We start from the raw sequence: 61,692 nt of genomic DNA, 5'->3' as shown, positions 1-61,692 counted from the left end.
GTCTATTAGAGGTCATGACCAATGACAGGTATCAAAATTACATCTTCCTGGCCAACTGGATTGTTACTCTCCCTGAGAGATATTCGAATTTCACCTCCCCGCATAAAACGCTGAGACGTGAGAAAGCGAGACACTCAACCTAGGGAGCGGAAACGTATGCTAGATTTAGTTTTAGTCCAACATGGCAAACGTCAGAGACACTGTTATGCCATAATAGCTCAGACTAGGTCCCATACAGGACATGGTCTGGTCAGTTTAAGTGTTTGAGCCATACTGTAGTAGCACTCAATCATGTGAGTCAAATTGGAAGTAGTTTTCTATAGCCTGAAAGGTTGAAGTCATATTTTTCATCTTTTCTGGGGCCTCTGTCAAACCTCCCCAGACCTTTGGTGTAAGGGTGTGAACCTAAGAAGTTGAAACCCTGCATTGACATGACACAGTACTCTACCACGTTTGCCCCCATTAAATCCTACCGTATATACAGTATGCAACCTCCCAAACTAAGCAGGAATGGAATTTTCCACATCTGTTCACTACATCCTCTTCTATTGTTTGGCCACGGCACGACTACTCATCTCGTTTCTAGGTTATTTTTTGAATGAGAACGACACTTGGAATAACCTGGCTCTGTCACTGCACTGCTCCCTCTGAGGGAATAGAACTTGGCTCTGTCACTGCACTGCTCCCTCTGAGGAAATATAACTTGGCTCTGTCACTGCACTGCTCCCCTCTGAGGAAATATAACTTGGCTCTGTCACTGCACTGCTCCCTCTGAGGGATAATAACTTGGCTCTGTCACTGCACTGCTCCCTCTGAGGGAATAGAACTTGGCTCTGTCACTGCACTGCTCCCTCTGAGGGAATAGAACTTGGCTCTGTCACTGCACTGCTCCCTCTGAGGGATATAACCTGGCTCTGTCACTGCACTGCTCCCTCTGAGGGAATATAACTTGGCTCTGTCACTGCACTGCTCCCTCTGAGGGAATATAACTTGGCTCTGTCATGCACTGCACCCTCTGAGGGAATAGAACTTGGCTCTGTCATGCACTGCTCCCTCTGAGGGAATAGAACTTGGCTCTGTCATGCACTGCTCCCTCTGAGGAAATATAACTTGGCTCTGTCACTGCACTGCTCCCTCTGAGGGAATATAACCTGGCTCTGTCACTGCACTGCTCCCTCTGAGGGAATATAACCTGGCTCTGTCACTGCACTGCTCCCTCTGAGGAATAGAACTTGGCTCTGTCACTGCACTGCTCCCTCTGAGGGAATATAACCTGGCTCTGTCACTGCACTGCTCCCTCTGAGGGAATAGAACTTGGCTCTGTCACTGCACTGCTCCCTCTGAGGGAATAGAACTTGGCTCTGTCACTGCACTGCTCCCTCTGAGGGAATAGAACTTGGCTCTGTCATGCACTGCTCCCTCTGAGGGAATATAACTTGGCTCTGTCATGCACTGCTCCCTCTGAGGGAATAGAACTTGGCTCTGTCATGCACTGCTCCCTCTGAGGGAATAGAACTTGGCTCTGTCACTGCACTGCTCCCTCTGAGGGAATAGAACTTGGCTCTGTCATGCACTGCTCCCTCTGAGGGAATATAACCTGGCTCTGTCACTGCACTGCTCCCTCTGAGGGAATATAACCTGGCTCTGTCACTGCACTGCTCCCTCTGAGGGAATAGAACTTGGCTCTGTCACTGCACTGCTCCCTCTGAGGGAATATAACCTGGCTCTGTCACTGCACTGCTCCCTCTGAGGGAATAGAACTTGGCTCTGTCACTGCACTGCTCCCTCTGAGGGAATAGAACTTGGCTCTGTCATGCACTGCTCCCTCTGAGGGAATATAACTTGGCTCTGTCATGCACTGCTCCCTCTGAGGGAATATAACTTGGCTCTGTCACTGCACTGCTCCCTCTGAGGGAATAGAACTTGGCTCTGTCATGCACTGCTCCCTCTGAGGGAATTGAACATGGCTCTGTCATGCACTGCTCCCTCTGAGGGAATAGAACTTGGCTCTGTCATGCACTGCTACCTCCTGAGGGAATAAGTGACTCATGAAACCTAAAAAATGTCTGCCACCACATCACTGAGGTCTCACTCCATTACCAGAGAGAGAGGGAGAGGGTGTGTTTGTGTGTATGTGTGTGCGTGCGCGCGCGTGTGTGTGTGTGTGTGTGTGTGTGTGTGTGTGTGTATGTGTGTGTGTGTGTGTGTGTGTGTGTGTGTGTGTGTGTGTGTGTGTGTGTGTGTGTGTGTGTGTGTGTGAGACATGAAACTGTCTCTTGAGGGACATACTGTAGATCAGATATGTAACTTCTAACTTGGCCTTCTCTTTCCCCCTTTGGACGAGTGTCATTCCCCTGTGATGAGAAGCACATGGCTTGTTGCTTACATGTTCCCATTATAAAGTCATAACTTCCAAGGCCTAACCCAAATGAAGCCTGTGACTCAGCCATTAATCAAATGGTTAGACCCCTTTAGCGCTTTTCTCTCACCAGAGAATTAGCAAATGTGCTTTTATAAAGTATGTGTGTATCTAATCAGGGATTTGAAAGGTGGGTTGGAGCTGTAAATGGAGTTGTAGCTAGCGGTGGAAACAGGCTCGTGTTCGTGACAAATGGTGCTCGCGGGGGAAAAGGAACTGAACGAGCTGAAGTGAATATTTGGATAGGGAAGAGTTGTTATCAACGGTGTTGTCCTTGGTGAGGTAATGACGAGCGCTTAGAACCAACATTCTGATTGTTAACTCCAGTGGTGGAACAAGTACCCAATTTACATACTTGAGTAAAATTAAAGATACCTTAATAGAAAATGACTCAAGTAAAAGTGAAAGTCACCCAGTAAAATATTACTTGAGTAAAAGTCTAAAAGTATTTGCTTTTATATATAAAAAAGTACATTATTTTCTTTAGGAATGTTGTGTAGTAAAAGTAAAAGTTGTCAAAAATATAAATAGTAAAGTAAAATACACATACCCCCCAAAATTACTTAAGTAGTACTATAAAGTATTTTTACTTAAGTACTTTACACCACTGGTTAACCTTTGACAAACGTCAAAGTGTTTCCTTTTAAATGGTATCAAGAATATACATATCCTTGCTTCAGGTCCTGAGCTACAGGCAGTTAGATTTGGGTATGTCATTTTAGGCGAAAATTGAAAAAAAGGGTCCGATCCTTAAGAGGTTAAATCTCTGTTAGAACATTTTGGTTGTTCTATCATACCTTTGTCACGAAACACTATTAACAGGCAATTCTGATTTGTTACCACTAGAGGGCAGAGTGCAAGACACAGACTTCACTCATATTATGATATTTTTTTAATTAAATGTTGACCATTATCTCTTCAATCTGACCAATTGCAGAAGGTTGAATAATTGACCTGAACCACTGAACATTGACCAATGACCTTACTTGAGGATCAGAGCTTTGCACCAACCATCACAGCCCTGAACTTCTTCACATTGCTCTAATCTGTGCATTCCTCTGGTCAAAAACACCCCATCGGTCAAGACACTGCTACAGTAAACATAGATGTACACCCCATCAACACTTCATCAGTTGTATCAACACACTGTGTAATCAACATACTCAACCCTTTCATACAATCAAAGACTTCTCCACACCAATCAAAATACTGACAGACATCTGCACCAAAGCAAACAGCAAAGGACCCACAAATCAAAAGACATTCCTCAGAGACATTTCCACAAGATAACTAACAAAAGCAGACTGTTGGGTTTTAATGCATAATGGGTAACAGACCAGAACCAACCAGAACCAACCAGAAAGTGTTGAAGAGGCCATACTGTATGACGTCAGAACAAACAACCAAGTCGTCCCCAGTGTCAGGTACTACTGTGTGTAGCTATCTGGTACTATTATCTGTAACTACAGTTCTACTGTGATGGAAGCCTCTCATATTTGCCGTGCTGACGTCACAGATAAGCCACCCGGACTAAAGGGATACTCAGCCGATAAAAGAGAAAAACACCAAGAATTCTTCCATGAGTTCAGTCTCAGGCAGAACTAGTATCAACATGTGCAGAGGGCCAATGTTAATGCCCTCTGATGAAGCTCAGTGGTGAGTTAGGAACAGAGGGAGAAGCCTCATAGTCTACTCTATAACCTTATAAAATTACTGACAAATAGAAAAGAGACAGTTGGCAGACAGATAGAGAGAGAGAGAGAGAGAGAGAGAGAGAGAGAGAGAGAGAGAGAGAGAGAGAGAGAGAGAGAGAGAGAGAGAGAGAGAGAGAGAGAGAGAGAGAGAGAGAGAGAGGGAGGGAGAGAGAGAGGACACACAAGCTGTCTCCAGAGTTTAAGAAGGAAACTGACCAGCAAGGAAGCTCCAAGGTTCCTCCATACAGACTCCAGTCCTCACAGAGTTTGGGCCAATCAGCATAGTCCACTCTAAAAGGTTAGAAGTCAGAGCTGATGCTGACCAGGGTTTGTCTCTTTTGGCTTAATACAGATGTTTTCCTTTTTTTTAGAGGAATCACCCTCCCAGGGTCCGACACAAAGGCAGACTCCCACGACCCCAGCTAAGACAGGCTTCACTCCGCAAAAAGCCCTGTTCCTGGGAGCCACTGCTGACTTTTACTGTGTTTATTTACATTAGTCACCATGGACGCGCACCAGGCGATGCGTAAAAGCGGACCCGCGCTTGTGGCGAATGGTCCCGTGAACTGAGAGCTGTCAAAGAGGGAGGGAAGAGAGATTAGACAGCAGGGTTACGTAAACTACCGCCGCCACCGTCGCTAACTCTCAATGAAGGACAAGAAATATAGTCTAGAGTCAACTCTGAGAAAAAACAAGCCTGCGTGTTGAAAAGTCTTGGGCTGTGAGTGAATGTAACCACAGGGAGGTAAAACCACCCGCTCTGAGACAGTGGACCACTTAAGTTGTTTTTCAGCTGTTTGGTTTTTCTTCAGTGTAAAAGTTTCACTCAGAAATAATTACGTTGGGAGATTGTTCCATTGTGCACAGTCAATTATAGTCCCAGGTCTGATTCGATGCCACGCACTTAAAGTAATGTCATCTAGATGACACATGCACGCGTGCACACACACACACACACACACACACACACACACACACACACACACACACACACACACACACACACACACACACACACACACACACACACACACACACACACACACACACACACACTCCTAAATGCCAGAGGGGATTTCTGGTTGCACAGTGTGCTCTCAGTTTCATAGCGGTCCCTTGACCCAATGAACTATGTCCATAACTCATCAGAGCTGCTGGGTGGAGCACTCGTAAACACACACATACACATTCATACACACACACACACACACACACACACACCCACTCCCAGCCACAGCGATGGGAACGACGATAAACTCTCTCACAGACAAATGGTGGTTGCGGTCTGTATCTAAAACACAGCTGGGACGACATGGCATCCCCTCTGTCATCGCTGCAGTACTCACCCCATGGTGGAGGAATGTGTTCCCTCTCTTCTGACCACTGAACAGTCACTCCGACACCAGAGACAAGGGGTTTCCTCTCTTCTCTTCTCCTCTTTTCTTCTCCTCTCTCCTCTCTCCTCTCTCCTCTCTTCTCCTCTCTCCTCTCTCCTCTCTCCTCTCTTCTCTTCTCCTCTCTCCTCTCTTCTCCTCTCTCCTTTCTCCCCTCTCCTCTCCTCTCCTCTCCTCTCCTCTCCTCTCTCTCCTCCTCTCCTCTCCTCTCCTCTCCTCTCCTCCTCCTCTCCTCTCCTCTCCTCTCCTCTCCTCTCCTCTCCTCTCCTCTCCTCCCTCCTCTCCTCCTCCTCTCCTCTCCTCTCTCTCCTCTCCTCTCCTCTCCTCTCCTCTCCTCTCCTCTCCTCTCCTCTCCTCTCCTCTCCTCTCCTCTCCTCTCCTCTCCTCTCCTCTCCTATCCTATCCTCTCTCCTCTCCTCTCCTTCTCTTCTCTTCTATCCTCTCTCCTCTCCTCTCTTCTCTTCTCCTCTCCTCTCCTCTCCTCTCCCCTCTCTTCTCTCTCTTCTCTTCTCTTCTCTTCTCTTCTCTTCTCTTCTCTTCTCTTCTCTTCTCCTTCTTCTCTTCCTCTTCTTCTTCTCTTCTCTCTCTTCTCTTCTCTTCTCTTCTCTTCTCTTCTCTTCTCTCCTCTCTTCTCTTCTCCTCTCTTCTTTCTCTAATTTCCTCATCTCCTCTCGTGTTAAACTTTCCCCTCTCTAGAGGGGATGGAGGGTTGGAGGGATGGAGAGAGAGTTTCATAATTGCTCCTTTTCTGCCGTGGCGGAGACCTCGCCGGCCCCCACCCCTCCACTTCTCAGAAGACACATGCTCTTCGAACATACAGGTCCATTATTAATCATGTGTGTGTACATTGACTTGTCAGGTCCTCCACACCTCCCAGTAACTAGTCTCCAGAGTCCAGTCCAGTCCTGGTTGGTACACAGAGGTTCCCTCTCCACTTTTCTCTTCTCCACTCCACACCTCCCTAGTAACAAGGCTCTGGAGCTTCAGAAGTTGAAATCAACTGGGAAGTGAGGAGTGTCTTTGGTGAGACATGATGCATCTTCAACTGTGTGTGTGTTTGCATGTGTATGGGATGTGTGAGTAGTTGGATGTAGTCTGAAGGTTTGGCTGTTGCTATTTTATAATTGTATCATTTTTATCATGTAACGTCTAGTCTTTGAGACCAGGCTGGCTATTTTATCATTCCCATTGCTGTGTGCATGTTTATGTTTGCATGCACAGGTGCATATGTGCTGGCATATTCAGTCATTGGAGCGTGTGTATGTGCGTGTGTCTGTGTGGTGTATGTTAGATCCCAGGAGTGTGTCACCTACTGTGGCGTGAGAATGTGTAGAGCTTTTGTTCCCTCTGGATGAAAGGAGACCCCAACAGACCCGCTGGGTGGTTGGTCCCCTGCTTCAAAGGTTACGGGGTTCAAAGAGACATCCCACAATTGCTACGCTAAAAGCTACATTTCTTTGCTAACATCGGGTTACTTTGGTTGTGTCATGTAAATTGCTCCAAGCCTTTCTTCTTTTGTATTCTCTAGTGATGTACAGGTCATCAAAAGGATGACACAACTTCTTTCAAATCATATTGTACCTGTAACTATTTTTTTCCCACTGTAACATCCTATTTAGCGTCCTTACAGCTTGTGGTAACCTCCCTGCCTGTGTGTGTTCAGGCCAATCACAGAAGGCAACTGTCCAGAATGTCCAGTTCAGTGTTTAACCAGCATGCTGAGGGCCAGAGGAAAAGAACCCAGGAAGGGAAGCTGCCATGGGGATCCTAAGAAAAAAAAAAAAACTGTTCGCTTTGGGATAAGAAAGTGCAATACACAGACACAGTCGCATGCACGCACGCACTCAGGCACACACAGTACAAACAGAGCCACCCAACTCTTGTTCACGCACAATAACAGGTCCTTTGCTTGTGTATCCGAGACAGAGACAGGCATAACAGGGAGAGCTGATGGAATGGTCATCAGTCTTGACTGTAGAAACAAGCTGGGAATGTACCCAGTCACTAAACACACACACACATGGACACACACACACACACTCTGTGTCCTCACCAGACCCCTTCTCCCACAGCACAGAAGAACCCCCATCACCGCTACCATTTTGACCCACATGGCTGTATTAGTTGCTGTCATTTTCAGGCCTGAGGCAGGCAACTGTCAACGTTTAGAGCCAAAATGGGCAACATTCTCTCTACCACAGCTGTTGTTGACCATTTTCATAGATAGCCTAGCTGTAGTCTCTAGCTCCTCTCAGTGTGTAGTCGGTCAATAAATTATGGACATATGAACTTCACAGATAGCGGTCCATGTGTCAATCAACTGGGTCAAACATCACAATACAGAAGTTAATTGACAGTTGGTTTGGTGTTGTGGAGGTATCACTGTTATATCTAAAAGGCCCTGAGTTTTTCCTGACCACATTATGTGACTAGGGCTCAGAGATTTCCCTGTGCAAGAAAAAATCCTGGCTGGCACCATACCACAACAACAGGTAGAGAAAAGTCAACATGTTGTATCAGTTTATAAACAGTTGAATGAATTCACCTCAGGTGTAATAAAAGACTTCCACAAGAGCTTTGTGTGACCTAAACTGACCTGACAAGGACATTGTCCATTCACCATAAGAACCTGGACCAAAACATGATTCATCACCTGGTGGCCATAATAGGTTCTGAAAGATCATTAAGTGGGCATTATAACAACTGAGAGGAGACATTGACAGAACGGCCAGTGTGTATGTCTACACTACCAGTCAAAGGTTTGGACACACCTACTCATTCAAGGGTTTTTCTTTATTTTTACTATTTTTTACATTGTAGAATAATAGTGAAGACATCAAAACTATGAAATAACACATATGGAATAATGTAGTAACCAAAAAAAGTGTTAAACAAATCAAAATATATTTTATATTTGAGATTCTTCAAATAACCACCCTTTGCCTTGATGACAGCTTTGCACACTCTTGGCATTCTCTCAACCAGCTTCATGAGGAATGTATTTCAATTAACAGGTGTGCCTTCTTAAAAGTTAATTTGTGGAATTTCTTTCCTTCTTAATGCGTTTGAGCCAATCAGTTGTGTTGTGACAAGTTAGGGGAGGTACAGTGGGGAAAAAAATATTTAGTCAGCCACCAATTGTGCAAGTTCTCCCACTTAAAAAGATGAGAGAGGCCTGTAATTTTCATCATAGGTACACGTCAACTATGACAGACAAAGTTTTTTTTTCTCCAGAAAATCACATTGTAGGATTTTTAATGAATTTATTTGCAAATTATGGTGGAAAATACAGATCAGTCGTCCTGGTCCCTTTGCAGAAAAACAGCCCCAAAGCATGATGTTTCCACCCCCATGCTTCACAGTAGGTATGGTGTTCTTTGGATGCAACTCAGCATTCTTTGTCCTCCAAACACGACGAGTTGAGTTTTTACCAAAAAGTTCTATTTTGGTTTCATCTGACCATATGACATTCTCCCAATCCTCTTCTGGATCATCCAAATGCACTCTAGCAAACTTCAGACGGGCCTGGACATGTACTGGCTTAAGCAGGGGGACACGTCTGCCACTGCAGGATTTGAGTCCCTGGCGGCGTAGTGTGTTACTGATGGTAGGCTTTGTTACTTTGGTCCCAGATCTCTGCAGGTCATTCACTAGGTCCCCCCGTGTGGTTCTGGGATTTTTGCTCACTGTTCTTGTGATCATTTTGACCCCACGGGGTGAGATCTTGCGTGGAGCCCCAGATCGAGGGAGATTATCAGTGGTCTTGTATGTCTTCCATTTCCTAATAATTGCTCCCACAGTTGATTTCTTCAAACCAAGCTGCTTACCTATTGCAGATTCAGTCTTCCCAGCCTGGTGCAGGTCTACAATTTTGTTTCTGGTGTCCTTTGACAGCTCTTTGGTCTTGGCCATAGTGGAGTTTGGAGTGTGACTGTTTGAGGTTGTGGACAGGTGTCTTTTATACTGATAACAAGTTCAAACAGGTGCCATTAATACAGGTAACGAGTGGAGGACAGAGGAGCCTCTTAAAGAAGAAGTTACAGGTCTGTGAGAGCCAGAAATCTTGCTTGTTTGTAGGTGACCAAATACTGATTTTCCACCATAATTTGCAAATAAATTCATTAAAAATCCTACAATGTGATTTTCTGGATTTTTTTTCTCAATTTGTCTATCATAGTTGACGTGTACCTATGATGAAAATTACAGGCCTCTCTCATCTTTTTAAGTGGGAGAACTTGCACAATTGGTGGCTGACTAAATACTTTTTTCCCCCACTGTATACAGACGATATCCATATTTGGTAAAAGACCAAGTCCATATTATGGCAAGAACAGCTCAAATAAGCAAAGAGAAATGACAGTCCATCATTACTTTAAGACATGAAGGTCAGTCAATACGGAAAATGTCAAGAACTTTGAAAGTATCTTCAAGTGCAGTCGCAAGAACCGTCAAGCGCTATGATGAAACTGGCTCTAATGAGGATCACCACAGGAAAGGAAGACCCAGAGTTACCTCTGCTGCAGAGGATAAGTTCACTAGAGTTACCAACCTCAAAAATTGCAGCCAAAATAAATGCTTCACAGAGTTCAAGTCACAGACACATCTCAACATCAACTGTTCAGAGGGGACTGCGTGAATCAGGCCTTCATGGTCTAATTGCTGAAAGAAACCACTACTAAAGGACACCAATAAAAAGAAGAGACCTGCTTGGGCCAAGAAACACAACAATGGACATTAGACTGGTGGAAATGTGTCCTTTGGTCTGGAGTCCAAATTTGAGATTTTTGGTTCCAACCGCCGTGTCTTTGTGAGACGTGGTGTGGGTGAACGGATGATCTCCACATGTTTTGTTCCCACCGTAAAGCATGGAGGAGGAGGTGTTATGGTGTGGGGGTGCTTTGCTGGAAACACTGTCTGTGATTTATTTAGAATTCAAGGCACACTTAACCAGCATGGCTAACACAGCATTCTGCAGCGATACGCCATCCCATCTGGTTTGGGCTTAGTGGGACTATCATTGGTTTTTCAACAGGACAATGACCCAACACACCTCCAGGCTGTGTAAGGGCTATTTTACCAAGAATGAGAGTGATGGAGTGCTGCATCAGATGACCTGGCCTCCACAATCCCCCGACCTCAACCCAATTGAGATGGTTTGAGATGAGTCGGACGGCAGAGTGAAGGAAAAGCAGCCAACAAGTGCTCAGCATATGTGGGAACTCCTTCAAGACTGTTGGAAAAGCATTCCAGGTGAAGCTGGTTGAGAGAATGTGAAGAGTGTGCAAAGCTGTCATCAAGGCAAAGGGTGGCTATTTGAAGAATCTCAAATATAAAGTATATTTTGATTTGTTTAACACTTTTTTGGTTACTACATGATTCCATATGTGTTATTTTCATAGTTCTGAATGAGTAGGTGTGTCCAAACTTTTGACTGGGACTGTACAGTGTGTGTGTGCGTCCACACATCCGGTTCTCTCATTTCCATTCTGATCCACCTCTCTTTCTACTCCTCCTCTCATCCCTCCTATAACCTGTCCCTGTAGTGGTTTGATGTGGGAGGAAAGAACCTGTCCCTGTAGTGGTTTGATGTGGGAGGAAAAAGAGAAAAACATATCTCCCGTTGAATTGATTGGAGGTGAGACAGTCCAGTTAATAACCAGATCAAATTAGATGTTTTTCTCCCCCATAGACTCATTTCCAATTAATTGAGAGGAAGGTAGCACATATAGATCTGTTTAGCATTTGAAACGCCAGTCAGCCCTGTTCAGCTTCAAACGGTCTGGTGGCCCCTCACTTTTTCTCTCTCTTTCAATCTCTCTGGTTTGCCAGTCCCTGTCTGTCTTTATTCTCTCTCTCTCTGGCTTTGCACATTTGCCTCTTCTTTCCAGTCCCTCTTTCTTTCACTCTCTCTGAGGAAGTGTGCCTGACAGAACTTGTCTTCTAATCCAAACAGGATGTTTGTTGATGTGGATGATTGACCAGGAAATTATTGACACAGACCAGTGTAACTGGATGTAAGGAGAAGCCCAAATGTACTCCACTGTTTGTAACCCAGGCACAGTTTATAATTGATCTTTGCTCAGCTCACTGAAGCAAGGTTGTCCTGAAGAGACTACCACCGTGAGCAATGGCTCACTGTGAATCTCTCTTTTTACCATCTTCTCCATGAATATATGTATGAATCTGACTGTGAGCAAGCATGTGCATGTTATAATACTCCCTTGTTGCCATGCAGCTACCAGTGTGTGCTCATGTATGCTCAGTGTCATATCCGATCAGCGTCTGGGTGAGGTCTTGTTACGTCCACTCCTACTCACACACCTTCGCCCACTGCAATGCATTATGGGGTGCGACTCGGACACCGCAAAACACATTACTCAATACAGAACTCCGGGGACAAATAGAGGATCGCAATGTATCACAGTAACATTCATATGAATCAGAGCCTGATATTCAGAGAATTGTTTACTAAATAACGAGACAAGGTTAATTGGAAGAAAATAAACAGAAAATCCACAGGGAATGGTGTTGATGACAGATACAGGAAGTAATTAGTGGCTAACAAAGGAACTCTCACAAACAATGAACATGCATTTATGCTTCACTCAGATGCATGTGAATGTGCATGTTGATTGCAAATCAGCTGCTTAAGGGGTAGATTTTCAATATCTCTACACCAACTGGCCTTGAATTGAATCTCCACAGTAGTTTTTGTTACTAGATATCACTTGCATAATATATACATTTATTTTTATTCAGATTCAGTAACTAAAGATACACTAGCTAAATGCAGTGACATCAGAAAACTATTCCAGATGGTTCCGAGTTATCCTTCTCCATTGTTTGTATATTGCGTTCCTTTTTCTTGGAAGGACATGAGTTGACTCTTCACTGTCAAATGTATTAGTCCAGATCTGGATGGAATGCATAAAGGAATCCTTTTCCCTAACTTCCGTATCATCTGCCTGCAGGGTAGGAAAAGATTGTATTTCTATCCCTCTGTCTTGAGCACAGAAATAAAAAGCTAATGCCTTTCACCTGTTTTCTTATATAATCTCAAGGCTCGGTTTTAGTTTCATACATACAGTTATATTGACGTAATGGCATTGACCTCATTTTGGAGGTAACAGCAAGCAATTACCTAAAGTAAAGACTGGTAAACATGCGGAGAGCCTTCTTCAACTACATAGCTTCTGTTCTTTGTATAGAATAGCGCTACAAAAACAGCATTATACATTTACATAAATCAAGAATTCTGTGAATTCAAAATGGTGGTGTAACATTCTATCTTTATTAAGCAAAAACATAATTTACATTTCTTTAAAGATTATTTGACTGTCTACAGTACAGCAACCACACATGTAAGATGGCAACTAGTGACTAACTACTTCACATCTGCTACACACACATCTCCCTTGCTGTGTGGTGATTGTGAAAGTGGGGTTATGTGACCTATTCTGCTGTCTTCTTCAACTTGTTGGCTCTGCGCTGGGCTCCAGACTTCCTCTTGGAATTTGACTTTTTGGGTTGTTGTTTGGGCAGGATCCTGCCTCCTTTAGTCTTACTGGGACAGGAGAGGGAGGGAGAGAGAGAACAAGTTCAGACACACTCACACAGGCAAACAAAATCAGTTCGAACCCTCAAAGAAACACGCCATTTAGGGTGTGTAACAAAACTGTACTGATATGGGTAGAGCTGGGAACATACAGTAGTTTAGTGTCTTGGGAAATAAAATGTACCAGCCCTGTGTGTCTGTGTTTCTCTTTGTGTTGTGTCTGGGTATATGAAGTAGAGTAAACTCACTTGTTAATGGTCCTCTGTTTGTCTTTGACGGGACAGGCTCTGTGTTTGTGCTTCAAGCTGCCACAGTTGAAACAGCCTTCCAGACCCGGGCTGTTCCCACAGGGATGGTCCCGGAGGGCACAGCGCCCACAGGACTGGCAGTGACGCCAGGCTGGGGAGGGAGGGAGAGAGGGCAGAGGTACCAGTCAAACAATCACTCAACCCAAACATTGGGGTTTGACAGTGTTGGCAGTCTGGGAGATACTCACATGGCTTCACACACTTCTGACACTCTGAGCAATGCTTCCACTCTCTCCCATCCTGAAAGAACAAACATCATGAAAAGTCTGACCTGTTGTGAAAAGTCATATTGCAGCATGTGAAGTACATGCACCTCTAATTCAACGCAATGTAGCTAACTATTTCATCAAGTTAAACTGTGCAACAGTACTTTTTCAGCCTGCCACGGGGAAATACATACCTTTGAAGGGCACAAGTTGCATTTAGTACAATGCTTGTTCTCAGACCACACATATCTCTCACAGACTTTGCAGAATCTATGACAAGGAAAAAGACAGATGGATCTAATTTAATCTGGCCTCTTAAGAACTCCTCTCTAATACTTATCCCACCAAAATTAATCCTTTTTAATCTGACCAATAAGATGATTAACTATATTTTCCATGTTCCATTTAGGATGACATCTTAATATGATTATATTACTTAGTAACAGGCATTTGGCTCATGTGGGACAGGGAATAGTTGGTTGTACCTGTAAGCCCCTCTCAGGAAGGAGGGTCAGGTTGGTGTGTGACCCTGTAACCCTCCTCCTTAGGGAGGATGTTGTCTCGTGGTGTCAGGTTGGTGTGTGTCCCTGTAACCCTCCTCCTTAGGGAGGATGATGTCTCGTGGTGTCAGGTTGGTGTGTGTACCTGTAACCCTCCTCCTTAGGGAGGATGATGTCTCGTGGTGTCAGGTTGGTGTGTGTGTACCTGTAACCCTCCACCTTAGGGAGGATGATGTCTCGTGGTGTCAGGTTGGTGTGTGTCCCTGTAACCCTCCACCTTAGGGAGGATGATGTCTCGTGGTGTCAGGTTGGTGTGTGTCCCTGTAACCCTCCTCCTTAGGGAGGATGATGTCTCGTGGTGTCAGGTTGGTGTGTGTGTGTAACCCTCCACCTTAGGGAGGATGATGTCTCGTGGTGTCAGGTTGGTGTGTGTGTACCTGTAACCCTCCTCCTTAGGGAGGATGATGTCTCGTGGTGTCAGGTTGGTGTGTGTCCCTGTAACCCTCCACCTTAGGGAGGATGATGTCTCGTGGTGTCAGGTTGGTGTGTGACCCTGTAACCCTTCACCTTAGGGAGGATGATGTCTTGTGGTGTCAGGTTGGTGTGTGTCCCTGTAACCCTCCTCCTTAGGGAGGATGATGTCTCGTGGTGTCAGGTTGGTGTGTGACCCTGTAACCCTCCACCTTAGGGAGGTTGATGTCTCGTGGTGTCAGGTTGGTGTGTGTCCCTGTAACCCTCCTCCTTAGGGAGGATGATGTCTCGTGGTGTCAGGTTGGTGTGTGTGTGTAACCCTCCACCTTAGGGAGGATGATGTCTCGTGGTGTCAGGTTGGTGTGTGTGTACCTGTAACCCTCCACCTTAGGGAGGATGATGTCTCGTGGTGTCAGGTTGGTGTGTGGGTACCTGTAACCCTCCTCCTTAGGGAGGATGATGTCTCGTGGTGTCAGGTTGGTGTGTGTACCTGTAACCCTCCACCTTAGGGAGGATGATGTCTCGTGGTGTCAGGTTGGTGTGTGTGTACCTGTAACCCTCCACCTTAGGGAGGATGATGTCTCGTGGTGTCAGGTTGGTGTGTGTCCCTGTAACCCTCCTCCTTAGGGAGGATGATGTCTCGTGGTGTCAGGTTGGTGTGTGTACCTGTAACCCTCCTCCTTAGGGAGGATGATGTCTCGTGGTGTCAGGTTGGTGTGTGTACCTGTAACCCTCCTCCTTAGGGAGGATGATGTCTCATGGTGTCAGGTTGGTGTGTGTGTCCCTGTAACCCTCCTCGTTAGGGAGGATGATGTCTCGTGGTGTCAGGTTGGTGTGTGTAACCCTCCTCCTTAGGGAGGATGATGTCTCGTGGTGTCAGGTTGGTGTGTGTACCTGTAACCCTCCTCCTTAGGGAGGATGATGTCTCGTGGTGTCAGGTTGGTGTGTGTCCCTGTAACCCTCCTCCTTAGGGAGGATGATGTCTCATGGTGTCAGGTTGGTGTGTGTACCTGTAACCCTCCACCTTAGGGAGGATGATGTCTCGTGGTGTCAGGTTGGTGTGTGTGTAACCCTCCTCCTTAGGGAGGATGATGTCTCGTGGTGTCAGGTTGGTGTGTGTCCCTGTAACCCTCCTCCTTAGTGAGGATGATGTCTCGTGGTGTCAGGTTGGTGTGTGTGTACCTGAAACCCTCCACCTTAGGGAGGATGATGTCTCGTGGTGTCAGGTTGGTGTGTGTCCCTGTAACCCTCCACCTTAGGGAGGATGATGTCTCGTGGTGTCAGGTTGGTGTGTGTCCCTGTAACCCTCCTCCTTAGGGAGGATGATGTCTCGTGGTGTCAGGTTGGTGTGTGTACCTGTAACCCTCCTCCTTAGGGAGGATGATGTCTCGTGGTGTCAGGTTGGTGTGTGTACCTGTAACCCTCCTCCTTAGGGAGGTTGATGTCTCGTGGTGTCAGGTTGGTGTGTGACCCTGTAACCCTCCACCTTAGGGAGGTTGATGTCTCGTGGTGTCAGGTTGGTGTGTGTCCCTGTAACCCTCCACCTAAGGGAGGATGATGTCTCGTGGTGTCAGGTTGGTGTGTGTACCTGTAACCCTCCTCCTTAGGGAGGTTGATGTCTCGTGGTGTCAGGTTGGTGTGTGACCCTGTAACCCTCCACCTTAGGGAGGTTGATGTCTCGTGGTGTCAGGTTGGTGTGTGTCCCTGTAACCCTCCACCTTAGGGAGGATGATGTCTCGTGGTGTCAGGTTGGTGTGTGTACCTGTAACCCTCCTCCTTAGGGAGGATGATGTCTCGTGGTGTCAGGTTGGTGTGTGACCCTGTAGCCCTCCACCTTAGGGAGGTTGATGTCTCGTGGTGTCAGGTTGGTGTGTGTCCCTGTAACCCTCCACCTTAGGAAGGATGATGTCTCGTGGTGTCAGGTTGGTGTGTGTACCTGTAACCCTCCTCCTTAGGGAGGATGATGTCTCGTGGTGTCAGGTTGGTGTGTGTCCCTGTAACCCTCCTCCTTAGGGAGGATGATGTCTCGTGGTGTCAGGTTGGTGTGTGTACCTGTAACCCTCCTCCTTAGGGAGGATGATGTCTCGTGGTGTCAGGTTGGTGTGTATGTGTAACCCTCCTCCTTAGAAGGATGATGTCTCGTGGTGTCAGGTTGGTGTGTGTACCTGTAACCCTCCTCCTTAGGGAGGATGATGTCTCGTGGTGTCAGGTTGGTGTGTGTACCTGTAACCCTCCACCTTAGGGAGGATGATGTCTCGTGGTGTCAGGTTGGTGTGTGTACCTGTAACCCTCCACCTTAGGGAGGATGATGTCTCGTGGTGTCAGGTTGGTGTGTGTACCTGTAACCCTCCACCTTAGGGAGGATGATGTCTCGTGGTGTCAGGTTGGTGTGTGTACCTGTAACCCTCCACCTTAGGGAGGATGATGTCTCGTGGTGTCAGGTTGGTGTGTGTGTAACCCTCCTCCTTAGGGAGGATGATGTCTCGTGGTGTCAGGTTGGTGTGTCCCTGTAACCCTCCTCCTTAGGGAGGATGATGTCTCGTGGTGTCAGGTTGGTGTGTGTCCCTGTAACCCTCCTCCTTAGGGAGGATGATGTCTCGTGGTGTCAGGTTGGTGTGTGTGTAACCCTCCTCCTTAGGGAGGATGATGTCTCGTGGTGTCAGGTTGGTGTGTGTACCTGTAACCCTCCACCTTAGGGAGGATGATGTCTCGTGGTGTCAGGTTGGTGTGTGTACCTGTAACCCTCCACCTTAGGGAGGATGATGTCTCGTGGTGTCAGGTTGGTGTGTGTACCTGTAACCCTCCACCTTAGGGAGGATGATGTCTCGTGGTGTCAGGTTGGTGTGTGACCCTGTAACCCTCCTCCTTAGGGAGGTTGATGTCTCGTGGTGTCAGGTTGGTGTGTGACCCTGTAACCCTCCTCCTTAGGGAGGATGATGTCTTGTGGTGTCAGGTTGGTGTGTGTACCTGTAACCCTCCACCTAAGGGAGGATGATGTCTCGTGGTGTCAGGTTGGTGTGTGTACCTGTAACCCTCCACCTTAGGGAGGATGATGTCTCGTGGTGTCAGGTTGGTGTGTGTACCTGTAACCCTCCTCCTTAGGGAGGATGATGTCTCGTGGTGTCAGGTTGGTGTGTGTACCTGTAACCCTCCACCTTAGGGAGGATGATGTCTCGTGGTGTCAGGTTGGTGTGTGTACCTGTAACCCTCCACCTTAGGGAGGATGATGTCTCGTGGTGTCAGGTTGGTGTGTGTACCTGTAACCCTCCACCTTAGGGAGGATGATGTCTCGTGGTGTCAGGTTGGTGTGTGTACCTGTAACCCTCCACCTTAGGGAGGATGATGTCTCGTGGTGTCAGGTTGGTGTGTGACCCTGTAACCCTCCTCCTTAGGGAGGTTGATGTCTCGTGGTGTCAGGTTGGTGTGTGACCCTGTAACCCTCCTCCTTAGGGAGGATGATGTCTCGTGGTGTCAGGTTGGTGTGTGTACCTGTAACCCTCCACCTAAGGGAGGATGATGTCTCGTGGTGTCAGGTTGGTGTGTGTGTAACCCTCCACCTTAGGGAGGATGATGTCTCGTGGTGTCACGTTGGTGTGTGTGTAACCCTCCTCCTTAGGGAGGATGATGTCTCGTGGTGTCAGGTTGGTGTGTGTACCTGTAACCCTCCACCTTAGGGAGGATGATGTCTCGTGGTGTCAGGTTGGTGTGTGTACCTGTAACCCTCCACCTTAGGGAGGATGATGTCTCGTGGTGTCAGGTTGGTGTGTGTACCTGTAACCCTCCACCTTAGGGAGGATGATGTCTCGTGGTGTCAGGTTGGTGTGTGACCCTGTAACCCTCCTCCTTAGGGAGGTTGATGTCTCGTGGTGTCAGGTTGGTGTGTGACCCTGTAACCCTCCTCCTTAGGGAGGATGATGTCTCGTGGTGTCAGGTTGGTGTGTGTGTACCTGTAACCCTCCACCTAAGGGAGGATGATGTCTCGTGGTGTCAGGTTGGTGTGTGTGTAACCCTCCACCTTAGGGAGGATGATGTCTCGTGGTGTCAGGTTGGTGTGTGTCCCTGTAACCCTCCTCCTTAGGGAGGATGATGTCTCGTGGTGTCAGGTTGGTGTGTGTCCCTGTAACCCTCCTCCTTAGGGAGGATGATGTCTCGTGGTGTCAGGTTGGTGTGTGTCCCTGTAACCCTCCTCCTTAGGGAGGATGATGTCTCGTGGTGTCAGGTTGGTGTGTGTCCCTGTAACCCTCCTCCTTAGGGAGGATGATGTCTCGTGGTGTCAGGTTGGTGTGTGTGTAACCCTCCTCCTTAGGGAGGATGATGTCTCGTGGTGTCAGGTTGGTGTGTGTGTGTAACCCTCCACCTTAGGGAGGATGATGTCTCGTGGTGTCAGGTTGGTGTGTGTGTACCTGTAACCCTCCTCCTTAGGGAGGATGATGTCTCGTGGTGTCAGGTTGGTGTGTGTGTGTGTAACCCTCCTCCTTAGGGAGGATGATGTCTCGTGGTGTCAGGTTGGTGTGTGTGTCCCTGTAACCCTCCTCCTTAGGGAGGATGATGTCTCGTGGTGTCAGGTTGGTGTGTGTGTACCTGTAACCCTCCTCCTTAGGGAGGATGATGTCTCGTGGTGTCAGGTTGGTGTGTACCTGTAACCCTCCTCCTTAGGGAGGATGATGTCTCGTGGTGTCAGGTTGGTGTGTGTGTCCCTGTAACCCTCCACCTTAGGGAGGATGATGTCTCGTGGTGTCAGGTTGGTGTGTGTCCCTGTAACCCTCCTCCTTAGGGAGGATGATGTCTCGTGGTGTCAGGTTGGTGTGTACCTGTAACCCTCCTCCTTAGGGAGGATGATGTCTCGTGGTGTCAGGTTGGTGTGTGTGTCCCTGTAACCCTCCACCTTAGGGAGGATGATGTCTCGTGGTGTCAGGTTGGTGTGTGTCCCTGTAACCCTCCTCCTTAGGGAGGATGATGTCTCGTGGTGTCAGGTTGGTGTGTGTACCTGTAACCCTCCTCCTTAGGGAGGATGATGTCTCGTGGTGTCAGGTTGGTGAACAGGCGGACAGGGGACTGCTTTCTGCCCGTCTTTCCATGTTTATAGAGGGGATGGTTGTCATAGTCCACCTAGGAGAACAACAATGAGTCAGTTTGGTGGTGGAAGGGCTACCTAATGAGTCAGTTTGGTAGTGTAAGGGCTACCTAATGAGTCAGTTTGGTAGTGTAAGGGCTACCTAATGAGTCAGTTTGGTAGTGGAAGGGCTACCTAATGAGTCAGTTTGGTGGTGGAAGGGCTACCTAATGAGTCAGTTTGGTAGTGGAAGGGCTACCTAATGAGTCAGTTTGGTGGTGGAAGGGCTACCTAATGAGTCAGTTTGGTAGTGGAAGGGCTACCTAATGAGTCAGTTTGGTGGTGGAAGGGCTACCTAATGAGTCAGTTTGGTAGTGGAAGGGCTACCTAATGAGTCAGTTTGGTGGTGGAAGGGCTACCTAATGAGTCAGTTTGGTGGTGGAAGGGCTACCTAATGAGTCAGTTTGGTAGTGGAAGGGCTACCTAATGAGTCAGTTTGGTAGTGGAAGGGCTACCTAATGAGTCAGTTTGGTAGTGGAAGGGCTACCTAATGAGTCAGTTTGGTGGTGGAAGGGCTACCTAATGAGTCAGTTTGGTAGTGGAAGGGCTACCTAATGAGTCAGTTTGGTGGTGGAAGGTCTACCTAATGAGTCAGTTTGGTAGTGGAAGGGCTACCTAATGAGTCAGTTTGGTGGTGGAAGGGCTACCTAATGAGTCAGTTTGGTGGTGGAAGGGCTACCTAATGAGTCAGTTTGGTAGTGGAAGGGCTACCTAATGAGTCAGTTTGGTGGTGGAAGGGCTACCTAATGAGTCAGTTTGGTAGTGGAAGGGCTACCTAATGAGTCAGTTTGGTAGTGTAAGGGCTACCTAATGAGTCAGTTTGGTGGTGGAAGGGCTACATACAGTAAAACAAAGTTAAGTAAGTAGCCTTGTCCGAGCCTGAAAGGTCCATAGTCCAGTTTCTGTAGAGTGAGTACACTCCCTGGACAGGACGCTAGTCTATAACAGGGACTTACCCTCAATCCTTAATGCAGAGTGCCAAGCAGAGAGACATCGGGTATACATACATTATAGTAAATGCACATTATTATCAATCATTATCTTTTACTAATGCACATATGTCAAGCTGTGCTCCTGAGATTCGCCAATACGTCTGAATACAACTGGCTTACCTGGTAGTCTAGCATGGTGAAAGAGGGGAAGCACTCCAGGATGCGCGGCTCAAAGAAGTAGGGGAAGCTCCACACCATAGGTATCTCCACAACACTGTTCTCTGGAGAAACACACACAAAATAAATCAGGTTATGGATTTAAGTCCTTCATTTCTACTTACAAATATTTAGGAACATACAGTGAGGGAAAAAAGTATTTGATCCCCTGCTGATTTTGTACGTTTGCCCACTGACAAAGAAATGATCAGTCTATAATTATAAATGGTAGGTTTATTTGAACAGTGAGAGACAGAATGACAACAAAAAAATCCAGAAAAATTTTTATAAATTGATTTGCATTTTAAATGAGGGAAATAAGCATTTGACCCCCTCTCAATCAGAAAGATTTCTGGCTCCCAGGTGTCTTTTATACAGGTAATGAGCTGAGATTAGGAGCACACTCTTAAAGGGAGTGCTCCTAATCTCAGCTTGTTACCTGTATAAAAAGACACAGAAGCAATCAATCAGATTCCAAACTCTCCACCATGGCCAAGACCAAAGAGCTCTCCAAGGATGTCAGGGACAAGATTGTAGACCTACACAAGGCTGGAATGGGCTACAAGACCATCGCCAAGCAGCTTGGTGAGAAGGTGACAACAGTTTGTGTTTCTTCCATTTGCGAATAATCGCACCAACAAACTGTCAATCTCCCTCGGCCTGGGGCTCCATGCAAGATCTCACTAAGTGGAGTTGCAATGATCATGAGAACGGTGAGGAATCAGCCCAGAACTACACGGGAGGATCTTGTCAATTATCTCAAGGCAGCTGGGACCATAGTCACCAAGAAAACAATTGGTAACACACTACGCCGTGAAGGACTGAAATCCTGCAGCGCCCGCAAGGTCCCCCTGCTCAAGAAAGCACATATACAGGGCCGTCTGAAGTTTGCCAATGAACATCTGAATGATTCAGAGGAGAACTGTGTGAAAGTGTTGTGGTCAGATGAGACCAAAATCGAGCTCTTTGGCATCAACTCAACTCGCCGTGTTTGGAGGAGGAGGAATGCTGCCTATGACCCAAAGAACACCATCCCCACCGTCAAACATGGAGGTGGAAACATTATGCTTTGGGGGAGTTTTTCTGCTAAGGGGACAGGACAACTTCACCGCATCAAAGGGTCGATGGACGGGGCCATGTACCGTCAAATCTTGGGAAAGAACCTTCCCTCAGCCAAGGCATTGAAAATGGGTCGTGGATGGGTATTCCAGCATGACAATGACCCAAAACACACGGCCAAGGCAACAAAGGAGTGGCTCAAGAAGAAGCACATTAAGGTCCCGGAGTGGCCTAGCCAGTCTCCAGACCTTAATCCCATAGAAAATCTGTGGAGGGAGCTGAAGGTTCGAGTTGCCAAACGTCAGCCTCAAAACCTTAATGACTTGGAGAAGATCTGCAAAGAGGAGTTGGACAAAATCCCTCCTGAGATGTGTGCAAACCTGGTGGCCAACTACAAGAAACGTCTGACCTCTGTGATTGCCAACAAGGGTTTTGCCACCAAGTACTAAGTCATGTTTTGCAGAGGGGTCAAATACTTATTTCCCTCATTAAAATGCAAATCAATTTATAACATTTTTGACATGCGTTTTTCTGGATTTTTTTGTTGTTATTCTGTCTCTCACTGTTCAAATAAACCTACCATTTAAAATTATAGACTGATCATGTCTTTGTCAGTGGGCAAACGTACAAAATCAGCAGGGGATCAAATACTTTTTTCCCCTCACTGTATATGTCAATGTTTTAAATTGGAAAATGCATTTTAAATTGGATATGCATTTTATTTATTAGCGGAGACAAATTCATTCACTGCAACACTAACCGGCGGTCTGCAGTTTCCGCCACGTCTCTGAGATTTGGGAGAAACTGTGGGCCAGAGGCTTCACCAGGCCCCCGAATGGAGGGTCAGACACCAGGATTACCTTCTCCCCATTTTCCTCACTGAGGAAGGCTTGGAGGACCCCGCTCCCTGCCTGTGTAAAAACATTACATGGAGTTCGATACTCATTCAAAAAAAAAAAAGGATCAAGCCTTTGGATAAATTAATTTAAGACAATCATGAGGGTCAAACTTTTACCTCTCCTCCAAAGAAGTGATGGTTGAACATGTTGTAGTGACAGAACTCGTCCTCGCCATAGAACTGAGCATATCTGGAACAGACAAAAACAAGAAGATTTCCACATGACATCTGATAGTGCTTTCATTACATCGTTCATTCCATGTAATGTAGGATCAGTACGAGCATGGAGCAGGGTGGATTAGGGTGGGACTACCACGGCAGGGTGGATTAGGGTGGGACTACCACGGCAGTTAGCCGCCTCCTGTAGTGAACAGAAAGTCCACTGGGTTGTATTGGTGTGATTATACATTTCCAATCTTGGAAAAATAAAATCACTGAAGGGCACTTGAGCAACAGTAAATACACCCACACAGGCTTCAGCTTGTTACTCGTTATTACACCCTTGCTGATGTTCAATCTGACACATTCCTAACAGACACGCACAGAGAACGGATGAGACATAGGAACAGAGTGAGTATAGACATACATACATCTCATAAACATACATTAGGCTATACCAATATAGATTCATTTGGGATTGTTGGGCACAGAACTGGCAAAGAACTCATTTCCTTAAAGCTGCAGAATGGTTATGATTGAACGACACAAGGCATTGGTAAACATGCTTCAATAATTCCTTTCAGTGAAATGCATTGAGCAGCTAAATGATGCATGAATCTGTTCTGCTATCCTGTAATTAGCCTAGCTATCATGCTAATTATTTATTTTACTAAGTTGTAGCAGTACCTGTATTTTTGCAAACTTTGACAAGAACCTAAGTTGTGCATAGATTTATCATAATGGAGCGTGGAGAGAGCAGGCATGTTTCAACAGACAAGCCTCAAGACCGCAGCAATAGCAGCCTCCAAAAACCAGACAAACCAGTTCGCTTACAAAATACAATCACACAGCCATCACATTTGTTAGATTGAATTCTGAATTCACCTCCAACTTTCAACCACATCTTGAATGAAGGGGATCATCAATGCACAGTGATAGGGAATAGACTTAAGATTGTGTCTAAGTTTATTACATTTCAGTCATTTAGCAGACGCTCTTATCCAGAGCGACTTACAGTTAGTGAGTGCACACATTTTCATACTGACCCCCCGTAAAGCCACAAAAGGAGATTGGTAGTGATGACACTTGGAACAGATGCTCCAACGTTAAGGGACACTGTGGTTCCTATCTTGTACATCTATGTGACTACCACTGACAAGTGTGTACATCTTGCTTAGCCATGGCAGATAAGGACCCAATAACCGATGGCCAGAGACTGGAAGTGTCCCCCGGCTCTTCGCTCTCAGCCCAGAGTGGTGCCATGGTTCCCCCTGTAGAATATCAGGCAGTGTTACAGGACGGCGCTCTCTCACTGGTCCCCCTCGACAGTCATTCTGCTGGAGAGGGGGTGGTTCAGCCGTACCCTCGCTCCCCAAAGCTCATCCGCAAGATAGCAGCATCCAGAAAGCTCTCTGAGGTAAATGTTATGATTGTGTAGAATGGGACCAAGGTATCCGACTGCTACTAGTACTGTTCCCAATGATGAATGATTTCCTGATGGTAATCTCTAGTATTTCACCTTTGTTTAACCAAGATGGTCGATTGAGAAGCAATTCTCATTTGCACTAGCTAAATGGAAACCAATCGATTCAAAATCATTCGTCATTAGCAGTGACTGAGAATCAATCTATTCAGAAGCAATTCTCATTTGCAGTAATTTAGAAACCATCAATGGAGTTTCACTGTTTTGTCCTCTCAAACCCTATCTGTGCTGTAGGAGCAGCTGTCCAGACGATTGGAGGAACTGCAGTCAGAGAGAACCAGAACTAAGGCCCACATTCTATCTCTGAAGAAACGCAAGGCTGATCTCTCTGTGAGTACAACACTGCCTTCCTATGGTCCATGAGTGCCACTGCAGCCAAGGGCAATTCAACCCATAGAGAATTTTCTCCATATTTCCTAACCTTGCATTGCTAACGCAGACTAGCTAAAATAATGGATTAGAGACACTTCAAGTTCCCTAGCGCTGGTGCCAGTCTGCTAACTCAAAAGTTCTGCTAACTCAGAAACAAGACTTGCATCTAAGCTATGGGTTCCCTTTAACTCCCCAATTTCCTCCCCTCTCATCATGATGAAGAGGCGCACAGAGGTGATGAAGCACCAGGTGAGAGAGAGGTTCGAGGGCATGAGGGCCGCCCTGCAGAGAGACCAGCAGGCCATGGTGGACTCGCTGGAGCTGGACCTCATAGAGACCAGCGCCAGACTAGACCAGGTCCTGAAGGGCTGGGACCAGCACCTGGGACAGGTCCAGAGGAGCGTCACCACTACCCAGAAAGCCCTGGGGCAGACTTGGACAGGGGGCGATACACAGGTCTAATTCTAGATACTGCAGATGAACTACATGTAGGCTAACCAGAGTTTCAGTGTTGTAGACCCATGGGGCGGCGCACAATTGGCCCAGCGTCGTCCAGGGTAGGGGAGGGAATGGCAGGCAGGGATGTAGCTCAGTTGGTAGAGCATGGCGTTTGCAACGCCAGGGTTGTGGGTTCAATTCCAGTATAAAAAATTAAAATGTATGCACTCACTAACTGTAAGTCGCTCTGGATAAGAGCGTCTGCTAAATGACGTAAATGTAAATGTTATGCTATTTCAACAATTGTGTGTACTCCATTTTACAGAATCTTCCTGACAATCTCAGGTAAAAAATATATTATAGTAATCTCTAATTTCTCCAATATCCTTATTTTGAGATGTTATGACTAGCTTTTTTGATGAAAACGTATAGGAACTCTGGCATTGGGCTAAGTACATGTGGAACTGTCTGTCCCCCTGTAGCCATAAGAAGCCGGATGCTTCCGAAGCAGAGATCCGGCTGAATGAAGAGCGGTTTGAGAAGCTTCTGAGAACCCTACACTCCTTCTACAAGGACCTGAAGGCCCAGCTTCAGAGGAAGACACTGCTGCTGGGTAACATACCTTACATCTGCATATCAATCTAGCCACAGAGGCTATGACCAAATATCTACATGGTAAAATCTCACTCTGGATCTAGGTAGGATTTTGGGGGGGGAAAACAGATGAGGTTACAGATACAGAAAGTGTTTCTGTTCCAATCCGTTTGCAGATTCCTCCACAGTGATGATTGACAGGCAGACCTGCCATAGCAAGATCACAGTGACAGGAGAGGGACGGGGCATGTGCTTCTCCGACTCCGCCCAGTCTGCTCCAGAGCACCCCCTCCAGTTTGACAAGATCTGCTGTGCCCTGGGCTCTGTCGCCGTGACAACGGGCCAACGCTACTGGGAGGCCGACGTCCGCTACTGCTCCGCCTGGGCTGTGGGCGTGGCCTACAGCAGCATGGACCGGAAGGGGCGGGACAAAGGTGCCAAGCTGGGGCGGAACAGAAACTCGTGGTGTGTGGAACTCAGGCATGGCCGTCTCTCCGCCTGGCACAACGACAGGCACGTGTCGTGCTCCGCCAGCGGGCGAAGGGTGCCAGGTAGGGTGGGCGTGTGGGTGCACTACGAGAAGGGAAAGCTGGCGTTCTACGATGCCGAGACTATGAAGGTCCTGCAGGAGTTCTCTGCAGCCTTGATGACCGTGTTTGATAGGGTGCATCATCAGTTCACGGAGCCCCTGTACCCTGCGTTCCGCTTCCTAAGACCATCGGAGGGACAGGTGTGGCCCAGCCATATAGAGATATGGGACGTCAACACTCCCATAGCAATCCATAAATGTCAATAAGCATCGTTCGATATGCACATTCATGTACTATTCAAAGTGTTTGCTCTACTCTCAATTCTTTTCTATGCCTGTTTTGTTCAATCATAGCAAATGTTAATCTGAGCAATGCATTGTGTGACCTTATGGGCAGCGCACAATTGGCCTAGCGTTGTCCAGGGTAGGGGAGGGAATGGCCGGCAGGGATGTAGCTCAGTTGATAAAGCATGGCGTTTGCAACACCAGGGTTGTGGGTTTGATTCCCACAGGGGACCAGTATGAAAAAAAAAAATATATATATATATATATGTATTCACTAACTGTAAGTCGCTCTGGATAAGAGCGTCTGCTAAATGACTAAAATGTAAATGTAATAAAATAAAACTGACCTGAAGTCTATATCCAGTAGCAGACTCTTCATGGGCTCACCCTTACCTTCCTGGTTTCTTAGCTTGATCAGCTCATGTAGTCTGGAAGAAATAGTGAATTAAACAATCAATCATACATAATAACAAGCAATCCCAGAAACACATAACATTGTAATATAGAATGTCTGTACTTTTAATTATTGGCTATGATACTTTGGATGGATATATTTAAAACACAAGACAAATCACAACAATTCAAAGAGCGCAACAAAGCACTTGAATCTAATCTAAATGTCCAGTAGGCACGAAATGGAAGACAACACTCTGGAACGCAATGAAGCGGGAGGTACTATGTGAACCTAACTTGCAAAACGTTTGGCCCTAATAAACATGACCCGTTTAAACAACACGACAGACGGGAAGTCCAAATCAAAGCCCTCACCTGGGTGTTCCGACACAGAGAACCTTCCTGTAGCCCCGCTTGGCCATGGTATCCAACAGGAAGTGACAGCTGCGGTCGGCGAAGAGGTACTGGGCGTTACTCTTCTTGTTCTCCAGGGGTTTCAACATCAGACTGGGCCTGCTCAGCCGGGCCTCTGTGATGTCATCAGCCTGCGACATCTTGTGAGATGCGTGGGCTTCCCATTCTCCTGGTAGGAGGAGAAGCTGGCAGTCCTGGCAGAACTTCCTTCCTAGGGGAAGAGCGAGGAACTTTTTAAACCTGGATTGGAAGAAAGAAACAAACAACCATGGTTTTAATTGGAAGAACATTATGTAGAGGTAGTGAGAAGATCTATCAAGTGAAATATTCATAATATGATCTGTCTAGCAACTTAGTAAAGGTACTTACAGTTGGACTGTTATCCATAGAACTATACCGTTCCATCTCTAACTTGGAATGGAATAGTTCCATGGATAGAGTCCCCTACATATCAGGACAGGTGTAGGCTATTTACCTGGAGCAGTACTCCTGATGGGTAAAAGTTGGCATCTTTGACCGGTTCTCCTCCTCTCGGGCCAAAAGCCTGACCTCAGACACCTACAACACAAACAGACATGTCACACGCCTGGTGAAAATAAGGGAGTGTAGTTAACTACTTCATGTGCACAAACAAGGACTTTCAAGAAGTCAGAGGCATTATTTTGGCTTCCATAAAAGGAAATGTAGGCTATTGTAGGAGGCATTTTGGCCAACTTATGTGGTTGTTGTGTTGTGTGGTCTATAGTTTGTCTGTCTTTGTATAATACACTTAATTTGGATAGAGGGCACTATATGTTGGGTCATGGGTCACAGCTCCTGAGTGGCGCAGTGGTCTAAGGCACTGCATCGCAGTGCTAACTGTGCCACTAGAGATCCTGGTTCGAATCCAGGCTCTGTCGCAGCCGGCCGCGACCGGGAGACTCATGGGCGGCGCACAATTGGCCCAGCGTCGTCCAGGGTAGGAGAGGGAATGGCCGGCAGGGATGTAGCTCAGTTGATAGAGCATGGCGTTTGCAACGGCAGAGTTGTGGGTTCGATTCCCATGGGGGGCCAGTATAATTTATATATATATATATATGTATTCACTAACTGTAAGTCGCTCTGGATAAGAGCGTCTGCTAAATGACTAAAATGTAAAAAAATCACAGGTGACCAGGAAGTGGGGATGCACAGGCAGCGACGGAAGAGGAAGCGAGGGTTCCGGGTTCAATGAAAGTCAACTGGAGAATCTCAATTGCATACTCATCGCGTCCCATTGGATGAGAAAGCTAGAGGTCCTCCCCCTCTGACCTCCTCAAATAGGTTTTGTGAAGGAGGCTAGAGGATGCAAATGAGATTCTCCCAATGAACTAAGTAGACCCGGCTACTATTGCATTGGTGTCTACGGGGAGACACACCCAGTTAAGTAGACAGGAACTGTCAATTTTGTTCAATGGTAAAGGCCTGAGCAATCTATCTTAAATTTATCCACCATCTTTGGCACAGGTATGGCGAGCATACAGTCAAAGAGAATAGCTATACGTTGTGATACAGCTCTTCCCATGCTCACCGTTAACACATTGGAACTATGCTCTGGATAAGAGCGTCTGCTAATTGACGTAAATGTAAATATGGGCCTACTGTAATTACATGTGGCAGTATGAAATTATTGCTAGCTACATGTTTATATGTGCTGCTAACAAATGGACAAAAGCAGTTTGTTTTGCACGCGTTTCTGAACATTTCCAATCCCACCTGTGCTAGAGTGGCTATCACTGGAACGTTTGACTGGGTTACATGTATATTAGGCCCACTATATTTGCCAGGGGATACAAAAAGATAATTGTTACCTTTTCATCTTCCCACTGAAAAAAGTTGCATTCTTTTCTGTCTCTGCACGCTGAGCAGGCATAAAACCTCCGGACTTTCTCCTCTCCTTTCCAGTTCTTCTCAAACAACAATGTTGGACCTGCATGGGCCAAGAACATCAACATACTTCACCGAATAACTCTCATTCAGATGTAAGATACAACTGTAGTTAGCGTGCTAGTATTCATATCATACGGTAGCTAGGTTCATATGGGCCTTTTCCCAAAACCTATCTAACTTTTATATCATTCAGACGTAGTTTCACGTTACTTACCATGTACACAAGATGGTGCTTTTTTGTCTCCCTCTTGAAGAACAATCTCTATTCCAAATCCGTCTTCATCTGATCCTTTCAATTGCACATCCATGTTAGTAAGAAGTAACGTTAGCTAGCTAATCAAATACTAGTTGCCTTGTCTAAACATTAGACGCATGTCTCTGCTACCATGCTGTCTCAAGTCGCGAATATTTGACGTCACTCAAGGTAACGCCCCTCTACAACTTGTTAAATTGTTGCCACCCTGAAATAGTAATATGAGGTTATGATGAACAATGTAACCAGTGTTTCACGTATAACTTAGTTGCAACATTGTATACTGTATTTGTTTTCATCTGGACGAAACGATTGTAGTAAACAAAGCCTTGAAGATGAGGCTGTTATTTGACCACCAGGAGGCACAAAAAGCATAAGGAAGAAAAATCATAAAACCTTGAATAGCGCTTTACTGCACTGTGCTGTTCTGTTTTGTACTTTATACGCAGTGTTTAAATGTATTGATTTCTAATGGTAGACTTCAAATCCAGAAGTGTAGTCTGAAGCTATAATGGATTCCAATTAATGTGTAAAAACCAATGAATAATTTATTGATCAACCATTGTTGCAGTGCCTCTGCTCTACCAATGCGTTTCTATGGGCTTATTTTGGAGCTAAGCTTGTAGCCTGCCTTCTCGCCTTTGGGACAACAACTCCCATTGTTAGGGCGGATATATAAGCATATCGTCATTATTTACAGATATTTGCTCTATTGCACAGTGCAATCCAACGCGTTTTGTTTACACTGCGTCGCAGTACTCGGAAATTGTAGTCCAAAACAGACCCACTTGAGAGTCACTTGAACACTGGTTTCTATTAGTATAAACTCTATTTCCCAGAAGCCTTTGTTCGCGGGGAGCGCAGGGGAGCTGTTTATCACCTGGCTAGAGGGATGTTGCTGCCGAAGCAGCGACGCAAGCGTCAGGCTCGACCGTACACCCACAGCCATGGTGCATGCATGTCGGCGCTGAATCGCCGTCAGTAGATTGTCAGCGGCAGATAATTTCATAGCATCGATATTTTATTATAGGCTACATCTCTGGAGGGACAGGGAGGAGTCGACTGAAGCATTTTCTGCAGGGAGAGGCTTCATCAATGTGCAGTCCACAGTCCTGACCAGAGGTGTGTGTGTAGTTGAATGAGGATAAATCTACTGTACATCGGACTGTAAAGAACACCTAGGATTACCATGAGCACAGGTAAGGTCTTATGCCCTATAATAGACTATAGTGTATGTGACGCATGTGGTTTGATCATAGCAATTCGATGGCAATTACCAGTTTGTAGGTTGACATTGTCATTATCTATGGCACTATCAGCTATTACACAGCAAAGCAATTACAGAGGTCCTACTTGAGCTATAGTTCTCCCACTGTGAAATGCCGTTTCTATGGCTACAGTATGTGGTGTAGAAATGCTCACTAGACTAGGTTTCCACTTCCAGACACATCATTGCTTTTTCCTTATGTTGCATTGCAGTCTCCCCACATCTACGGAGTCATAGCTACATTGCCTGGGAGCTGCAGGCTGATAGCCTGGTACACTGGTCTCGTGTGAGGACATTAGTGTGTCATGTCCTCCATGTGTCCATCCTGTGTAATACAATGTTATTACATATGAATGACTCTGGTTATGGGCATGACAAACATGCACAGTACAGTAGATTAATAGTTGAAGAACATCATTGCTATGAACATCATGTCTAGAAGACCTATTTGCCTATGGCAGTGGTTACCAACCTTTTTCGGTTACTGTACCACCAACTGAATTGTGCTCTAACCGGAGTACCCCTGAAGTACCCCCTCATGTGCATTTTACCAGTAAGCTTATGGTCTCATGAATCTTCTCAAGTACCCTGTGTGGTACTTGGTTGGGAACCACTGGCCAATGGGATCAAACCCATCATAGATTTGATGAAATCACGGACTTAGAAACAGTCTGAGCTGCCTCTCACTAGTGAGACAAAGGCACAACACAGGCAAGTCAGGCAAACCACTTTAATGAGGTGGACAATCAATACCACAGTAAGGGCTCCCCTGTTTGCACTGCTGATGAGAAGTTTACATTTTACATTACATTTACGTCATTTAGCAGACGCTCTTATCCAGAGCGACTTACAAATTGGTGCATTCACCTTATGATAGCCAGTGGGACAACCACTTTACAATTATTTTGTTTATTTTTTATTATTATTATTATTATTATTATTATTATTATTATTATTATTATTATTATTATTATTATTATTATTTGTAAATATTTTGTGGGGGTGGGGTAGGGGGGGGGGTAGAAGGATTACTTTTATACTATCCCAGGTATTCCTTAAAGAGGTAGGGTTTCAAGTGTCTCCGGAAGGTGGTCAGTGACTCCGCTGTCCTGGCGTCGTGAGGGAGCTTGTTCCACCATTGGGGTGCCAGTGCAGCGAACAGTTTTGACTGGGCTGAGCGGGAACTGTGCATCCGCAGAGGTAGGGGGACCAGCAGGCCAGAGGTGGAAGAAGCAATGTCCTCGTTTGGGTGTAGGGACTGATCAGAGCCTGAAGGTAAGGAGGTGCCGTTCCCCTCACAGCTCCGTAGTCAAGCACCATGGTCTTGTAGCAGATGCAAGCTTCAACTGGAAGCCAGTGGAGTGTGTGGAGGAGCGGGATGACGTGAGAAGGTTGAACACCAGACGGGCTGCAGCGTTCTGGATGAGTTGTAGGGGTTTAATGGCACAGGCAGGGAGCCCAGCCAACAGCGAGTTGCAGTAATCCAGACGGGAGATGACAAGTGCCTGGATTAGGACCTGTGCCGCTTCCTGTGTAAGGTAGGGTCGTACTCTGCGAATGTTTAGAGCATGAACCTACAGGGTGTTGTCCAGGGTCACGCCAAGGTTCTTTGCACTCTGGGAGGAGGACACAACGGAGTTGTCAACCGTGATGGCGAGATCATGGAGCGGGCAGTCCTTCCCCGGGAGGAAGAGCAGCTCCGTCTTGCCAAGGTTCAGCTTGAGGTGGTGATCCGACATCCACACTGATATGTCTGCCAGACATGCAGAGATGTGATTCGCCACCTGGTTATCAGAAGGAGGAAAGGAGAAGATTAATTGTGTGTCGTCAGCGTAGCAATGATAGGAGAGGCCATGTGAGGATATGACAGAGCCAAGTGACTTGGTGTATAGAGAGAATAGGAGAGGGCCTAGAACTGAGCCCTGGGGGACACCAGTGGTGAGAGAACGTGGTGCGGAGACAGATTCTCGCCCGTCACCTGGTAGTAGCGACCTGCCAGGTAGGACGAGTGAGCCGTAAGAGTGAGCCGCACCGGAGATGCCCAACTCGGAGAGGGTGGAGAGGAGGATCTGATGGTTCACAGTATCAAAGGCAGCAGATAGGTCTAGAAGGATGAGAGCAGAGGAGAGAGAGTTAGCTTTAGCAGTGCGGAGAGCCTCCGTGACACAGAGAAGAGCAGTCTCAGTTGAATGACCAGTCTTGAAACCTGACTGGTTTGGATCAAGAAGGTCATTCTGAGAGAGATAGCAGGAGAGTTAGCTATAGACGGCACGCTCAAGAGTTTTGGAGAGAAAAGAAAGAAGGGATACTGGTCTGTAGTTGTTGACATCGGAGGGATCGAGTGTAGTTTTTTTGAGGAGGGGTGCAACTCTCGCTTTCTTGAAGATGGAAGGGACATAGCCAGCGGACAAGGATGAGTTGATGAGCGAGGTGAGGTAAAGGAGAAGGTCTCCGGAAGAAGTTGTTGGAGTTTGTGAAATGAGGCAGGAAAACGTAACGGTCCTGGGTTATCATCAACACTGCCTTGTAAACTCACCCGAGACGTGTACTGGGAACAAAAAAAAAGAAAAAGGTCACATTCCGTTTAGAACTGGGACACTGTCTGTCTTCTCTCAGCAGTGACATTTTTGTCATGACACCTGAATGTTAGAGCAATGTTGGATGGATGTTATGACTGATGTTGATGGAACTGTTAGTGAATTGGAACGGATGGAAAATGGGAAAGTGTTCACCTATGTGTTCACAGACTCACAGCTGGCGTCCACATGGGTTAGTTCATCCTGCTGGCCTGGCTGGCTGGCGTCCACATTGGTTAGTTCATCCTGCTGGCCTGGCTGGCTGCCATCCACATGGGTTAGTTCATCCTGCTGGCCTGGCTGGCTGGCGTCCACATGGGTTAGGTCATTTTGCTGGGCTGGCTGGCTGGTAGTGATGATGAACTGGATCAGGTGTGGGCCAGATTGGTCTGAGGTATGTGAACGACAGACTCTGGTTGATAGCCTATCATCCACTGAGTGTACAAAACATTAAGAACACCTGTTCTTTCCATGACATAGACTAACCAGGCCCTTATTGATGTCAATTGTTAAATCCACTACAATCAGTGTAGATGAACGGGAGGAGACAGGTTAAAGAAGGATTTTTAAGCCTTGAGACAATTGAGACATGGATTGTGTATGTGTGCCATTCAGAGGGTGAATTGGCAAGACTAAAGATTTAAGTGCCTCTGAACGGGGTACGGTAGTAGGTTTTCTATGCTCAACAGTTTCCCATGTGTATCAAGAATGGTCCACCACCCAAAAGACATCCAGCCAACTTGACATAACTGTGGGAAATATTAGCGTCAACATGGGCCAGCATCCCTATGGAATGCTTTCAGTAGCTTGTAGAGTCCATGCCAGACGAATTGAGGCTGTTTTGAGGGCAAAAGAGCAAGTGCAACTCAATATTTGGAAGGTGTTCTTAATGTTTTGTACACTCAGTGTATGTTGAGGGCAGCTTTCAATGACTGCAATATCTGAACTGAAGGTATTTGCCTCACAAACAAATAAAGTACAGCCTGTGCACAGTATAACTTTTTTGCTCGCATGGTAAAATACAAAACAAGCCTTCTTTTCGACCAGCTACCATCATTCACCACAGGATCCCATTGAAACAGCATAGTATCAATCAATCAAATGTATTTATAAAGCCCTTTTTATATCAGCAGATGTCACAAAGTGCTTATACAGAAACCCAGCCTAAAACCCCAAACAGCAAGCAATGCAGATGTAGAAGCACATCCCGGTCTGTGGTTACTAGTCAGTCTGTACAGGGGTCAACAGCGGTGACATTTTTACCACAATAGATCCTAGATTGGTTATTGGATGATCAGCCATTCATTGGTTAATAACAAAATACTATGCTAGCCTAGTGCACATCAGTCAGTCAGGGACAATATGAACTCATCACATTGGAACGTAAGCTGCATCATCGGCAGCCACGTTGCAGAATCAGTCTGGAGTCACTGGAGAGTCCCCAGCTCCCAACACAGCGCTGTGAGCTGAGGCTGTGGCCAGATCACACCCTCTGACTGGATGGATCAGTGTGCCAGAACTTTTAAGGCCCAGCAGGGTCAAAGTCAAGGGGAAAAGGCAGGCCCATCCTTTATTATACAGTAGTAATCTAGGCCCATAGTTTCTAGTCAATGGTTACCATAGAGTGAGCGATTAGAATGCATTGTACATAGTCATGTTGTTGCTAAACACTACTCTGATTTACTGGAAACCCCCTTGAAATGCCAATAGGCACTGGTGTACATATAGTACGACAGAGTGTAATCATTAAAATAAAGACACTTGACAATACAAGCCTATGCCCGGAGTATACAGTGGCTTGCGAAAGTATTCACCCCCCTTGGCATTTTTCCTATTTTGTTGCCTTACAACCTGGAATTAAAATGGATTTTTTCAGGGTTGCACAACATGCCTACCACTTTGAAGATGCAAAATATTTTTTATTGTGAAACAAACAAGAAATGAGACAAAAAAAACAGAAAACTTAGCATGCATAACTATTCACCCCCCCCCCCAAAGTCATACTTTGTAGAGACACCTTTTGCAGCAATTACAGCTGCAAGTCTCTTGGGGTATGTCTCTATAAGCTTGACACATCTAGCCACTGGGATTTTTGCCCATTCTTCAAGGCAAAACTGCTCCAGCTCCTTCAAGTTGGATGGGTTCCACTGGTGTACAGCAATCTTTAAGTCATACCACAGATTCTCAATTGGATTGAGGTCTGGGCTTTGACTAGGCCATTCCAAGACATTTAAATGTTTCCCCTTAAACCACTCGAGTGTTGCTTTAGCAGTATGCTTAGGGTCATTGTCCTGCTGGAAGGTGAACCTCCGTCCCAGTCTCAAATCTCTGGAAGACTGAAACAGGTTTCCCTCAAGAATTTCCCTGTATTTAGCGCCATCCATCATTCCTTCAATTCTGACCAGTTTCCCAGTCCCTGCCGATGAAAAACATCCCCACAGCATGATGCTGCCACCACCATGCTTCACTGTGGGGATGGTGTTCTCGGGGTGATGAGAGGTGTTGGGTTTGCGCCAGACATAGTGTTTTCCTTGATGGCCAGAAAGCTCAATTTTAGTCTCATCTGACCAGAGTACCTTCTTCCATATATTTCTTTAAGCAATGGCTTTTTTCAGGCCACTCTTCCGTAAAGCCCAGCTCTGTGTACGGCTTAAAGTGGTCATATGGACAGATACTCCAATCTCCACTGTGGAGCTTTGCAGCTCCTTCAGGGTTATCTTTGGTCTCTTTGTTGCCTCTCTGATTAATGCCCTCCTTGACTGGTCCGTGAGTTTTGGTGGGAGGCCCTCTCTTGGCAGGTTTGTTGTGGTGCCATATTCTTTCCATTTTTTAGAAATGGATTTAATGGTGCTCCGTGGGATTTTCAAAGTTTCGGATATTTTTTTATAACCCAACCCTGATCTGTACTTCTCCACAACTTTGTCCCTGACCTGTTTGGAGAGCTCATTGGTCTTCATGGTGCCGCTTGCTTGGTGGTGCCCCTTGCTTAGTGGTGTTGCAGACTCTGGGGCCTTTCAGAACAGGTGTATATATACTGAGATCATGTGACAGATCATGTGACACTTAGATTGCACACAGGTGGACTTTATTTAACTAATTATGTGACTTCTGAAGGTAATTGGTTGCACCAGATCTTATTTAGGGACTTCATAGCAAAGGGGGTGAATACATATGCACGCACCACTTTTCCGTTATTGTATTTTATTTTCGCAAGTTATTTTTTTCATTCCACTTCACCAATTTGGATCATTTTGTGTATGTCCATTACATGAAATCCAAATAAAAATCAATTTAAATTACAGGTTGTAATGCAACAAAATAGGAAAAACGCCAGGGGGGATGAATACTTTTGCAAGGAACTGTAGGATGAGTGGTGGTTGTTGTGTTTCCACTTAGTCTCAGTCAGCAGTTAGATAGAGAGGTAATGTTCTAATTCAGAAAATGATAATGTGAGTCTAAGGTCATAGTACATGAGTGCAAATGTGCAAGTGTCAGCACGCGCTTCAGGGGATCAGTGTGGGACTGCGTGTGCCTTACAGAGTGTGTACATTGTGTGTGTGTTGTGTGTATCCAGTATGCAGGTACACCCCCCTCCCCCCCCCTCACACACACACACACACACACACACACACACACACACACACACACACACACACACACACACACACACACACACACACACACAGTAATGGGAGTGGGCTGGTCAGGAGACTCCACAGATGTTGGAGGAGACGTGATAAATAATGGTGTGATCTCACTGCTGTTAATCCTGAGCTCTCGCTCTCTCACACACTGGCAATTAAGTCTCAAATGTGACGTGGCCCTGCGACATTTCCTTTGGCCACGTTCTTATTGGACGCTTTAATGGATGTGGGGAATGACGTGTGCCTTCTGCTTGAACCAATCGATCAAATATGAGCTGCTGATTGGCTGGGCTGTGCCTGTCATTTGTTAAAGGGGGTTTTAGCGTTGATTAGAGATGGCAGTTTCAATGGATTTCTTTGAGATATTGTTTGCAGATGTGGAATAGATATGTGGTTTTTCCTCTTGACCATTGGGCATACTGTGCATTGGATTGTAGTTGATTTCAGCGATAGATCATCAGTGTTACCACGGCGTTACTACTATTGGAATACAGCCATTTCAACTGATTTATTGCCAAACAACATTCACTTAAAGATTGCTTTATGTTTCCATTTGGGGCTATAATTAAACATGAATGAATTAGATGAATTGAAATCATGTACTGTGTACCTTATAGCTCTAAAAGCTGTGAGTATCTATTTCTGACAGACACTGTTTTCCCTCCTTATCCTGTATCTAGGTTATGATTCTAAAGAAGATATTTCGTAACAATTGAAGCATTACTTATTCATTCATTTCATATGCCACACGTATGTACCATGCAAGTGCAATCCTTCACTTCTAAAAGCCATGCAGTGCAGGCTGCCTTAATTGAGTCTTCCGTAGTGGAACATGCTGAGAGCTGACATTTAGACTGGAGTTGGTTGGTTGATTGGTGTGAAGTGTATTACTGTCAGCATTTAGCCACTAACCCTCCTCTCTATTCACTGCTGTGTTAACAGCGATCACAGTTAGGCTACACTCTTAGAAAAACGTTATTCGGCTGTTGTGACACTCTGGCTCTAGGACTTGTATATGTGAGCCAGGGTGTATCTCATTTGGTGGTGTTGGGGATGGGTGAGTTTCATTTTGTTTGTATTTAGTGGTGATTGGTTAATGACTCCCAATCGGAGGTAACGAGTGTCAGCTGTCGGCTCGTTATCTCTGATTGGGAGCCATATATATTCTGTGTGTTTTCACCTTTGTTTTGTGGGTTATTGTTTCTGTGTTTCTGTTAGTCTGTATCAGTATTTTGAACTTCACGTATCATCATTTGTTGTTTTCTTCGTGGTTGCTTTATTAATAAAGTCATCATGTTCACTCCACGCGCTGCGTATTGGTCCGCTCCTTCAGACGATCGTGACAGAATAACCCACCATAAAAGGACCAAGCAGCGTAACAAGCGGCAACAGGACCTACCTACACAGGAGTTATGGACGCCTTCTAAGGATTTTTGGACATGGGAGGAGATTCGGGCTGGAAAGGGTCCTTGGGCACAACCGGAGGAATATCACCGCCCTCGTGAAGAGCTGGAGGCAGCCAAAGCCGAGAGGAGGTGGTACGAGGAGGCAGCGCGAAGGCGAGGCTGGAAGCCCGTGGAAGAGAGGCAACCCCAAGAAATTTTTTGGGGGGGGCACATGGCTTGGGCGACGGAGCAGCAGGAGGCTGCCACAGGGAGAAAAGGAGAGAAGGCTAACGGAGTACGGGAGTCATTGGCGAGTAGAAGGAGGGAAGTTGTTGTGGCACGGCATGAGAGACTGAAGTGTGTTACCAGTCCGGTCCGGCCCGTTCCTGATCCCCAGTTAAGGCCAGTGGTGTGTGTTCCCGGTACGGACCGGCCTGTTCCTACTCCACGCACCAGGTCCACGATGTGCGTCGCCAGCCCGGCCCGGCCTGTTCCTGCTCCACGCACGAAGCCTACGGGGTGCGTCGCCAGCCGGCCAGAGTCTGCCGTCTGCCCAACGGCGCCTGAACTGGCCGTCTGCCCAACGGCGCCTGAACTGGCCGTCTGCCCAACGGCGCCTGAACTGGCCGTCTGCCCAACGGCGCTGGAACTGCCCGTCTGCCCTATGGCGTCTGAACTGCCCGTCTGCCAAGCGCTGCATAAGCCGCCCGTCTGTACTGAGCCTGCAAAGCCGCCCGTCTGCCATGAGCCTTCAGAGCCGTCCGCCAGATCGGAGCCGCTAGAGCCTTCCGCCAGACAGGAGCCGCTAGAGCCTTCCGCCAGACAGAATCATACACTTGCTATGGAATCAGCAGGAGCCGACGCAGCCCATACTAGACTGGAAGCTCAGGTTCGGGACCAGAAAGAGCAGCTCCTGCAGATGGGAGCCGCCCTGCTGGAGGTGATGACTGCAATCCGAGGCTGGGGTCCGCCTCCACCGCCAGCCGCCCAGCCAGCACCATCAGCCAGCCATGAGCAGCCAGATCCGTCAGCCAGCCATGAGCAGCCAAATCCGTCAGCCGGCCATGAGCAGCCAGATCCGTCAGCCAGCCATGAGCAGCCAGATCCGTCAGCCAGCCATGAGCAGCCAGACCCGTCAGCCAGCCATGAGCAGCCAGATCCGTCAGCCAGCCATGAGCAGCCAGATCCGTCAGCCAGCCATGAGCAGCCAGATCCGTCAGCCAGCCATGAGCAGCCAGATCCGTCAGCCAGCCATGAGCAGCCATATCCGTCAGCCAGCCATGAGCAGCCAGATCCGTCAGCCAGCCATGAGCAGCCAGATCCGTCAGCCAGCCATGAGCAGCCAGACCCGTCAGCCAGCCATGAGCAGCCAGACCCGTCAGCCAGCCATGAGCAGCCAGATCCGTCAGCCAGCCATGAGCAGCCAGATCCGTCAGCCAGCCATGAGCAGCCAGATCCGTCAGCCAGCCATGAGCAGCCAGATCCGTCAGCCAGCCAGGATCCGCCAGAGCCGTCCAGCCAGGATCCGCCAGAGTCGTCCAGCCAGGATCCGCCAGAGCCGTCTAGCCAGGATCCGCCAGAGCCGTCCAGCCAGGATCCGCCAGAGCCGTCCAGCCAGGATCCGCCAGAGCCGTCCAGCCAGGATCCGCCAGAGCCGTCCAGCCAGGATCCGCCAGAGCCGTCCAGCCAGGATCCGCCAGAGCCGTCCAGCCAGGATCCGCCAGAGCCGTCCAGCCTGGATCCGCCAGAGCCGTCCCGCCGGGATCCGCCAGAGCCGTCCCGCCGGGATCCGCCAGAGCCGTCCAGCCTGGATCCGCCAGAGCCGTCCAGCCTGGATCCGCCAGAGCCGTCCCGCCAGGATCCGCCAGAGCCGTCCCGCCAGGATCCGCGAGAGCCAGCCAGCCAGGATCCGCCATCTAGTCAGGTGCTGCCCCTTAGCCCGGTGCTGCCCCTTAGTCCGGTGCTGCCCCTTAGCCCGGTGCGGCCCCTTAGTCCGGTGCTGCCCCTTAGCCCGGTGCTGCCCCTTGTTCCGGTGCTGCCCCTTATCCCGGTGCTGCCCCTTATCCCGGTGCTGCCCCTTAGGCCGATGCTGCCCCTTAGTCCGGTGTTGCCCCTTAGTCCAGGTGGGGTTAGTTGGAGGGTGGTCATTGGGAGGAGGCTACCGAAGCAGGTTGTGACTGTGGTGGGGTGGGGATCACGACCGGGGCCAGAACCGCCACCATGGACAGACGCCCACCCAGACCCTCCCCTAGTCCTGATGTTGGTGCGCCCGGAGTTCGCACCTTTAGGGGGGGGTACTGTGACACTCTGGCTCTAGGACTTGTATATGTGAGCCAGGGTGTATCTCATTTGGTGGTGTTGGGGATGGGTGAGTTTCATTTTGTTTGTATTTAGTGGTGATTGGTTAATGACTCCCAATCGGAGGTAACGAGTGTCAGCTGTCGGCTCGTTATCTCTGATTGGGAGCCATATATATTCTGTGTGTTTTCACCTTTGTTTTGTGGGTTATTGTTTCTGTGTTTCTGTTAGTCTGTATCAGTATTTTGAACTTCACGTATCATCATTTGTTGTTTTCTTCGTGGTTGCTTTATTAATAAAGTCATCATGTTCACTCCACGCGCTGCGTATTGGTCCGCTCCTTCAGACGATCGTGACAGCTGTCCCCCATAGGATAACCTTTTTTGGTTCCAGGTAGAACCCTTTTGGGTTCCAGGTAGAACACTCTGTGGGAAGGGTTCTACATGGATCCCGAAAGGGTTCTACCTTGTACCAAAAAGGGTTCTATAAAGGGTTCTCCTATGGAGTCCTCCTCAGTCATGCACTACACTGGGTTGATGATGAACGGTGAAGGTCCAGTTTTCCGTTTTCCAACATGGCTACATCGTAGCCTTTCCATGTTGTCTGAAGCAAAAAAACAGACTGGAATCAAGGCTAGCAGTACATATGCCCACATATGGGGACATCACATACAGATATATATACGCGACAGTTAAACACATGAAAGCACCATCTCACGCATGGCAAACACACACTTCGTGCCAGGGATATCTGTGTACCACCTGTCTTTAAGTACTGGGATTTCCCTCAGGCAACTAACTGCAGACCTATTTCTAGAGTCAGTAATAACACTACAGGTATAATGCTGTCTCCCTGTCTCTCTAAACAACTGTAGCTTCACTAGACTCAGTGAAAGGTTGTACCATGTGCGTTTCTGTTTTTAGCTAAGCACGTCTTTGTATTTTTCACCCTCCCGAATGACCCGAGTTATCTCTGCTTCCATGCAAAACAGAGCTCTGTTCATTCAGCTTTCCCTAGAGGAAGGTTTTTAGAGCTCATCTGCCAAACCATGTTTCACTCATGACGTGTGTGGTGTGTGTGGTGTATGTGTGTGTGTGTGCGTGTGTGTATGTGTGTGTGTGAGAGCACCGATGGGTCTGTGTTAATGATGATATTGAATTGAGAAAAACTGCTCTATGTAGTACAGTAAAATATAAATTGTCCACAAAAGCCATTGACACTGTGGTGGATAACCTTCTGGTGGGATTGTGGTGGCCCAACGTTCTCTACGATCCAATTTCACATTTCAAGGTCTTGGGTCATTTTTCATTTCCCACTGAGTTTCCTGTATTAAATCACGGATAAATGCGCAATCGTAGAAAATATACTATTTCTCACACTCCTTTTTACCACAGGGAATTTACTAATATATATCCTCATACAGGTAACTACCAAAATAATGAAAACACTTGGGTTAAATACTTGAGTAACACTTGGGTTAAACGCTTTAGTTAATGAGGGATGCAAATTGTATTGAAAGCAGGTGCTTCCACACAGGTGTGGTTCCTGAGTTAACATCCCATCATGCTTAGGGCCTTGTATAAATATGCTGGGAAGGCCATTATTTTGGCTACCATGGCTATGCCCCCATAGGATGACAATGCCACCATCCACAGGGCACGAGTGGTCACTGAATGGTTTGATGAGCATGAAAACGATGTAAACCATATACCATGGCCGTCTCAGTCACCAGACCTCAACCCAATTCAACACTTATGGGGGATTCTGGAGCGGCGCCTGAAACAGCGTTTTCCACCACCGCTGTTCTGGCTGGTGGTGGACTAACGCCCTATTAAGACACTTTATGTTGGGGTTTCCTTTATTTAGGCAGTTACCTGTACCTCTGCATTTACTGTAACAAAAGTCCACTTTATTAGGGCATTTCATCATGCTCTTTCATTTTCAGTTTGAGTCTGTGTGTCAGAAGGGGGATATATTCTGGTCAGCCTTTTGATAACCTAGTGCTACGGTTAATTTATTCTTCGTATCTCGACGTCGTACTCCTGAAACAGAAGCTATTGAAGCGGAAAACTCAAATTCCAATCAGGGCCATTAATTTGAATTCTTATAAGTTGCGTAAGTAAGTAGCTAAGCAGTGCACGTTTTGGCTGCGGACTGTGGAGGGAGGGTTTGGTAACTGGTAACAGAACATGTCAAAATCTTCAGACAGATTTCGTTAGGATTGGGTAATGTACACACATGCAAGCACGCACACCATTTGAGAAACAGGTACTTCAGAGAACATTATAAATAACTCAAAATGTTCCCTTCATTCCTAATGTATCTAACCTATTCTCACATGCTGACTATGTCCCAATCGACAAGGAGGCTGCCTTTTGAGGCAGCATTTCTAGGCAGGATATCAAAATTGGCATGTCCCAATCCCAAGGTAGCTTAAAATGCTGCCTTCTAAGGTGCCTTCGTTCAGGGGATTTTGAAGGCAGCATCCCATATATCCTTCGCCGGGGAGTGTGTGTGTTAAGCCAGAACCAGACGTACCGTAAGCAGACCCATAAATCGGGCCAGAGAAATGGGCCTTTATCAACGCAGTTCCATCCAGCATCCGTCATAGCCGTCTATGCATCTACATCAGGTGTGTATTTCACAGTAGCTGTCCAATTTTCCATAGAATCCCTTACATCTGTGTGATATAGCAGACAATTCCTGCCAGACTTCAATAGTTCCTTTCACAGATTAACACTTTGCCTTTGGCAGGAAATCAATTTCTCTGCAATATGTAGGCTACATACAGTATAAAAGTTAGCGCTGCTACGTAAAGCATGAATTATATGGAGAAAGTCAAATAAATCAATGTTACCGTTCCCAAGTGTTTTATTACATTCAACTAGCAATTTCTTCAAAGGCAAAGTATCGTGCTCCAAAAAGGCAATACACAGCCAAAATGTGTTGTGGTGCTAGGAAAATGTGTCATAAGACATAAGAACAAACCAAATACTCCCACACCCAATATTGGTTCTCCCTAAAGTGAATTTAATGCGTCACATATGGAGACATAACTTTTCAACCATGAAGGTCCCAACATTGTTTGTGTCTTGCTCTTCACCAAGACAATGCATTCACGTTTGAAACAGCAATAATGTGTTCAAGACTTTGTGCTCTAACTTCAAAGAGAATGTGAAGTTATGTCAGCCCAGCCGGCATGTCATTTCTAGGAGGTCGGAATGTCAGTTGTAGGGTTTGAGCTAACTAGCTAGCATCCCTTCAGAGGTCGCCGTTGGAATGTTCGTTCTGAGGTTTGAGCTAACTGCTTACTAGCTAGCATGTCCTCAGGGGTAGATTATTTTTATAGCCTGACATGTCAGACACGTTAGCGCTGTGTGCAAGGAACCGCTGTGTGGAATGTCACAGTGACGTGTGACACCTGGAACAGGGACCTCTTCTCCTCTCAGAGACACAGTGACACAGGAATTCAGCGTCCTCGTGCAAAATGACAGCTAGGTCATTATTAAGGCTTTGACGTTTGTTGTTTTTGAAGGCTCATTGCCATAGGACCGTATATCACCATGGTGATGTGCAGTTTCTTCCTCTGAAAATGTGATTTACTTTTGACTAAATTATCTCAGTAGATTTATGATGTGTTTCAGTCATTCAGTCACATGACAATAATAAGAAACACCACGGTCAAAATACAGCAACGACAAAAACAGGTTGAGAGATAATGACAGTAGCTTATTCCAACTTCCTCAAGTCTGCCATGTTGAACATATGAGAGAGAGTGGTGGGGAATGCTTGAAGTGGTACCAGGACATGTTGTCCTTCATGTTCTATGAGCTAGATAGAAGGTCCATCAGAGTGGATGATCACCTCTGTTCTTTAGACCTGGCTCAGGAAACCCCAGAGAGTAAAGACCAGTGTTTTCTGAATTATTCCTCAATGCACTTTCTTCTCTGTGTGTGTGTGTGTGGCTCTTTGCTTGTGGGAGGATCAGGTCACGTGCACGGATAACTGATGGTTGGCTGGCTCTTTGTCCAATATCCCACACTCACATTATGGGATATTATGTGTGTGGATTGTGTGGGTGAGAGAACGCTATAGTTTAGCACTGCATGTTTAAGAGAGAGAGACAGAGAGTGATATCTATAGCTAGCCAGCACACACGATACTCCAATCTGACTGCAGTATGAATTCCCTCTGGTGCCTGTATAGCATCGTAAGAGAGAGCTCAACTCCCTACAGCAGAACAACAGAGCACGCAGCCTCAGCCTCTTACCCTCATGTCGTTTGACTACTGATGAGCGAGCTGTTAGCTAGCCATAGCACAGAACTGCTGAGTCAGCAACACCCCAAACTGAATCCTCTCTTCCAGAACATTCCTAGTCCCCTCTGAATGAACAAATTAACCGGATTAGCAAATCCAAATCACAGTCTGCTCCCTGTATTATTAAAAAGATTGAAAAATGTGGGTCAACAGAGTTTGTGCTTTGAAATGTTTGGCGCGTTAAGACTGTGCTAAGACTGGGGGTCTATGAGAGATCAGGTTAGCGTTAGCTGGCGGTGAGGTCACCGTGACTACTAGGTGACTAGATTATCAAGCTCTACTGCTGTTTCCCAGTTAACCCTTTACACTCGTACCCGTATACGTGGTTGAAAATGGCAGATTTGGGCACTGATAAACACAGTGGCTGTAGAGTAACATGCTATACAAGACGTCAGACCTCAGGGCCTCTGCTTCACAGCTCTGTAGGGGGTTTTGACTGACAGCCGTTCTGAACTTGAAGACCACGCGTGACAACAAGTTGTTCCAATCACTCCCGCTAATTGGGCAACTTTAGAAAATGTTTTGTTGTCTGAGTGAGGGAAATGCTGTACATTAAGAGGACTCTATGTATTTTGAAAGATGAGACTTTGAGGATTATAATAAATACCGCTTTGATGTCTTACAAGCAAGCCAAACACCCGTGAACCCAAATGTGCACTTCACATTTTCACATCATAAAACTCATTTTATATACAGTGTCAACGTTTATGATCACTATGTTTGATGTACAGTTACAAGATTACATGTCGTCATACCCTGGGTTGTTCTGAACAGAATGAGCCTGTGTTTGTCTATTGAGAAGAAAATTCACTGCGACACACTCACCTGAATGCACTCATGACTCCTGTCAATGCTCACCAAAATTAAGATCAGTTTCCCTGAATTGCATTGTGAAAGCCTAACTGTAATATCTTATTTTATAACTTAGCTAGTCATGTTGGCAATAGAACAGGCTTTCAAGTTATGCCCACCTGTCCCAGACTGTGATTTCTAATGGACCGTTTTTGGATTGCGTAAACAACAACAGTAATTATGTGCTTCCTGTCGTTCCTCAGCGACCCATCTAGGAGAGCTCAAACCAGCACCTTGTAGTTGAAGACTCTTCTTTATTATTGCAATTGTTTTTATTGCTTTTTAAAAGTATTGAAGACTTTTACTTGAGTCATAAACGTGCATTGAAATTACTTAGGAACTGTGCACACTTTGGAGAGGTGTGTTGCCACTTGGAGACACCAGTTAGTCCTTTTACTCAAACCCTTTTAAATGATTTGTCTTATGTTGAACCTACCCCACATTTTCCAATAATTTTCTTATCATGTTACTGAATGTATCCAGAGTATTTTCAGATTTCGTTATCAACAAATGAGGCAAAAAGTACAGTAAATGTAAAATGCACATAAAATCAACAGTGTAATGTTTGTATTCAGTCTTGTGTCAGGTGAACTGTTGTGTCTTCAATTTTAGTCTAATAATTTTCCCATAATCTCCCAACTGTTCCCTTTCAATTGCTACTATGGTTATGCATTTTCATATTTATTTTGTAAGAAACATATAGGCCAATTCATATCCATATAGGACAATTCCCACGAGTGTAAAGGGTTAATCGTTTACATCAGGCTACATCAGGTGTCCTGTTGGAGCTTTGATGATAAAGCTTAACATCAGGCTACATCAGGTGTCCTGTTGGGGCTTTGATGATCAAGCTTAATATCAGGCTACATCAGGTGTCCTGTTGGAGCTTTGATGATACATCTTTACATCAGGCTACATCAGGTGTCCTGTTGGGGCTTTGATGATCAAGCTTAATATCAGGCTACATCAGGTGTCCTGTTGGGGGGTTGATGATTAAGTTTAACATCAGGCTACATCAGGTGTCTTGTTGGGGCTTTGATGATCAAGTTTAACATCAGGCTACATCAGGTGTCCTGTTGGGGCGTTGATGATATAGCTTAACACCAGGTTTAGCAGAGAGAGTGTTCTGAGACGTGTGTGTGTGTGTGTGTGTGTGTGTGTGTGTGTGTGTGTGTGTGTGTGTGTGTGTGTGTGTGTGTGTGTGTGTGTGTGTGTGTGTGTGTGTGTGTGTGTGTGTGTGTTTCCAGCTGTGTATAGACTCATCTTTTTCCGTTTTTATTTGTATCTCACTATGGCAGATTTATGTTGTGGATTTATATGGTGTTGTTTAACTTCAGGGTGTCTCCACGTTTCATACACACACACATTCTCTCTGGCGTATTCGGAGTGGTAAAGTGGGTCAAGATGGTGGATGGCGTCAGGCTGATTTTACAGGGAGAAGACAGGTCTGGCGTTTAGTGCCTCAAACTTCTCTCCTCTCCTCTCCTCCTCTCCTCCTCTCTCCTCCTCTTCTTCTCTCCTCCTCCTCTCCTCCTCCTCTCCTCCTCTCTCCTCTCTCCTCCTCTCCTGCTCTCCTCCTCTCTCCTCCTCTCCTCCTCTCCTCCTCTCTCCTCCTCTTCTTCTCTTCTCCCTGTCCTCCTCCTCTCCTCTCCTCCTCCTCTCTCCGCCTCCTCTCCTCCTCTCCTCCTCTCCTCCTCTCTCCTCTCTCCTCCTTTCCTCCTCTCTCCTCTTCTTCTCCTCCCCCTCTCCTCCTCTCTCCTCCTCTCTCCTCCTCTCTCCTCCTCTCCTCCTCGTCTCCTCTCCTTCTCCTCTCCTCCTCTTGCAGGGGACAAAATATGCGTTAAAAGGCAGAGAGAGAGAGAGAGAGGCACGCTCCATCCCTTCATCCCCATCTTCCTTGGCAACCCCCCGCCCTGTCACCATGGGTTACAGCCTGATTCATCCTCCCTCTCCCATCAGCTCACACACACACACACACACACACACACACACACACACACACACACACACACACACACACACACACACACACACACACACACACACACACACACACACACACACACACACACACACACACACACTTACTCAATGCCAACTCCATGCAGGGTCTTAGGATAAACAAATCCTGCATTGCAGAGTTGATGTTTATGGTAATTCCCTCACTGCTGCATCCATAATGTTACTATACCAGCCTGGCCTGTACTGCGTATGAGTGGGCTTGGCTGTCTACTCTGTGGGAATAGAGTTTGGGCTTGAAATATGTATTATTCTTACTGGCTCTCCACTCTGTTTGGAGTCTTAAATTCATTTATTGATTTGGACTCCCCAGTCTTACTGCACTTCAAAAGCACCCAACACAATAACACGTATCAATTTAGCTAAACAACATTGGCTGGAGAAAGCAGAAAGTGAAAATGGACTTGGAATTTACTGTGGGGTGTTCTATATGAATTCTCTCAGCTGTGTGTGTGTGTGTGTGTGTGTGGACATGTTTAACTATACTAGTGGAAGTCCCCACAAGAATAGTAAACAAACAAAAATTTGACCAACTGGGGACATTTTGTTGGTCAAATGCTATTTCTAGGGAGTTTAGGGTTAAGGTTAGAATTAGTGTTAGGGTTAGGGTTAGAATTAGGGTTAGCGTTAGGAGCTAGGGTTAGGAGGTAGGGTTAGGTTTAGGGTTAAGGTTTCCGGGTTAAGGTTAGGGTTAAGGAAATAGTACGGGTTAGGTTTAGGGTTAGGGGTTAGGGAAAATAGGATTTTGAATGGGACTGAATTGTGTGACCAAAGGGTGGAAACGTTATTATCAATAGAATCATGATAGGAGCATGTGCAGCGTTTTCCTTTCTGTTCTCCATCAGTTCTCCAGCACCTGGGAAATACCTGGATGTGCCTCTGTTCTTCAGCTTTTGTACTGAATTATTTGTACACAAGGATAGTTGTACAAGACTGCGTGTGTGTGTGTGTGTGTGTATGTGTGCATGCGCACGCTTGAATGTGTGCACGCTTAAATAAACGATGATATACTCTCTCTCTCTCTCTCCTCTCTCTCTCCTCCATCTCCTCTCTCTCTCACTCTCTCTCTCATCTCTCTCTCTCTCTCTCTCTCTCTCTCTCTCTCTCCTCTCTCTCATCTCTCTCTCTCTCTCCTCTCTCTCTCTCTCTCTCTCTCTCTCTCTCTCTCTCTCCCTCTTTCTCTCCATCCATTTAATTAATAGCCGTGAATAACATTGGCCTTATTAACAGCAATAGTAGGTAGATTAGAGAGTTTGATATTTTGATATCGTTTAAATTACTCCTGTTGCCATGAATAAATAATTATGGGATTATTATGCACTTTTGAATCCCTTGTTGGCAAGCCAACCTCTCTTAGCACCCGTTTCTCTCCTGGAGTTACTTCTTGTTGTCTGCTGATTTCATGGGTGCAGTTTTCCCACTTGGCAAAAACTGGTTGACTCAATATTGTTTCCACGCTATTTCAACAAAATGTAATGGTGATGACGTTGATTCAACGTGGAAACGGATTGGATTTGCAAAAAGTCATCAACGTAAGGGAATTCCGTCATTGACATCCAAGATGGCGTGTTTTCTGTAGTGTCCTGTTTTTAGTTTTTTGTCTATTTTGTATATATTTCTCAATTTTACTTTTCATTCTTTAACTAAATATACTTTCCTGCAACCCGCCTCACCCAACGTGGAAAGGATTCTATTATTTCTTTATAACTTTTATCAAGAACCTTAAGCTGAAACTAGTCTAGCTGCAATCGAATGGCTGTGGTAGCCAGCTAGCTAGCTACTTGCTATTAGCCGCCGTTAGCGTCTTCACCATTGTCCGTGGCCTGCACTACCCACCAGCCAGCTCTAGCTCTAGCCTGGACAATTTGTCGGCCAGTCTGCACAGCGTGCTATCGACCCAGAGCATATCGGATTTTCTGCCGGAATCACTGGACCCTAGCGCCGGATCATCGCAACCAGCTAGCTGCAACCAAATGGCTGTTGTCGTTGGTTAATTACCATTGCCCCTTAGCAAGCACCAGTTAGCCTTGAGCTAGCCTCGAGCCAGGCCCATCTCCCGGCTATCTACCTCTCTGTCAACCGGACGGGACCTCCTAGTGTTGACACGGAGCCCCGCCGATCCAACACGACTGGTCTGCCGATGAAATCGTCTGATGTGGCTTCAACAGGCTTCCCGTTACGACGTCGACCACGAAGATCCATCTGCTAGCCCCGGCCCACTAGCACACGCAAGCTGGGCCTCTTGCTCGCCAGTGCTGTAGCAGCCCCCGAACTACCTCCGAACTCTCCTATTGCTGTTCACTGGACCTTATGATAACTCAGCTATACAGCTGATGCCTGTTGGACTGTTCCTTTATACGGTATCGCATCCTGTTTATGTTTAGCCTCAGCCCAAACTTTGTCGCCATTACCAGCTGTTGGCTTAGCTCCCTCGAATAACACCTGTGATTGCTTTATGCCTCTCTCCCATGTCAATATGCCTTGCTTATTGCTGTTTCGGTTATTTCTTATTGTACTATTTCACTGTAGAGCCCCCAGCCCAGCTCTACCTGCCTTAGACAGCTCCTCTGTCCCACCCCCCATACACGCGGAGACCGACTCAATCGGTGCCTCCAGTGATGCTATCTCTTTCATCGTTACCCAACGCTTAGGTTTACCTCCACTGTACTCATATCCTTCCATATCCTTGTCTGTACATAATGCCCTGAATCTATTCTACAATGCCCGGAAATCTGCCCCTTTTTTTCTATGTACCCAACGCACTAGAAGACCAGTTCTTAAAGCCTTTAGCCGTATCCTTATTCTACTCCTACTCTGTTCCTCTGGTGATGTAGAGGTTAACCCAGGCCCTGTAGCCCCCAGTATCACACCTACTCCCCAGGCGTTATCATTTGTTGACTTCTGTAACCGTAAAAGCCTTGGTTTCTTGCATGTTAACATCAGAAGCCTCCTCCGTAAGTTTGAGTTATTCACTGCGTTAGCACACTCCGCCAACCCTGATGTTCTAGCAGTGTCTGAATCCTGGCTTAGGAAGGCCACCAAAAATGCAGAAATGTCTCGATAGAACTGCCAAAGGGGGGTGGGGTTGCAATCTACTGTAGAGATAGCCTGCAGAGCTCTATCATACTATCCAGGTCTGTGCCCAAACAGTTTGAGGTTCTACTTCAAAAAATCCACCTTTCCAGAAATAAATCTCTCACTGTTGCCGCTTGCTAGAGACCCCCCTCTGCCCCGAGCTGTGCCCTGGACACCATATGTGAACTGCTTGCACCCGCCCACCCGACTAGAATCACCACTCTCGGCGGGTCTGACCTAGAGTATGTGGACAACTACAAATACCTAGGTGTCTGGTAAGACTGTAAACTCTCCTTCCAGACTCACATTAAGCATCTCCAATCAAAAGTTAGATCTAGAATAGGTTTCCTATTTCGCAACAAAGCCTCCTCCACTCATGCTGCCAAACATGTCCTCGTAAAACTGACTATCCTACCGATCCTTGACTTCGGCGATGTCATTTACAAAATAGCCTCCAACACTACTCAGCAAATTGGATGTAGTCAATCACAGTGCCATCTGTTTTGTCACCAAAGCCCCATATACTACCCACCATTGTGACCTGTACGCTCTTGTTGGCTGGCCCTCACTACATATTCGTCGCCAAACCCACTGGCTCCAGGTCATCTATAAATCACTGCTAGGCAAATCCCCGTCTTATCTTAGCTCACTGGTCACCATAGCAACACCAATCCGTAGTCTGCACTCCAGCAGGTATATCTCACTGGTCATCCCCAAAACCAACAACTCCTTTGGCCGCCATTCCTTCCAGTTCTCTGCTGCCAATGACTGGAACGAACAGCAAGAATCTCTGAAGCTGGAGACACTTATCTCCCTCACTAACTTTAAGCATCAGTTGTCAGAGCAGCTTACCGATCACTGCACCTGTACACAGCCCAACTGAAATTAGCCCACCCAACTACCTCATCCCCATATTGTTATGTATTTTGCTAATTTGCACCCCAGTATCTCTATTTGCACATCATCTTTCGCACATCTGTCATTCCAGTGTTAATACGAAATTGTAACTATTTTGCACTATGGCCTATTTATTGCCTTACCTCCATAATTTACTACATTCGCACACACTGTATATATATTTTCTGTTGTATTTTTGACTTTGTTTTGTTTACCCCATATGTAACTCTGTGTTGTTGTTTTTATCGCACTGCTTTGCTTTATCTTGGCCAGGTCGCAGTTGTAAATGAGAACTTGTTCTCAACTGGCTTACCTGGTTAAATAAAGGTGAAATAAAATAAATTCACCCAACTTTTAACCTAACTCCAATGACATGGTGAACTTTTTTGTTGATTTCATGTTGAATTAATGTTAGTTGACAACTCAACCAAATGTAAATCAAAACTAGACGTCTGTGCCCAGTGGGTTGATATGCCTCTCACAATTACAGACTAGCCCCTTTCTCCTTTTCATTCTTCACAAGCTGAGTAGGGAGTAGAGACTAGAGAGTAGAGAGTAGAGAGTAGAGAGTAGAGAGTAGGGAGTAGGGAGTAGAGACTAGAGACTAGAGAGTAGAGAGTAGGGAGTAGAGACTAGAGAGTAGAGAGTAGAGACTAGGGAGTAGAGACTAGAGAGTAGAGAGTAGAGACTAGGGAGTAGAGACTAGAGAGTAGAGAGTAGAGACTAGGGAGTAGAGACTAGGGAGTAGAGAATAGGGAGTAGAGACTAGAGAGTAGAGAGTAGAGAGTAGAGAGTAGATAATAGGGAGTAGAGACTAGGGAGTACAGACTAGAGAGTAGAGACTAGGGAGTAGAGACTAGAGAGTAGAGAGTAGAGACTAGGGAGTAGAGACTAGAGAGTAGAGAGTAGAGAGTAGAGAGTAGAGAGTAGATAATAGGGAGTAGAGACTAGGGAGTACAGACTAGAGAGTAGAGACTAGGGAGTAGAGACTAGGGAGTAGAGACTAGGGAGTAGAGACTAGGGAGTAGAGACTAGGGGACTATAGACTAGAGAGTAGAGAGTAGAGAATAGGGAGTAGAGACTAGAGAGTAGAGAATAGGGAGTAGAGACTAGGGACTATAGACTAGAGAGTAGAGAGTAGAGAATAGGGAGTAGAGACTAGAGAGTAGAGTGTAGAGACTAGAGAGTAGAGAGTATAGAGTAGAGAGTAGAGAGTAGGGAGTAGAGAATAGGGAGTAGAGTAGAGAGTAGAGACTAGGGAGTAGAGAGCAGAGAGTAGAGAGTAGGCCACAGTGACTGCCCTGATATATAGACAGTGACTGCCCTGATATATAGAGTTTTAAGTGAAGTTGTACTTTGGCCATCCTTTTTAAAGCCCACCTCTGGCTATCACAAGTTAAGCTGCTATACTCTTCAACCCCAGAGTCTTCCACTCACCCGCTCCCCCCTCCCCCCTCACTCCTCTCCACTCACCCCTCCCCACTCACCCCTCCCCACTCACCCCTCCCCACTCACCCCTCCCCACTCACCCCTCTTCACTCACCCCTCCCCACTCACTCACTCCTCTCCACTCACCCCTCCCCACTCACCCCTCCCCACTCACCCCTCCCCACTCACCCCTCTTCACTCACCCCTCCCCACTCACCCCTCCCCACTCACCCCTCCCCACTCACCCCTCCCCACTCACCCCTCTTCACTCACCCCTCCCCACTCACCCCTCCCCACTCACCCCTCCCCACTCACCCCTCTCCACTCACCCCTTTCCACTCACCCCTTTCCACTCACCCCCTTTCCACTCACCCCTCCCCACTCACCCCTTTCCACTCACCCCTTTCCACTCACCCCTTTCCACTCACCCCTCCCCACTCACCCCTCTCCACTCACCCCTCCCCACTCACCCCTCTTTACTCACCCCTCCCCACTCACCCCTCCCCACTCACACCCTCCCCACTCACCCCTCCCCACTCACTCCTCTCCACTCACATCTCCCTACATATCAGCATCTGTTCTAGGTGAACTTCACGCACACACGCATACACACGCACTCGCACACCACACACAAACACACCACACACACTGTCATACACACCACACACACTGTCATACACACCACACACACTGTCATACACACCACACACACTGTCATACACACCACACACAAACACACCACACACACTGTCATACACACCACATACACTGTCATACACACCACACACACACTGTCATACACACCACACACACTGTCATACACACCACACACACTGTCATACACACCACACACACTGTCATACACACCACACACACTGTCATACACACCACACACACACTGTCATACACACCACACACACTGTCATACACACCACACACACTGTCATACACACCACACACACACTGTCATACACACCACACACACTTTCATACACACCACACACACTGTCATACACACCTTCTCTCTGGGGCTCACATTATGTGTGTGTTTGGTCCCTCTTGTGGGATTGGTACTCATCTATCCCCCGTCCACCGTCTCCCGTCTCCCGTCCCCCGTCTCCTTTCCTCCGTCCCCCGTCTCCCGTCCCAGTATCCCTAAATCCCAACATTCCCATGAATTATATGGGGATAAATCACCGCCTGGATCCTTTGAAGTGGGCTTTTTATGATAATTGGTCACGCCTGTCACATTTTAATACTGTGGTTTTCATGTATTCCTCCATTAACAGCATGTTTTATAACCCCAGCTGCCCAGTGTGTCATATGAATTACCCCAGTGGGAAAGCACTGATTAATCCTGGCCGTGATTTTGCATCCTAATCAGCTGAGGTTACAGTAGGTGAAAGGTCAAGGTGAAGGGTAGAGGACGGATAGAGAAAGAGTTCTCTGGCCTTAGTGAACAATACTCCTATTGTATGGCATTCTAAAAATGACTCCATACTAGCGCTGTGTTCTTTCCATCTTCCTCTTTCTATGCACTCCACAGCTCATTCTTTTCTATACACAACGCAGTTCTTTCCTCTCTTTCTAATTAGGCTGCAGTCCATTCTTTCTCTTCCTGCTCCTCCTCTTCCTGCTCTCTATACAGCTCCTCCATCCTCCATCTTCCCTCCCTCCTTCCCTCTATTCTTCAGGTCACATTCACTATGATGATGAATCACCCAGTATCTGCCCAGCAGATCTAGGAAACTATATATGCCTCTCCCTATCTGTCTCTCTCTCTCTCTCTCTCTCTCTCTCTCTCTCTCTCTCTCTCTCTCTCTCTCTCTCTCTCTCTCTCTCTCTCTCTCTCTCTCTCTCTCTCTCTCTCTCTCTCTCTCTCTCTCTCTCTCTCTCTCTCTCACTCTCTCATCCAATGCTAATAAACCATGTACAGGATGACTGATTAGTCTGACAACAGCCCTTCTGCAGCCTCCACAAATCTGTCTGGACCCCTGAAACTACTCTGAGTATAGAGAGAGAGAGGGGGAGGAGAGAAGAGAGGGGAGGAGAAGAGAAGAGAGGGGAGGAGAAGAGAAGAGAGGAGAAGAGAGGGGAGGAGAAGAGAATAGAGGGGAGGAGAGAAGAGAAGAGAGGGAGGAGAAGAGAGGGGAGGAGAGAGAGGGGGGAGAAGAGAGGGAAGGAGAGAGAGAGGAGAAGAGAGGGGAGGAGAAGAGAAGACAGGGGAGGAGAAGAGAAGAGAGGGGGGAGAAGAGAGGGAGGAGAGAGGAGAGGAGAAGAGAGGGGAGGAGAAGAGAAGAGAGGGGAGGGGAGGAGAAGGGAGGAGGAAGAGAGGGGAGGAAGAGAAGAGAGGGGAGGAGAAGAGAAGAGAGGGGAGGAGAGAGAGAGGGGGGAGAAAAGAGGGGAGGAGAGAGAAGAGAGGGGAGGGAGAAGAGAAGAGAGGGGGAGGAGAAGAGAAGAGAGGGGGGAGAAGAGAGGGGAGGAGAGAGGAGAGGAGAAGAGAGGGGAGGAGAAGAGAAGAGAGGGGAGGAGAAGAGAGGGGAGGAGAAGGAGGAGAAGAGAGGGGAGGAGAGAAGAGAGGGGAGGAGAAGAGAAGAGAGGGGAGGAGAGAGAGAGGGGGGAGAAAAGAGGGGAGGAGAAGGGAGGAGAAGAGAGGGGAGGAGAAGAGAGGGGGAGGAGAGAAGCGAGGGGAGGAGAAGAGAAGAGAGGGGAGGAGAGAGAGAGGGGGGGAGGGAGAGAGGGGAGGAGAGAGAGAGGGGAGGAGAGAGAGAGGAGATGGGGAAAGATAGACACTAACCACGTTTCCATCCACAGTTTTTATGCGAGTAAAGTCATACCGTATAAAATAAATGGAAACACGAAGTTTCAGTATTTAAAAAAAAATGCTGACAGATATTAGGTTGTTTGACATGGTGGGATTTGTTTGTGTGTGTAAACTTAATTATGCGAGAAATGGCGGGGAAATGCTTTTATGTGCAAATCTTGATATAATAGAGGGGAGGAGAAGAGAGGGGAGGAGAGAGAGGGGGGAGAAGAGAGGGAAGGAGAGAGAGAGGAGAAGAGAGGGGAGGAGAAGAGAAGACAGGGGAGGAGAAGAGAAGAGAGGGGGGAGAAGAGAGGGGAGGAGAGAGGAGAGGAGAAGAGAGGGGAGGAGAAGAGAAGAGAGGGGAGGGGAGGAGAAGGGAGGAGAAGAGAGGGGGAGGAGAGAAGAGAGGGGAGGAGAAGAGAAGAGAGGGGAGGAGAGAGAGAGGGGGGAGAAAAGAGGGGAGGAGAGGAGAAGAGAGGGGAGGAGAAGAGAAGAGAGGGGAGGAGAAGAGAAGAGAGGGGGGAGAAGAGAGGGGAGGAGAGAGGAGAGGAGAAGAGAGGGGAGGAGAAGAGAAGAGAGGGGAGGAGAAGAGAGGGGAGGAGAAGGGAGGAGAAGAGAGGGGAGGAGAGAAGAGAGGGGAGGAGAAGAGAAGAGAGGGGAGGAGAGAGAGAGGGGGGAGAAAAGAGGGGAGGAGAAGGGAGGAGAAGAGAGGGGAGGAGAAGAGAGGGGAGGAGAGAAGCGAGGGGAGGAGAAGAGAAGAGAGGGGAGGAGAGAGAGAGGGGGGAGAAGAGAGGGGAGGAGAGAGAGAGGGGAGGAGAGAGAGAGGAGATGGGGAAAGATAGACACTAACCACGTTTCCATCCACAGTTTTTATGCGAGTAAAGTCATACCGTATAAAATAAATGGAAACACGAAGTTTCAGTATTTAAAAAAAAATGCTGACAGATAATTAGGTTGTTTGACATGGTGGGATTTGTTTGTGTGTGTAAACTTAATTATGCGAGAAATGGCGGGGGAAATGCTTTTATGTGCAAATCTTGATATAATAGCTATCATATTGAAGTAAACTTGGAGGCACACGATGATATGGTGTGTGGGCCTCCCACTACGACTCGGGAAAGCATGCAGTTTATTATGCTACAGATAATAAGTTATGATGAACTTCACAGGGTGGGGAAAGTGCAAGGTGATGAGCTTGATGCTCCTTTCCAATAAATATCAAGGGTCTTATTCTGGTGACATGATGATCGATGCTTGACTGCCGTTTGCAAATCAAAAGATTCTCTCTCTTATCCATAATAATCTCATCATGTAGACTAGCCTACCCACACTGTATCTGCTAGCTGTTGTCTAGAGCGCACATGCCAAGACCATAGTAGCCATATTTGCTATTTAACGCAACAGTTTTTGTGACAAAACTATCGGTAGAGTTGAAAATGCGATGGAAACGCATTGAACTTTAGATTTTTATTCGGTACATGAAAACTTAAGTGAAAAAGTAGATTTTGTGTGCACTACGTCATCACGCACTGGTTTTTAGCCGTAACAAGTCCGTTTGGTGGAAACACACCACTGGTGGGAAAATGTGCATTTTTCTAGAATATTCACATGAAAATCTGTCGCTAATTGGATAGAAACCTATGAATTATTCCTCTGCAACAGACTCTTTGCTTCTTTGCGTCCAGCACCATCTTTCATCTATTTAGATAAGGGATGGGCAACTCCAGTCCTCAGAGGCCTGATTGGTCACACTTTTGCCCCAGCTAACACACCTGGCTCCAATAATCAACTAATCATGATCTTCAGTTTAGAATGCAATTAGTTTAATCAGCTGTGTTTGCTATGGATGGGCAAAAAGTGTGACATCACCCCATCCCGAGGACTACAGTTACCCATTCCTGATTTAGACCAAGGCTGCCCAATCCTGGTCCCGGAGGGCCGAAACACTTCTGGTTTTCATTCTCTCCTTCTAATCAGAGACTAATTCAGACCTGGGACACCAGGTGAGTGCAATTAACTAAGTAGAAACAAAAACCAGATGCGTTTCGGCCCTCCAGGACCAGGATTGGGCAGATCTGATTTAGACTCTGAGAAAAAGGATTTTGAGTACAAAAAAAACCTTTGTATTGTAATGGGATGCTATCACTCTCTCTGGTCAGAAATACAGGTTGGAATTGGATTGTGGCTATTGAACTACTACCTCCAGCTCTCCTAGCAGTCCTAAAGAGGTGTCCTTCAGGTGTTCGTATTTGGTAACGCTATATATTGAGGTTATTGGAAGAGTTTCTAATTGAATCAGCCCAGACGCTGGACAACCTTATTGTCGTTGACCAAAGGTCCCCTGTCTATCGTTTGAGGGCCAAAAGCACAACATAAGAAACACAAAGTCCTTGTAGAATATGGTCAAAAGTACACGTCAGAGACATTTTCATATCATGTATGTCATTATCAGCCTTTAAAACAAAAAAACAGCCTTTAATCATGTTATAATGTCTTGTTTGATGAGGTACGCCGTGGGAGAGCTGCTAGACACCCTAACATAGTGTTGCTGAGCCATTTTGAAAGTGCGGTGTCAGACAGAGAGAAGACTTGGCTTTTTCATTGCTGGTTCATTTGCAGTGAAGATCCAGTGTTGTCCTCGAAACACCACTTACAAATGGTGTCTGCTGAGTCACACAGAAGACTAGAATTAAAGGCCTACATAAACTACTCTCTCAGGACCGACACTATGATTCCCTCCTCTCCTCCTTCTGTTTCTCCAACATTGTTACGTTGTCCATATAGCCGTCTCAGCACAACAATGATGTCACACTCTGGCTCCGGGACTGTGTGTTAGAGCCAGGGTGTATTTCATTTGGTGGTGTTGGGTTGGGTGAGTTTCATTTGTTTGTGTTTTTGGTGATTGGTTAATGACTCCCAATCGGAGGTAATGAGTGTCAGCTGTCGGCTCGTTATCTCTGATTGGGAGCCATATATATTCTGTGTGTTTTCTCCTGTGTTTTGTGGGTTATTGTTTCCTTGTTGCGTGTTTCAGTCGTTGTACTGTTGGACTTCACTTTCGTCTTTTTGTTTTGTATTTACGTGCTTTAATATTAAAGTCATCATGTTCACTCGCAACGCTGCGCATTGGTCTCCTCCTTTAGACGATCGTGACAGAATAACCCACCAAAAAAGGACCAAGCAGCGCGTCCAGGAGCAAAGGGTCTGGACACAGGAGTTATGGACGCCTCCTAAGGATTTTTGGACATGGGAGGAGATTCGGGCTGGAAAGGGTCCTTGGGCACAACCGGAGGAATATCACCGCCCTCGTGAAGAGCTGGAGGCAGCCAAAGCCGAGAGGAGGTGGTACGAGGAGGCAGCGCGAAGGCGAGGCTGGAAGCCCGTGGAAGAGAGGCAACCCCAATAATTTTTTTGGGGGGGCACATGGCTTGGGCGACGGAGCAGCAGGAGGCTGCCACAAGGCAGAGTCAGAGGGCTGCCAGGTTAAGGGGGCTGACGGAGGCAGAGAAGGGACGGATTCAGTGGGCTACCAGGTCAAGGGGGCTACTGGGTAAAGCAGGGAAGGAAGGTGTTGAGGCACGGCGTGAGGTACTGGGGTGTGTAACCAGTTCGGTCCGGCCCGTTCCTAGTCCCGAGGTGCAGCCAGTAGTGTGTGTTCCCCGTACGGTACGGCCTGTTCCGGTCCCTCGCACTAAGTGTAAGGTGCGCGTCGCCAGCCCGGTTCGGCCTGTTCCTGCCATACGCACCAAGTGTACGGTGCGCGTCGCCAGCTCAGCCCGGCCTGTTCCTACTCCACGCACCAGGGATACGGTGCGCTTCGCCAGCCCAGCCCGGCCTGTTCCTACTCCACGCACCAGGGATACGGTGCGCTTCGCCAGCCCAGCCCGGCCTGTTCCTACTCCACGCACCAGGGATACGGTGTGCTTCGCCAGCCCGGCCCGGCCTGTTCCGGCCACTCGCACCAGGGATACGGTGCGCGTCGCCAGCCCCGCCCGGCCTGTTCCTGCTCTCCGCACTAGGCGTGAGGTGAGTCCCCAGGGTCCAACATGCCCTGTTCCGGCTCCCCGCACTAGGAGTTATGGGAGTCCCCAGGGTCCAGCATGCCCTGTTCCGACTCTCCGCACTAGCCCTGAGATGCGTGTCCTCAGCCCAGTACCTCCAGTTCCGGCACCACGCATCAGGCCTACGGTGCGTCCCCAGGGCCAAGCATGCCCTGTTGCTGCTTCCCGCACTAGCCCTGAGATGCGTGTCCTCAGCCCGGTACCTCCAGTTCCGGCACCACGCATCAGGCCTACGGTGCGTCCCCAGGGTCCAGCATGCCCTGTTGCTTCTCCCCGCACTAGCCCTGAGATGCGTGTCCTCAGCCCGGTACCTCCTGTTCCGGCACCATGCACCAGGCCTACGATGCGCCTCAGACGGCCAGAGTCTGCCGTCTGCCCAACGGGGCCTGAACTGCCCGTCTGCCCAAAGCCTGCAAAGCCGCCCGTCTGCCATGAGCCATCAGAGCCGTCCGCCAGACCGGAGCCGCTAGAGCCTTCCGCCAGACAGGATCAGCCAGAGCCTTCCGCCAGACAGGATCAGCCAGAGCCTTCTGCCAGACAGGATCAGCCAGAGCCTTCTGCCAGACAGGATCAGCCAGAGCCTTCCGCCAGACAGGATCAGCCAGATCCGTCAGTCGGCCATGAGCAGCCAGATCCGTCAGCCAGCCATGAGCAGCCAGATCCGTCAGCCAGCCATGAGCAGCCAGATCCGTCAGCCAGCCATGAGCAGCCAGATCCGTCAGCCAGCCATGAGCCGTCCAGCCAGGATCCGCCAGAGCCGTCCAGCCAGGATCCGCCAGCCAGCCAGGATCCGCCAGAGCCAGCCAGCCAGGATCCGCCATTTAGTCAGGTGCTGCCCCTTAGCTCGGTGTTGCTCCTTATCCTGGTGCTGTCCCTTATCCTGGTGCTGTCCCTTAGCCTGGTACTGCCCCTTAGTCCGGTACTGCCCCTTAGTCCGGTACTGCCCCGTAGTCCGGTACTGCCCCTTAGTCCGATGCTGCCCCTTAGTCCGGTGTTGCCCCTTAGTCCAGGTGGGGTTAGTTGGAGGGTAGTCATTGGGAGGAGGCTACCGAAGCAGGTTGTGACTGCGGTGGGGTGGGGATCACGACCGGGGCCAGAGCCGCCACCGGGGACAGACGCCCACCCAGACCCTCCCCTAGACTGTATGCTGGTGCGCCCGGAGTGCGCACCTTTAGGGGGGGGTACTGTCACACTCTGGCTCCGGGACTGTGTGTTAGAGCCAGGGTGTATTTCATTTGGTGGTGTTGGGTTGGGTGAGTTTCATTTGTTTGTGTTTTTGGTGATTGGTTAATGACTCCCAATCGGAGGTAACGAGTGTCAGCTGTCGGCTCGTTATCTCTGATTGGGAGCCATATATATTCTGTGTGTTTTCTCCTGTGTTTTGTGGGTTATTGTTTCCTTGTTGCGTGTTTCAGTCGTTGTACTGTTGGACTTCACTTTCGTCTTTTTGTTTTGTATTTACGTGCTTTAATA

The 61,692-nt window shown here is 47.2% G+C and overlaps 2 protein-coding genes across 3 annotated transcripts; one reads left to right on the top strand and one right to left on the bottom strand.

The window, feature by feature from the left end:
* Positions 1–12,776: 12,776 nt before the first annotated feature.
* Positions 12,777–29,747, bottom strand: LOC311132390 (rRNA N(6)-adenosine-methyltransferase ZCCHC4-like). Of its 2 annotated transcripts, none has more exons than XM_084165658.1 (13): positions 29,555–29,747; positions 29,262–29,380; positions 27,908–27,990; positions 27,394–27,672; positions 26,973–27,053; positions 22,883–22,955; positions 22,628–22,778; positions 20,773–20,873; positions 19,535–19,656; positions 13,771–13,846; positions 13,559–13,610; positions 13,311–13,461; positions 12,777–13,071 (listed from the first exon to the last, which is right to left on the bottom strand). In XM_084165658.1, the coding sequence occupies exons 1-13, from the start codon at positions 29,646–29,648 to the stop codon at positions 12,960–12,962; spliced, it is 1,494 nt and encodes a 497-aa protein (XP_084021784.1). In that variant the 5' UTR covers positions 29,649–29,747; the 3' UTR covers positions 12,777–12,959. The 2 variants fall into 2 exon arrangements, with proteins under 2 accessions (XP_084021784.1, XP_084021785.1); XM_084165659.1 differs by having other exon boundaries at positions 12,777–13,067; positions 29,555–29,736.
* Positions 23,276–26,864, top strand: LOC311132391 (E3 ubiquitin-protein ligase TRIM62-like). Its single transcript, XM_084165660.1, has 7 exons — positions 23,276–23,335; positions 24,103–24,341; positions 24,642–24,737; positions 25,002–25,235; positions 25,543–25,562; positions 25,700–25,830; positions 25,988–26,864. Exons 2-7 carry the CDS (start codon positions 24,105–24,107, stop codon positions 26,605–26,607), a joined length of 1,338 nt encoding a protein of 445 aa, XP_084021786.1. The 5' UTR covers positions 23,276–23,335; positions 24,103–24,104; the 3' UTR covers positions 26,608–26,864.
* Positions 29,748–61,692: the final 31,945 nt, after the last annotated feature.

This window comes from Coregonus lavaretus (assembly GCF_964263955.1).
Source record: "Coregonus lavaretus genome assembly, chromosome: 7".
Lineage (NCBI taxonomy): Eukaryota > Metazoa > Chordata > Actinopteri > Salmoniformes > Salmonidae > Coregonus > Coregonus lavaretus.
The sequence above is the reverse complement of the archived record's forward strand: the minus strand, read 5'-3'. Positions and strand labels throughout refer to the sequence as shown.

What these genes read in the sequence shown, in the direction of transcription:
- LOC311132391 (XM_084165660.1), top strand. Translation starts at nt 24,105, where the DNA reads ATGGCAGATAAGGACCCAATAACCGATGGCCAGAGACTGGAAGTGTCC. An exon ending in AACGCAAGGCTGATCTCTCT is followed by an intron (nt 24,738 to 25,001) that starts GTGAGTACAACA and finishes ATCATGATGAAG; the next exon opens with AGGCGCACAGAGGTGATGAA. An exon ending in AATCTTCCTGACAATCTCAG is followed by an intron (nt 25,563 to 25,699) that starts GTAAAAAATATA and finishes GTCCCCCTGTAG; the next exon opens with CCATAAGAAGCCGGATGCTT.
- LOC311132390 (XM_084165658.1), bottom strand. Translation starts at nt 29,648, where the DNA reads ATGGATGTGCAATTGAAAGGATCAGATGAAGACGGATTTGGAATAGAG. An exon ending in ATCACTTCTTTGGAGGAGAG is followed by an intron (nt 22,779 to 22,882) that starts GTAAAAGTTTGA and finishes GTTTTTACACAG; the next exon opens with GCAGGGAGCGGGGTCCTCCA. An exon ending in GCAACTTGTGCCCTTCAAAG is followed by an intron (nt 13,611 to 13,770) that starts GTATGTATTTCC and finishes TTGTTCTTTCAG; the next exon opens with GATGGGAGAGAGTGGAAGCA.